Source organism: Megalobrama amblycephala, linkage group LG15, assembly GCF_018812025.1.
Source record: "Megalobrama amblycephala isolate DHTTF-2021 linkage group LG15, ASM1881202v1, whole genome shotgun sequence".
Lineage (NCBI taxonomy): Eukaryota > Metazoa > Chordata > Actinopteri > Cypriniformes > Xenocyprididae > Megalobrama > Megalobrama amblycephala.
This window is the reverse complement of record NC_063058.1, coordinates 12192379-12253326: the sequence shown is the minus strand read 5'-3', so window position 1 is coordinate 12253326 and position 60948 is coordinate 12192379. Positions and strand designations below refer to the sequence as shown.

At 37.0% G+C, this 60948-nt stretch overlaps 4 protein-coding genes across 6 annotated transcripts; 3 read left to right on the top strand and 1 right to left on the bottom strand.

Moving 5' to 3' along the window:
* The first annotated feature begins 2520 nt into the window (after positions 1–2520).
* On the top strand, positions 2521–7239 carry nr2e3 (nuclear receptor subfamily 2, group E, member 3). Its single transcript, XM_048158887.1, has 8 exons — positions 2521–4118; positions 4405–4555; positions 4660–4763; positions 4850–5119; positions 5730–5911; positions 6115–6355; positions 6474–6579; positions 6680–7239. Exons 1-8 carry the CDS (start codon positions 4028–4030, stop codon positions 6810–6812), a joined length of 1278 nt encoding a protein of 425 aa, XP_048014844.1. The 5' UTR covers positions 2521–4027; the 3' UTR covers positions 6813–7239.
* A 1654-nt stretch (positions 7240–8893) lies between these two features.
* Positions 8894–14098, top strand: stoml1 (stomatin (EPB72)-like 1). 2 transcript variants are annotated; one of them, XM_048158889.1, is made up of 7 exons: positions 8894–9213; positions 9520–9626; positions 9702–9851; positions 9935–10138; positions 10230–10440; positions 11363–11551; positions 13591–14098. In XM_048158889.1, the coding sequence occupies exons 1-7, from the start codon at positions 9036–9038 to the stop codon at positions 13788–13790; spliced, it is 1239 nt and encodes a 412-aa protein (XP_048014846.1). In that variant the 5' UTR covers positions 8894–9035; the 3' UTR covers positions 13791–14098. The 2 variants fall into 2 exon arrangements, with proteins under 2 accessions (XP_048014846.1, XP_048014845.1); XM_048158888.1 differs by having other exon boundaries at positions 9690–9851.
* Positions 14099–16516: 2418 nt separating this feature from the next.
* LOC125247683 (cholesterol side-chain cleavage enzyme, mitochondrial-like) lies at positions 16517–26822 on the top strand. Its single transcript, XM_048159123.1, is given in 10 exon segments — positions 16517–16935; positions 17901–18056; positions 18134–18333; positions 21728–21931; positions 23859–24019; positions 25874–26040; positions 26251–26329; positions 26407–26492; positions 26494–26599; positions 26700–26822. Coding segments are annotated over 10 exon segments (1539 nt in total). The 5' UTR covers positions 16517–16678.
* On the bottom strand, positions 26087–44091 carry ccdc33 (coiled-coil domain containing 33). Of its 2 annotated transcripts, none has more exons than XM_048159124.1 (12): positions 43929–44091; positions 42570–42742; positions 42386–42449; positions 36686–36881; positions 32951–33039; positions 32446–32577; positions 30155–30248; positions 29773–29897; positions 29598–29678; positions 29049–29165; positions 27882–27959; positions 26087–26916 (listed from the first exon to the last, which is right to left on the bottom strand). In XM_048159124.1, the coding sequence occupies exons 1-11, from the start codon at positions 43971–43973 to the stop codon at positions 27897–27899; spliced, it is 1179 nt and encodes a 392-aa protein (XP_048015081.1). In that variant the 5' UTR covers positions 43974–44091; the 3' UTR covers positions 26087–26916; positions 27882–27896. The 2 variants fall into 2 exon arrangements, with proteins under 2 accessions (XP_048015081.1, XP_048015082.1); XM_048159125.1 differs by having other exon boundaries at positions 26087–26827.
* Between the last annotated feature and the right edge of the window lie 16857 nt (positions 44092–60948).

Sequence of the window (60948 nt, the reverse complement as noted above, 5' to 3'; positions counted from 1 at the left end):
CCTGGTTCCCTCAATGAACTGTAGCTCCCCAGTGCCGGCAGCACTCATGCAGCCCCAGACCATGACACTCGCACCACCATGCTTGACTGTAGGCAAGACACACTTGTCTTTGTACTCCTCACCTGGTTGCCGCCACACACGCTTGACACCATCTCAAACAAAAAAGTTTATCTTGGTCTCATCAGACCACAGGACATGGTTCCAGTAATCCATGTCCTTTGTCTGCTTGTCTTCAGCAAACTGTTTGTGGGCTTTCTTGTGCATCATCTTTAGAAGAAGCTTCCTTCTGGGATTACAGCCATGCAAACCAATTTGATGTAGTGTGCGGCGTATGGTCTGAGCACTGACAGGCTGACCCCCCACCCCTTCAACCTCTGCAGCAATGCTGGCAGCACTCATACGTCTATTTCCCAAACACAACCTCTGGATATGACGCTGAGCACATGCACTCAACTTCTTTGGTCGACCATGGCGAGGCCTGTTCTGAGTGGAACCTGTCCTGTTAAACCGCTGTATGGTCTTGGCCAACGTGCTGCAGCTCAGTTTCAGGGTCTTGGCAATCTTCTTATAGCCTACGCCATCTTTATGTAGAGCAACAATTCTTTTTTTCAGATCCTCAGAGAGTTCTTTGCCATGAGGTGCATGTTGAACTTCCAGTGACCAGTATGAGAGAGTGAGAGCGATAACACCAAATTTAACACACCTGCTCCCCATTCACACCTGAGACCTTGTAACACTAACAAGTCACATGACACCGGGGAGAGAAAATGGCTAATTGGGCCCAATTTGGACATTTTCACTTAGGGGTGTACTCCCTTTTGTGGCCAGCGGTTTAGACATTAATGGCTGTGTGTTGAGTTATTTTGAGGGGACAGCAAATTTACACTGTTATACAAGCTGTACACTCACTACTTTACATTGTAGCAAAGTGTCATTTCTTCAGTGTTGTCACATTATAAGATATAATAAAATATTTACAAAAATGTGAGGGGTGTACTCACTTCTGTGAGATACTGTATAATTATTATTATTATAAGCAATCATATTCAATAGCCAAACATTCTTTATTCACACACAAAACAGTATTGTCTAGCATGTAGGATTTTGGAAACCATGTCATTTCATTCAGCTGAATCACTTCCATGACAGTTACTGTTGCGCTGAGTATTTGCAACAACTCACACCTGCCAAACACACCTAACTTACATCAAATATGACAGAATGCAAATTACATTCAAAAGGTGCGAGATTGTTCATGTAGGTCTATATTTCAAGGCCTTCTTGAGACAGAACTAATTTAAAGTCTCCGATTCAGAGTTCAAATGGCTCCGTCTGCTCCCCAAGAAGACCCCAACCTAATCGAGGAGCCATAATCTTTTTACACACTCGTTTAGGTCAACAGAGAGCGCTCTGTCAGTGGGACTAAGACACCAATTTAATGCCAACAGAGTATTAAGAAGGATTCTTGGTTCACAGAGATCATCTCCTCATCAGACTACACTACAAACTGTCTGCTGGATATTCATCTTTTGAGTTTAAACAAACCAATTAGAGAAGAATTACATCAACCGAGTCAAGATAAGCCGTGCTAAAATTCTTCAAATCTATTGTTTTGTGTTGGTTCAAAACAAAGCAAAGTTTTTTGCAATTAAAAGGTCACTTGATTGTGGGTACATGTTTATGAGCAATCTGACCACCTGTTGTGCTTGTGGCTCCAATGAAAGACCCTCCGCCGTGGTAGGGAGACTACGAGAAAGATGGGTTTAAGATGGCATGTGCTGCTGTCTGGCTTTTGTGTGTGACCTTGCACTGCTTAAGACTTTAATAAGATAGATACACAAATCAAAAGAAAAAAGCAAATCACTGACTTCAGCCCTCTAATTACCAGTAAATCACACAGGGGTCACTAATTAGGCAGAGCTGGATCCAGAGAGCAGCCACCATATGGCACCGGTGTCGTTGTCGGGGCCCATGCAGCTCCCACAGCCTCACAAGCAGCTAATTGTTTTCTTTCCCTGCTCCCCCTCTTTTCATTTGAGGTCTTTGTTATCTTGAGAGAACACGTTTTATGGTAGGCTAAGCCGCTTAGCTGATTGAAGTGGGTGCTAGTGGATGCTAGCAGGGTACAAGAGCAGACTGGTCTTCTGCTGAGGTGATGCGTGTTTGTGCTCTGAAAGTTAGAGAGAGTTAACATTTGTTGATCTGAGAATAGCTGTTTGGTCATAAAAAGACAACCTGGCTCATAGTGTAAATGCTGTATTATGACTTATGAAGAGAAAATGGACTGTTTTCTGAAGTGTGACATGCAATACGGCATGTAAAACTATATATATTAATAAAATATGCATGTGTGTATTTATTTTATAATAACATTTCATATAGAAGTGTATAAAAATGTAAAGTAATACAAATATGATTTATTTTATAGTATTACATTTATTTTTCTTAAAATGTTTAAAAACGTATTTATTGTTTATTTATTGTTTAACATGATTATATAACAGACATCAGTTGAGTAGATCATAAGTTTGTAACAATTTTGTAAGTATACAAAAACTTTAAATAAAAAACTCCATAAATAAATAAATAATACACATACAACAAAACATGAATAAAAATATGAACAAAATGAACAATGAACAAAAATATGAATGTTCAAATGTGTGTGGAATATATTGACAAAAATATATACTATTATTTATTTTTTAATGTTTTTATCATCACATCTTTTGAAATGGAACTTGAATATTTATATTTACAAAAAATTGTTACACCATGACTATTTAAGTAAGTTAAAATCTAATGTTTAAAAAATAAAAAGAAAAAAGAAAATTAATTACAGCACCAAAAACTTACTTTCCCTTATAAACACCTAAAATACCTAAAATATTGATGTTGAAGGAACATTTTGTAAAAAAAACAAAAAAAACAACATGGCATCATAAAAAATGTTATTTGAATTTCAGTGTCCTTGTAGGCAAACATTCCACAGTCAATCATTGTTAGACATCATTTTTTGAGTAAAAACAATATTTAAATCCAGCAGATTTGGCTAACTGGAGCCAATAAAGATTAGCATTGCCTCATCATTACTGGAGGACAGTTGAGGATTAAACAATGATGAAATACCACAAAACTTTAGGGAAGAATCCCCTAGCAGATGTTCCCTATAGCCTGTACACTGTACAAATATCATACTTTTTTTTCTTTTTTTTTAAACGAGACGTTAGAATTCCTTCATGTCTCGTGTCCTGTGTAGTCAAAAGTGAGCAATGCCTTTTTGGATCACTGATCATAACAAAAACAATCACTGACCCATGAAATCAATATTGATTCCTGAAACTTAGAAACCACTGGTAGCCAAGTCACCACCAAAAAAAAAAAAAAAAAAAAAAAAAAAAATCAATCAAAAGCTAAGTACTGAAAGTTTTGGAGGTGGGATGCTAACAAAGTCTTCATTCATCAATTTTGAGGGGAAACCCTCAAAAGAGAAGAGATGAGAGCATGAGGGCTGGATGGAGAGTTATGACTCAACCCCAATCCTTTTGTTTATTCGTCTCTCTCCACACTTGTTGTGGATGGAGCTAATACTGAGTGTGACTGATTGATCCACCCCTAGATGGACAGTAAAGATTAAGAGGATGACAAATAGGCACTTGCTTACACAGCGCTTGCTGCTAATCCCTTTGTCTTCCTTTAGGGAGCCCACGGTAGCCTCAGAGTCACTCACTATCTGGCATCGCTAGACTCACCAGGAGGAGGTGACAGACCACACTGCACTTTACAAAAGCAACAGACAAGAACTTCTACAGGACAGAGATACCCAGAGTAAAGTACGGACCATCAGGATAGAGACCTTGAAGGAACTTGAAGAAACATCTAACATTCTCAAGGCTGGACGGATCTTTTTGAGGACCCTCTAGGATTCCAATTAATCCATCTGGGACAGACATTTTGACCTCAAAAGACAGATCCTTCTAAGGGGTCACTTCAGGAACAACTTGTGTGCACTTTTTCAGTACATTGAATGGAGGATCCAATGTCAGAAATGTCAATGGTACAATTTGTATCACCATCAGAGTCTTCCAGGAGCAACTCTACAGATGACAGTCAAGAGGGTAAGTAACTGCTTCTTCAATTTAGCTTGTACTGGTCATGCAACAAGTGGCAAAGACTCTTGCAAACAATGACCTTTCCAACTTCTGGTTTTCTTGAATTTCAGTTTGAATATTTTAATGAAAGTCCTAAAATACTGTAGTCTAAAGCAAGGTTTATATAGACAAAATCTGGACACTTTGCCCTATACCTCAACTAATATGAAATGCCAGTTGACTCCTAATGATTGGATTGGAAATTGGTGATTGTGACCTGGAATAACAAATAGTTGTTTCCTTGCTTTCCCAGGTAAAAGCCCCGCTCCTGGCAAGATCCTAAACTCGGGACTTCTTTGTAAAGTGTGTTCTGACACCAGCAGCGGGAAACACTACGGAATATATGCTTGCAATGGTTGCAGTGGCTTTTTCAAGCGTAGTGTGAGGCGCAGACTCATCTACAGGTGAGAAAACACCGTACATATTTAAAGTTGTGAGCAAAGAAGATTGAAGGTAGAACCTTCTATAAAACCGGTGCATAACATAAATTTTAAATTGAAATTTACAGATGTCAAGCTGGTACAGGCATGTGTCCTGTGGATAAAGCCCATCGGAATCAGTGCCAGGCTTGTCGCTTAAAGAAATGCCTTCAAGCTGGCATGAACAAGGATGGTGAGTCAACTTTTAAAGGTGTCCTCTTCTTTTTGACTTCCTCTGTTGTCGCTGCTTTCTAAACCTTTCCTTCCATCTTCTCTCAGCTGTTCAGAATGAACGTCAGCCCCGCAGCACCGCTCAAGTCAGGTTAGACGCATTGGATGTGGACAAGGACAAGGAGCACCTCGCCACCACCTTGGAGCCCACTTCCTCGTCCACCTGCTCTGTGATCAACCGCCCAATGCTGGGCTCCTCCATCAGCTCCAGCATCAGCTCCACAGATGCTAGCCAACACAACAGCCCCAAGAACGGACATCGCTTCATGGCCAGCCTGATGACGGCTGAGACCTGCGCCAAACTGGAACCAGAGGATGGTAAGGAATGAGACCAACTTGGTCAATCAGCATCACTAGCTATGTTTTGTTGATGAACACCATGTCTGAAAAATCGGAGATAGGATGGCAACAAAGTAAATCTCACTTAAAGTAAAGCTCACTTTGAACTTTGAATTTGCTCTAGATCTTTATGACTTATTTGCTCCTAAAAGGTTGAAAACTTTAGGGTACACATTACTAGTACTAATATGTTTGTGTGCTAATACGTAACTAACTTTTAAGGGTATATAAGGTACAAAGCATTACAAAACATTTTTTCTGACAGTGTACAAGGCACTTACAATATACAAAATGATACCTGTTAAGTCATTGACTGACTAGGTAGCGAGACAGTACTGCCTTAGGTTTTGGAAACAGTCCATGGCTATGCTTATCTACCGGGTAAACCAATCCTAAATTCTGTATCATAAATCAGCCTGGACCAGCAGGAAAAATTCATATTGGTCTAAGCTGACTTTTCAACAGGCTAATAACTCTTTATCCATATTTCATCAGTTCAATATTTTGTATGTAACTGTGTTTCAACAGGCTAATAACTCTTTATCCATATTTCATCAGTTCAATATTTTGTATGTAACTGTGTTTACAGTGGATGAGAACATTGATGTGACCAGTAATGAACCTGAAAGGAGTTCTCCGGAGTACGGCAGTGCTCTCTACCCCTCACGCGGCCCTGAGAGTGTATATGAGACTTCAGCTCGCCTACTCTTCATGTCTGTTAAATGGGCCAAGAATCTGCCAGTGTTTTCCCATCTACCTTTCAGAGACCAGGTGAGAGTCAGGCGCACTATTGTTTCTCACTCTTCTCTTTCTTGCTCACAAAGTGAGATATTTTCAGGCACACTGTATATTAATCAGCAGGTACAATTATCTGCCAATGCCGCTCAAAATAACAAATATTGTTGATTAATCACCATAACAATCTATCACTATCCATAACTGCAAGTTTTAACCCACCACTTTTGTGATTTTAGGTGATTCTACTTGAGGAAGCGTGGAGTGAGCTATTTCTTCTGTGTGCAATTCAGTGGTCACTACCTCTGGACAACTGCCCCCTGCTGTCCCTGCCTGACCTCTCACCCACGGGACAGGGCAAGGGAAGCCCTTCCGCCTCAGACCTGAGGGTCCTGCAAGAAGTGTTTAGCCGCTTCAAGCCCCTGCAAGTGGATCCAACAGAGTTTGCATGCTTGAAAGCCATTGTTTTGTTTAAACCAGGTAGGTTTTTTTCCTCTTCTTGCCACAAGGGGGCATAAATGATAGCAAGCTTTACAAAAACTAAATTGGTGGGGTATAAATGGTGTTCTGAGTGAGTAATCTTTGCATTCTGTAACAGAAACACGAGGACTTAAAGACCCAGAACAGGTGGAGAATCTTCAAGATCAGTCCCAAGTACTGCTAGCTCAACATATCCACACTCTTTACCCCAGTCAAGTCGCCAGGTGTGCACACACACACACACACTTGCATAAAGAAGTTAAAATGTATGTTTGAGAGAAGAGACAACTAATACAAATTATTTTTATGAATCTCTGTCTTTAGGTTTGGCAGACTATTACTTCTCCTTCCATCCCTTCACTTCGTGAGTTCAGAAAGAATCGAGCACCTTTTCTTCCAAAGAACCATCGGGAACACGCCTATGGAGAAACTGCTGTGTGACATGTTCAAAAACTGAGGAGCTTTTCTGAAAGACTGTTTGTAGAGGAGCAAAATCCTCTATACTTCAGGTGCTTTGCTTTACTGCCATGCTAGTTACAGTGCTATGCCAATGAATCTGCCTGAATACTAAAAAAGCACAAATGTATTTATACTTTTACATAGGTTGCTTATTTTGTCTCATTATGTCTTATTTTATGTCTTTTTTGTGTTACTGTAGTTTTTATACTCATAATAATGCTCATAAGTCTATGCATCCTCATATGTGACACAGCCTGGTTATGTATATAATGCAAATTGCCTTCCAAGGCCATTATAATGCAACATTATTTAGAATATGATTGATGATCAGTTTGAAATAAAAGTTTGAAAGAAATTGTTAATTGGTATTGGAAGATAAGTCTCATATTTGTAGGACTTATAAATAAAATGTATTTTTGATCTTATTGAATTTTATTTTACTTCCTAAACCTATCTATCTATCTATCTATCTATCTATCTATCTATCTATCTATCTATCTATCTATCTATCTATCAGTTGCTCTCTCAGTGTAACCTATAAGTTAATTATATCCTATATTTTGGGGAATCCACATTTTTCCTATGCCCTATGATGCTTTGCACGAATTATCGGATTAACTTCCGTTAAACTGTAAACAATCAGCGAAAGTTTCACTCAGTGAACGCAATAGAAGCATTTTCAAAAACGGGGTACAATAATATAACATTATTCTATTCACCTTCAACCATAGATCATTAAAAGAAAATTTAAAAGTGTAAAATCATTAACAAAATGAATACCACATACCATGAATAACCCCCGGTTATCTCCGCAGCAATTTTTGTAGGCAAAACCCGGAGGCGAGTTAGCATTTTAGGACTTCCGTTTCTATCGCCCTAAAGTCAATGGGTTTTTTGAATGGGTTTTTGCTAAATCACCTGAAATAAGGTCTGTGGTTAACAAAGCCTCTAAATATTTTCACGTTTTGATCTATGACATAAAACACACCAGTTATAACCCGCTTGTGATTTTTTAAATCTTTATTGTGTCTTAAAAACGGCGGTTGCTAACAAGTTGCTAAAAGGGACTACTTCCTTTGGTGGAGACTTTAGACGTCATCATGACAAACAGGACATTTGGACAGCATTTCTCATGAAAAAGTGGATAAGTATTCATAAACAGCACAGATCATAATCAGCTAACATGTTTTTAAATAAACTTGTTTTTAAAATAAAGTTTGAGGAAGCTTGGTGGTGGAGACGTTGATCCGCGACCATGGTGAGCTGTAGTCCGTTTATAGCCTACTGTTAGCTTTTTATATCTGACCACTTTATTTAGGCTTCAAAATGTATAAATGTTGTGTTAACTTGTAAAGTTTATCTTGATAGACAAAACGTGTGAGTGTCATATAATCCTGTTAAACACAGAGCTTATTTTTTTGCGATTTTCCAAAAGTCTATGGGAAAAATGCATCGAGGGAACCCGTGCGCCGCTAACTTCTGGGTTGGCCTACAAAAACACGTCATCCCTGAGGTACTCACTGCAGTAATTATGTATTATGTAACGTTGCCATAATCAAAAATGTTAATTAACTGGATAATATTTCTAAGTAATTTCTGTCATTTTGAAAGCTATAAATTGTATTTAAGTTACCAGGTTTAGAAAAATTCCTGTAAACACTGCTAATATGGATTAGAAATTAAAAGGGGAGACAATTAGCCTACATTTTAAAACATCCTTCTGAAAACAAAACTGGAAAGAGAAAGAATTTAGCGACTGAAAAGAGCTCTTTAGATAGGCATAATATTCATACAAAGTCACAAGCGTTGTTCTCTTAAAGTCTGAACATGGAGGAAATTTACAGCTCGTTCAGTCAAATTAACGCAGCCTTGTTTTTTGAAATGATTTACTTCAAGTCTTTTTGAGTGAAACTTCCGCAAACTATAATCTAAAACGCAGTAGGCTCGTTAAGAAAAAGGTTTATACACCAGAATTGATGAAAATAATATAATTTTCCATACTAATAAAAACATAATGGTATTACCTCAGTATGATGCTTGCCACTTCCGTTACTGTAGAGGGCGCCGTTGCATTGGACCTCCGCACATTACGTCACGTTAAACGTCGTAAAATGCGGAAGTGCTTCTTGTTTTGATTCTCCAAGCACTTAGTTTTACCCTTTTTTCAGAATAATAACGATCATAGTCATCACGGAGGGAGCGAGATCTATTCTGGCACGGCATGACAATGTTCGGGAAGTCTTCGGGTTATGAGTATCAGTTTCTGTCGCAGAGAGATAAACTGTACAGTGATGGTCCTGGACTGTTTTCATCAAATGCTGAATTCACTCAAAATCATTATGATCAGAGAGGACATTCATTCGATTATGTCCCTAAAGTCTCTCAAAACGACTTCACAGGTATTCACTCTACGTTATAGTGACTACGGTGCACATAAGTAAATATGAATAATATAATGTACTTGTAATGTAAATATACTTATTCTAATATATTTAATATACTTAATATACTTATACTATGCTAATATGTATTCATTTATTATACAATAGCAAATTATTATTAGTGCTGTCAAATCAATTGAGATTACTCGCATCTAACATAAAAGTGTATATACTCACACACAATTATATATATATATATATATATATATATATATATATATATATATATATATATATAACATATATATGTGTTCTGCATTTCAGATAAATCTCAAGGATTGTTGTCCTGGATTTGCAATCTGATCGTTACATCCCTGGTTTTTCTAGTTACTTTCATAACTTTCCCCATATCTGGATGGTTTGTCCTAAAGGTCAGTTCTAAGCACATTATAAGCAGAGTTTTAGTCTTTGTTCAGCACTTATTAAATGTACAGTATTATTTTCAGGTTGTACCAAACTATGAGAGGATAGTTGTTTTTCGTCTGGGCCGGATCCGTCCTCCTAAAGGTCCAGGAGTGGTTCTGGTTCTGCCCTTGATTGATCAGTGGCAGAGAGTTGACCTGCGGACCAGAGCCTTTAACGTCCCACCATGCAAGGTGCAATTAAATATCAGTGCTTTTTTTAAAAACTCATCTTTCTATATACCATGTATTTCAACATTCGCACAATTTTTCCAAAGGTAAGCACCAAAGACGGTGGTCTGGTGTCGGTTGGAGCGGATATCCAGTTCCGGATCTGGAGTCCGGTGATGTCAGTGGTGGCCGTGCAGGATCTGAACGCCTCCACCCGTCTCACTGCACAGAATGCAATGATGCAGACCTTGAGCAAAAAGACCCTGAGAGAGATACAGACGGAGAGAATCAAACTAGGGGAACATCTCGGGGTGAGAGATAACAAAGAAATATTACGCTTTCAACCACTGAATTCCGTGATTTATTTTTAAAGATTAAGCTTTTTTTGCTTTTGTGATCCAGATGGACATGAATGAGATGACGAAGCCATGGGGTCTGGAGGTGGACCGCGTGGAGCTGATCCTGGAGGGTGTGCTCCGGGAACCAGACGGGGGACACTCGGGGCCCTTAATCATGCCCCCCTCTGTCCCGGGGCTGGAAGGTCTCACCGGACCTATACAGCAGCTCGCAATGCACTTCCTGGGCCAGACGGCTGCGTCTCAAAGCAGTCAAGGTGATGTTAGAATCCTCCACATATTCATGAACATAAAGAGCGATTAAAAGATATCAGAATAAAGGATATGGTTGGATTCAGAATAGGGATGTTAATTTACATAAATTCCCATAATTGAATGTTGTTTAAATTAACAATCAATTAATCATTAACCTTTACTTCTTAAAGGCAGGAACACACCAAGCCGACGGTCGGCTGTCGGGCAGTTTTTCTTCGTCGGCCGACTAAGTTTTCTCAGTGTGTTCCGCACCGTCGGCTGAAGTTGGTCCTCGTCGATTCGAAATGTTGAATCGGTGTCGGAGCTCGTCGGTCCGTCGGGCCATCTGATCATTCTGATTGGCTGTTCAGATACTGCCACCTGCTGGTACGGAAAGGCATTTAATCTCACGCAGGCGCAGAACGGACGTGCTACTTGGCCGTCGGCTGTCTAGCGTCGGTTTGGTTTGTCAGGGCAACTTTGGACCCAGACGCTGCCGACGTGAACCAACCCCGCAGTCTCCTTTCGTCGCCACTAGTTCGTCGGCGTCGGACACTGTTTTACTGCTGGAGTGTGCCTGGGTTGGTTTGATCGCTCAAGCCCAAAGTATAATTAAATTTTTAAGCTCACGCGAGGGTCAATGTACAGTGTGCGTGACGCGAATTTCGTCATCAGAAGAATATGTGCGTACTGTACGCGCACCACCACATTTTTGAAACCCTGCACCTCAAAACTACACACTCTAATTATGACCTTGCTTAATCGACTAATCGCTTATCAATTAAACTATTATCAACAATTAATCTAATCTATCGCCGATTAATCCTTACTTTATAATAAATTGTTTGTTGTATTCCTCACTTTGGATAATGTAAATTCACCTATCATCCCTTAAAATGCTTTGAAGCCATCATAATAAGTCCCATTTTTGTGGTTCCTTTTCAGATACAGTGAGCTTCGCAGATGAGCTGCATTCAGTTTCAGCTGCGAGTGTCAGCAGTGTGGATGGACTGATGGATGTGGTCAGATCAGTGCTGTCAGAGGAGCTGGTTCATCAGGTGGGGGCCTGTTACCAATTTCAGATCACCAATGACTCTGGACAGACCAACAACTACTATGTGGACCTGACACAAGGTAAGACCGAAGCTCCATTCACACCGTCAGGAACTTTGTTGCTGCATGTCGCTAGTCTCTGTACTGTGCAGATGCTTGTGGCCTTTCCTAGTGCTGTTGCTCTAATGTTATATATATATTATATATATTTCTGGAAAAATAAGATACCATTCTAATTAGTCTTAAAAGAATTAAAAGCATTCTGCTGTTAGACAGTGTTGGGATAAAATACAGTAGTGCTCAGCGCAGTAAATCATTAACTAGATTAACAATCGATCAATCCACAAATAAAACTCTCTCATACTCCCAAAAATCACTAAAATGTCATCCAAATTTGACAAATAATACATTTTCTTGTCCCTAATAATCAATATAATGCAGGGGAAACTATAATATGAACTGCAGCAGTGCTAAATTGCTCACTGCATCATATAATTAACACAAACAATCAATGTATGAATCTAAGACTGCCGACAGTTTCTTTTCCATGAATCATTTTATTATATCCATGTATGTGGTTACAGTCAAATGATATAAAACAGTTAATTCACTCCGGAGCTCTGTCCCGTCTTGCCTTCACTCGAGATGGTGAGTGACGTGAGCTCCACTGACAGTCATCACTCTTATTGGTCGTCCATCGCAAAATCACTGCTTATGTGCATAAAGTTAAAATTTCTAAACGTATGTCTCGTGACTCGCGTCGCTTGACACGCCTACATTCTGTCACGGTCACTGTTGTTCTTGTTTTCGGAAGTCGTCAGCCCTCCATTGAAAACGAATGGGATCGTGTTGCTTTGTCGCTGGCAGTGTGAAACGGGGCTTGAGACTGTGTATGAGAGAACGGTAGTATATAAACCAAAAAAGTCTCTTTACCAGTGCCATTTCACCGCCTATATCTGGTGTACTGCCTGCTATTGGTAATCTGAACCTATTTTGGAACCATATCAGGACGGAGCCGTGGCTTAGTGATGATGCTTATTTGGGGGATTTGGGTTCGAGCCTGGCTTGCAACATATCTGAGATGCTTTCTACTATAATTTCCTGATGTTACTCTACTATTAGTCATTACAAATGAGGAAAAAAACCACAAATAAGTCAGAGGCAGATCAGGGTTAGTGTTGTTAACTAAAACTATTAAAAACATTTATGTAAATTGAAATGAAGCTGAAATAAAGTAAAATATAAATGTTAGTTGAAAAACTTAAACTAAATGAAAATTAGAAAAGTTGCCATGGCATTAAACTGAAATAAGTTTAAGTTGATGCACTAAAATTATTAACTGGGGAAAAAAATAAAAGCTAAAACTGAAATAAATAAATTAAACCTAAATAGCAATATTTAAAAAAAGAAAAAAAAAAGAAAAGAAAAAGAAAGTTAATAAAATGATAAAAGCACATGAAATTACCAGTGCTGTCAAATCGATTAATCGCGATGATTCACATCTAACATAAAATTTTGTGTATGTGTGTATATATATATATATATATATATATATATATATATATATATATATATATATATATATATATATATATATACACACATTATATATTTACATTATAATAACATTATAAACTTTTATGTTAGATGTGATTAATTGCTATTAATCGATTTATCAGAAATTACTAAACATGAAACTAAAATTAATATAAACTAAAAAAATAAAAGCTAATTCTGAATATTAATAAAACTATAATCCTAAAATAAAAACTAAAATAACAGAGGCAGATGTTACTACATGAAACATCAGTTAAGATTATTGAATGGTAAATATCTGGTTGCCTAGAAAAGAGTATAAGAAATGTATTTTTACACTGTGCTTTAATATATAGCATAAAAAAGTTCTAACACCAACACAGCACCTAAATGAAGACCAACATCATCCATAATCTCTAACCTACTTTACTACTCCAAGTATATTATTACAGGCAGAAAAAATTAATAACCAAGTATTAAGATTTGGATTGACTGCCCCATTTGGGAATGGTCTCTAGACCGTTTGTGCATGGTAGTGAAATCCCCTGAATGCTGCCTCAGCGGTTTATTGTATCTGTGTTCAGGACGTGGAGCGTGTGGCGTGGGCGTCCTGCCGAGAGAGCCGGATGTTTCCCTGTGCATGAGCGAGCAGGATCTGCTGGCCATGTTCCAGGGCGGTCTGCGACCGTTCGCCGCATACAGCAGCGGCAAACTGAGAGTACAGGGAGATCTGAACACCGCCATGAAGCTAGAAAAACTCATCAAACACCTCAAGACGACATGACATGATTTATAATGCTTTCATTTGTAGTGGTTTCAATCAAAGGCCTTTGTAAAGAATTTAAGGTTTACACTGTGAATGTTTAGGGCTTAACTTCATTCATTTTATTGTGAATGCATTCAAAGCATTTCACTTCATGTTGTGTCAGTGTTGTTTTTGTTGTTTAATTATTTATAATAGTGTGGTATTATGTGACCCAAGCATTTCAATTTATGTTTTTGCACGATAGATTGTTGATTCAAAATCTATTTATGACTGACTTGTCTTGAAATTATGAAATATATTTTCTAATAAATGTATATTGTACTAGTCTGGTGAGTCTTGGATTACTGCACACACACTTAGCCACATCCTTGAGGTTTGTGTTTATGGGCTGATTCGTTGTCTTGTCCAAGGCTGACTGTCTCTCGACCTTTGACCCCCTTATATTTGGTGCCCTTGTACAACTGTTTATATAGAAAACTTGACAAGGTTATTCCACTATGAACATTCTGGTGTGTGTGTGTATATACATAATATATACATATATTTGTTAACTTTAATGAGTATTCAACACTCTTTCTGCACAACTAAAACTACATTTTTTTTTAAAAATATATTATTTGGTGTATATGTACACACACACAAACACCCACCAAACAAATAAATATATCATTTTTAAAAAATGATTTTAGTCATCCATTACATTAATCAAAAATGACAATAAAGATTTTACATTATGCAATATTGGTTTCCACAAAAATACTGATCAGTGTTTTTGAAATTGATAATAATAATAGTGATGTCGAATAGATTAATCGCATCTAAATTTTATGTTAGGTGCGATTAATCACGATTAATCGATTTGACAGCACTACTATTTTATATATATATATATACTTTTATGTTAGATTTGATTAATCGATTTTTACAGCACTGTTATATATATTTACATTTATGTGCATGTATATAAATACACACACAAACCCAACACACACACACACACACACTCACACACACACACACACACACACATATATATATATATATATATATATATATATATATATATATATATATATATATATACACACATATACAAACCCGATTCCAAAAAGTTGGGACACTGTACAAATTGTGAATAAAAAAGGAATGCAATAATTTACAGATCTTATAAACTTATATTTTATTCACAATAGAATATAGATAACAAATCAAATGTTGAAAGTGAGACATTTTGAAATGTCATGCCAAATATTGGCTCATTTTGGATTTCATGAGAGCTACACATTCCAAAAAAGTTGGGACAGGTAGCAATAAGAGGCCGGAAAAGTTAAATGTACATATAAGGAACAGCTGGAGGACCAATTTGCAACTTAATAGGTCAATTGGCAACATTATTAGGTATAAAAAGAGCCTCTCAGAGTGGCAGTGTCTCTCAGAAATCAAGATGGGCAGAGGATCACCAATTCCCCCAATGCTGCGGCGAAAAATAGTGCAGCAATATCAGAAAGGAGTTTCTCAGAGAAAAATTACAAAGAGTTTGAAGTTATCATCATCTACAGTGCATAATATCATCCAAAGATTCAGAGAATCTGGAACAATCTCTGTGCGTAAGGGTCAAGGCCGGAAAACCATACTGGATGCCCGTGATCTTCGGGCCCTTAGACGGCACTGCATCACATACAGGAATGCTACTGTAATGGAAATCACAACATGGGCTCAGGAATACTTCCAGAAAACATTGTCGGTGAACACAATCCACCGTGCCATTCGCCGTTGCCGGCTAAAACTCTATAGGTCAAAAAAGAAGCCATATCTAAACATGATCCAGAAGCGCAGGCGTTTTCTCTGGGCCAAGGCTCATTTAAAATGGATTGTGGCAAAGTGGAAAACTGTTCTGTGGTCAGACGAATTAAAATTTGAAGTTCTTTTTGGAAAACTGGGACGCCATGTTGTTATCAGCGCTCAGTTCAGAAGCCTGCATCTCTGATGGTATGGGGTTGCATGAGTGCGTGTGGCATGGGCAGCTTACACATCTGGAAAGGCACCATCAATGCTGAAAGGTATATCCAAGTTCTAGAACAACATATGCTCCCATCCAGACGTCGTCTCTTTCAGGGAAGACCTTGCATTTTCCAACATGACAATGCCAGACCACATACTGCATCAATTGCAACATCATGGCTGCGTAGAAGAAGGATCCGGGTACTGAAATGGCCAGCCTGCAGTCCAGATCTTTCACCCATAGAAAACATTTGGCGCATCATAAAGAGGAAGATGCGACAAAAAGACAGTTGAGCAACTAGAAGCCTGTATTAGACAAGAATGGGACAACATTCCTATTCCTAAACTTGAGCAACTTGTCTCCTCAGTCCCCAGATGTTTACAGACTGTTATAAAAAGAAGAGGGGATGCCACACAGTGGTAAACATGACCTTGTCCCAACTTTTTTGATATGTGTTGATGCCATGAAATTTAAAATCAACTTATTTTTCCCTTAAAATGATACATTTTCTCAGTTTAAACATTTGATATGTCATCTATGTTGTATTCTGAATAAAATATTGAAATTTGAAACTTCCACATCATTGCATTCTGTTTTTATTCACAATTTGTACAGTGTCCCAACTTTTTTGGAATCGGGTTTGTATATATATATATATATATTCTATTTTTTTTTATATATATATATATATTTTTGGGTTGGAGGTGACCATTGATATATATATAGGGGGCTCCACATCTTATGAAAGTCCCAGAAAATTTGGGGTGGTCTCTTTGCATATGTCCTCAGCACACTTCTCCATCATCCTTGACGTGGGAAGTGGGAAGTCATATAAAAATAAACAGCTGCTTCCCATGAGACTGCAAAAGAGAGGAGCGTCAGAGAGAGGCAGTGAGAGGGTGTGATGGACCGCTGGAGTCTGAGGGCCCGTCTGGCTCAGTGTCTGTCCACACTGAAGCACCTGTCACAGGCCAGGACGACCCACACAGGACGAGTACCTGCAGTCCGAAAGGACAACTCTACCGTACTGCCCTTCAGTGAGATTCCTGGAGTATGGAAGAACAGTGTGGCAAATCTCTACACATTCTTGAAAATGGATGGCCTCAGGAATATCCACCGGATTATGGTGCACAATTTCAATATGTTTGGTCCCATTTACAGGTAAAACATTTTTGTTTTTTAACTAATAGTGCTATGTACAGGATTCCCACGGACATGAAAAATGTGATTAAAAATTCATGGAAATTCATTTTTAAAAAGTCACATGCATTTCTATTTCTTTGAGATTTTTTTTTTTTTTAATGAAATATTGCATTTTATATATATATATATATATATATATATATATATATATATATATATATATATATATTTTTTTTTTTTTTTTTTTTTTTATTTATTATTATTTTTTCTCTCTCCAGTAATCACAGACAACTGGAAAGCCATAAAAATGTATTGGTCAAAGGTGGTCAAAAAGAATTTGAATCATTGTATTTATGTTTGTTTCATACATTTTATTCTACAAAAATGGGTTTAATGACATAAAAAGTACTAAAATACTTAATAAAAATTCCTGTTTTCAGACATTCGTCCAAGGTACAAATATCACAAATTCTTGACTCATGAATATCAAAATGATTGCTTATAGCATTATTCCATTTGACCTAAACACAACATGCCATAAAAAAGTTACAAATATTGGGTATTTAAAATAATACTAATAATAATAAACCTTACTGACCTTGACATGCAGTAGTGAGGCATTTTATTTAGTCACATGACAACAAAATGGCTACTTGCATGTTGGTTACACCACACTTATTTGGCGCACAAAACCCTTTGCTTATTGTTTTTTTAAAGAAACAATAATAAAAATTGTCCTCATTTAATTTTTTCTTTTACAATCATTTATGTGACCTAAACATTTTTACACCACCACACAAACATAAAAAAGACTTTTAATTTAGAAATTGTTGCATAATAGTCTGTACTTGAAGGGTTGATGGGAACCTGTTCATCATCAAAGAGGTATATTAAAGGGATAGTTCACCCAAAAATAAAAATTCTGTCATCATTTACATTATAACATTATATTATGCCTATTTCTGCACAATAAATTTGGACAGGGAAAAAGTTGGATACTACGAGAGTGTGAACATCATCAAACCTGAAGACGCTGCTATCCTGTTCAAAGCTGAGGGTCATTATCCCAAGAGACTCCGGGTGGAAGCGTGGACCTCCTACAGGGACTACAGGAACCGCAAATATGGCGTCCTGCTAAAGTAGGCAGCGTCTTTCCAGATGTGCTATAATTACCAGGTTTACTGGAATAGTAAAAGGTATTGATTTGTTCCTGCAGAGATGGAGAGGACTGGAAATACAATAGGATCATTCTAAACAAGGAGGTGATTTCTCCAAAGGTGCAGGGGAACTTCGTGCCGCTCCTGGATGAGGTCGGTCAGGACTTTGTGGCTCGTGTCAATAAAAAGATTGAAAGGAGTGGAAAAAATGAATGGACCACAGATCTGTCCCATGAACTCTTCAAGTATGCACTGGAATGTAGGTCTGACACCATCAATAACAGACACAGCTTTTTTTTTTATTTTAGTACAATTGTCTGTACACTGAATAGTGCTGTCAATCGATTAAACATTAACTAATTACATAAAATTAATTACATTTAATTATGGATATTTTTTAATAATCACACCTAACATAAAAGTTTTTGATATATTTTTAATTTGTAACACTTTCAGAGTGAATCTCGAAATTAATGTATAAACAATAAAAAGACAGAATATTTTAAATATTTGTTTAATGGAATCTTTTTTATGAAAGAAGGCCAGTATCACTGATACCAGTACTGATACTGATGTCTCTTTTAAATAAAATAAATAATTATAAAAAAAATCAATATTAGCCATTAATTATAGCCATTGAACATTACAGTATAATTGAAATCTATCATTTGTAACATGGTTTTTAAAAATATAACAACTTTTAATTTAAGTGAACTTAAAACAATCTTCAAATAAACCCATTGTAATAAATGTCAGATTTTTACCTGCCCTGCAAATATGCACAAAAAGTTATTGTTTTCATTGTTTTTGACCCATGTAATCTTGCAATCAGTGCTTTAAGATTTTCAGGAAGGTCTAACAGGTAAATATACAGAAATTGATACATTTCTTGAATAATTTCTGTATCTGTGAAGTTAATAAACACTGCACAGTCTTCACTGCATAAATTATGATTTGAACATAGATTAATCCTTATTAAACCATTAAACAAAAGTGATTTAGTCAAGAGCAGTGAGTGATTTTCTCTTTTGAATGACAGACAGCAGCAGGTTTATTAGGCTGCTGTCACTTTAAAGGATTAGTTCACCCAAAAATTAAAATAATTTCACCCTCGTGTCGTTCTACACCCGTAAGACCTTTGTTCATCTTCGGAACACAAATTAAGATGTTTTTGATGAAATCCAATGGCTCAGAGAGGCCTGCATTGACAGCAATGGTACTTCCTCTCTCAAGATCCATAAAGGTACTAAAAACATATTTAAATCAGTTCATGTGAGTTCAGTGGCTCTACCTTAATAATATAAAGTGATGAGAATATTTTTTGTGCACATTTTTAACAATATCTAATGATGGCTGATTTCATAACACTTCTTCTTGAAGCTTCTGAGCTTTATGAATCAAATCAGTGGATCGGAGCGCCAAAGTCACGTGATTTCAGCAGTTTGGTGGTTTGATACGCGATCTGAATCACTGATTCGACTCAAAAGATTCATAACGCTCCGAAGCAGTGTTTTGAAATCAGCCATTACTAGATTATTATTAAAAAGCCGTTGTTTTTTTGTTTTTGTTTTTTTTTTGGCGCACAACAAAAAATATTCTTGTCGCTTTATACTATTAAGATAGAACCACTGAACTCACATGAACTGATTTAAATATGAAGAGTTTCGTTGCAAAACGAGATAACTCCGTTTTTAACATTTTTGTCAAAACATGTCTATTATTATGTTATCATGTTATTATTTTGTTTTATGGTGCTACTTAGCTGTATTTTTTAAGTTATGAAGGTTTAAATCAAAACAAACCAACTGCAGTTGAATTGATATTAATTGGAATGCACAACCAAAAAACAAGATTTTTGAAAAATTAAAAAAACGGAGTTATCTCGTTTTGCAACGAAACTCTTCATATGTTTTTAGTACCTTTATGGATCTTGAGAGATGAAGTACCATTGCTGTATATGCAGGCCTCACTGAGCCATCGGATTTCATCAAAAATATCTTAATTTGTGTTCCGAAGATGAATGAAGGTCTTACAGGTGTGGAACGACATGAGGGTGAGTAATAAATTACATTATTTTCATTTTTGGGTGAACTAACCCTTTAAGACCTGACGCATGTGACGCAAATCTGACACGCATCCTATTTTCTCACAACTCTTTATGTTCGTTTAACACTTTTTAAATCATTTAAGACTGCTTAGGAGGATACTCGACAAAACAGGAATTTTAACATATACAGTACAGTCCAAAAGTTTGGAACCAATTTTTAATGTTTTTAAAAGAAGTTTCGTCTGCTCACCAAGGCTACATTTATTTAATTAAAAATACAGTAAAAAAACAGTAATATTGTGAAATATTATTACAATTTAAAATAACTGTGTACTATTTAAATATATTTGACAAAGTAATTTATTCCTGTGATGGCAAAGCTGAATTTTCAGCATCATTACTCCAGTCTTCAGTGTCACATGATCCTTCAGAAATCATTCTAATATGCTGATCTGCTGCTCAATAAACATTTATGATTATTTTCAATGTTGAAAACAGTTGTGTACTTTTTTTTTCAGGATTCCTTGATGAATAGAAAGTTCAAAAGAACAGCATTTATCTGAAATACAAAGCTTCTGTAGCATTATACACTACCGTTCAAAAGTTTGGGGTCAGTAAGAATTTTTATTTTTATTTTTTTGAAAAGAAATTAAAGAAATGAATACTTTTATTCAGCAAGGATGCATTAAATCAATCAAAAGTGGCAGTAAAGACATTTATAATGTTACAAAAGATTAGATTTCACATAAACACTGTTCTTTTGAACTTTCTATTCATCAAATAATCCTGAAAAAAAATATTGTACACAAATATTTTGTGCAATTGTACACATTAAATGTTTCTTGAGCAGCAGATCAGCATATTAGAAGGATCATGTGACACTGAAGACTGGAGTAATGATGCTGAAAATTCAGCTTTGCCATCACAGGAATAAATTACTTTGTGAAATATATTCAAATAGAAAACAGTTATTTTAAATTGTAATAATATTTCACAATATTACTGTTTTTTACTGTATTTTTAATTAAATAAATGTAGCCTTGGTGAGCAGACGAAACTTCTTTTAAAAACATTAAAAATCTTAGTGGTTCCAAACTTTTGGACTGTACTGTATATTATCTAAACACATTAGGCGACTATATAATGTTTCTGGTTAATATTTATTGTTTCTACAAACTCATTTATTAAATTTTCATACACACAAAATAACAGTATAGCACTAGTTCCTCAAGCTCATAGTTTTTTTTCCACTTACATTTTATCCATTCATGATCTGAGATGGCAATTTCTTTTCCCCCTATCAAGCCTTTTAGCTTTGCATAAAACTTTACCAGGGATCATCCTGTATTAGAGAAATAAGAGAAATTTATACAAGTGATAAAGAAAGTATGTGATGACACAATACTGTTGCCAAAAGTTTTATCACTTAATGAAGGGAACCTTCTTTTTTTTTTCCTAACATAATTTACATTAATTCAACAGAGGTTTTTGATCAAAGTTACAAATGATTTTTACAGGGATAGTTGTTTACCCAAATGAAAATTCTTTATAATTCTTGTGTGGAAGTGAACGGGATTTGAAAGCAAACTCTGTGTGTTTCTCTCAGCTGTGAGTGCGGTGTTGTACGGCGAGCGCTTGGGTCTGCTGTTGGACTACATTGATCCAGACGTCCAGCACTTCATTGACTGCATCACCCTCATGTTTAAGACCACCTCGCCCATGCTGTACCTCCCCCCGGCCCTGCTCCGCCACATGGGGGCCAAAATCTGGAAGGACCATGTGGAGGCCTGGGACGGCATCTTTAACCAGGGTAACATGACACTGGTTGTATAGAGTAAAATTCATGCTGGTCTTTTTGGCGGGAAACACTTCAGGCCCCGATATACCCACTGCAAAGTTATTTTTCTTTCTTTGCTTAGAGATAAAAAGAATTTCAAAATAAGTGACCAGTGTTTTACTTTTAGCAAACATCCTAACACCGCCCATGCTGCTGAAAATGATGTTTAGATGAATATGTGAATATTCAACAATAAAATAAACACACAACAAAAATGACAGCGGTGAGAAAACAGCAGTTAAGAAAGCATCCGATCATAGCGATGTGGATGTTTGCACAAAATCTGTATTTTGTTTATTTATATAGCACATTATTTACAATATATTGCTTTAAAGCAGCAGCTTTACAATATCAAACATGAAAAAACAGTGTTGGTGTCTCTTTCAGTTAGAATTACAACTTCATTTTCTACTATAAATCCTTTTGGGAAAAGGATTAGTTCACTTTCAAATAAAATTTTCCTGATAATTTACTCACCCCCGTGTCATCCAAGATGTTCATGTCTTTCTTTCTTCAGTCGAAAAGAAATTAAGGTTTTTGATGAAAACATTCCAGGATTTTTCTCCTTATAGTGGACTTCAATAGACACCAAACGGTTGAAGGTCAAAATAACAGTTTCGGTGCAGCTTCAAAGGGCTTTAAACGATATTAGACGAGGAATAAGGGTCTAATCTAGCGAAACCATCGGTCATTTTCGAAAAAATGTAAATGTATATGCTTTATATAAACAAATGATCGCCTTCCAAGTTGTTCCGCCAAAACCGCACTTTCATATTCTTCAAAAAATATGTAACGAACGCAGCGGCAGTTCCATTTTTTCCGTAAGTAGAAGAGGGAAGGTGTAGGACATACAGCATATGCTTTTTGAAGAATACGAAAGTGCGGTGTGGCAACCAGGACGGGCGAGAGCCGTGAGGGAACGGCGTGAGGCCAGTGGCGCGAGAGTTAATGAGCTCCACCTGGGAGGCGCACCGGCCTCGAGTCTCTCACGGAGGAGCTCCGGAAGCATAAAAGGAGGAGCGACGACAGTGAAGGACCAGGCCTGGACTTTATTTTATGTTTTATTATGTTTGTGTGGCCGGCAGATGTCCGCGAGGGTCTGCCGGCATTACTTTCGTTTTGTATTTGTTTATTTTGAATTAAAGTTTTGTTGAATGTTCGCTGGTTCCCACCTCCTTCTTCCCATATTTAAGAACCGTGTTACATGCGGTTTTGGCAGAAGCATGTGGAAGGCAATCAATTGTTTATATAAAGCATATAAATTTAATTTTTTTTTCGAAAATGACTAATCATTTCACTAGATAAGGCCCTTATTCCTCATCTGGTATCGTTTAGTTTGGAGGTGTTAAAGTATTAGTTCACTTTCAAATTAAATTTTCCTGATAATTTAATCACCCCCATGTCATCCAAGATGTTCATGTCCTTCTTTTTTCAGTGAAAAAGAAATTAAGGTTTTTGTCGTTTCGCTAGATAAGACCCTTATTCCTCGTCTGGTATCGTTTAAAGCCCTTTGAAGCTGCACTGAAACTGTCATTTTGACCTTCAACCGTCTGGAGGCCATTGAAGTCCACTATAAGGAGAATAATCCTGAAATGTTTTCATCAAAAACCTTAATTTCTTTTCCACTGACGAAAGAAAGACATGAACATCTTGGATGACATGGGGGTGAGTAAATTATCAGGAAAATTTAATTTGAAAGTGAACTAATCCTTTTCCCAAAAGTTCACTTTGGCAAGCTGTTTTTGAACTCCCAGTACGAACTCCAAACGAACATCATTTTTGCCTGATTTTGTTTGAAATTACATCATACCAGTTCTTCGATTTCACTTTAAGTAAATCAGGGCCTTTCCTCTTGAAACATCCAATGATTTTTCATCCCTCAATGTGTTTTTTTCCAAAGCCGACCGATGTATCCAGAATATCTACAGACAGTTGAGGAAAGATCCAGGAGCCAGCGGGAAGTACCCTGGTGTGTTGGCTAGCCTTCTAATGCTGGACAAACTGTCCATCGAGGACATAAAGGCCAGTGTCACAGAGCTGATGGCTGGAGGGGTTGACACGGTACGATAAATATTCAACTCTACAGGAATCGGCTATTCAGAAATAAAAATGGCACAATTTTTTTATTTACTCACATGTCGTTCTACACCTTTCTTCTGCGGAACACAAAAGAAGATTATTTAAAGGGTTAGTTCACCCAAAAATGAAATTTCTGTCATTTATTACTCACCCTCATGTCGTTCCACACCCGTAAGATCTTCAGAACACAAATTAAGATATTTTTAATGAAATCTGAGAGCTTTCTCACATCCCCATAGACAGCAACAGACCTACCACATTCAAGGTCCGGAAAGGTAGTAAAGACATAGTTAAAAGTGATCATGAAAAGCGTCAGAGAATGACACAGAAATTATTGTTGAATAAAGTCGTTATTTTTGTTTTGTTTTTACGCATAAAAAGTATTCTCGTCGCTTCACAAAATTAAGGTTAAACCACTGTAGTCACATTTACTATTTTAACGATGTCTTTACTACCTTTCTGGGCCTTAAAAGTGGTAATTGCATTGATTTCTATTGGGGGGGGGGGGGGGGGTCACAAAGGTCTCAGATTTCATCAAAATATCTTAATTTGTGTTCTGAAGATGAACAAAGATCTTACAGGTGTGGAACGACATGAGGGTGAGTAATTAATGAACTAACCCTTGAAGGAATGTTTTTGTCCATGTAAAGAAAGTCAGTGGGGTCCAATATTAGTTTTGAACCCTATTGACTTTCATTGTATGGACAAAAAACATTCTTCAAAATATCTTCTTTTGCATTTCACAGAAGTAAGAGAATGTCATGACTGAGTAAATGTACAGTACAGTCCAAAAGTTTGGAACCACTAAGATTTTTAATGTTTTTAAAAGAAGTTTCGTCTGCTCACCAAGGCTACATTTATTTAATTAAAATACAGTAAAAAACAGTAATATTGTGAAATATTATTACAATTTAAAATAACTGTTTTCTATTTGAAAATATTTCACAAAGTAATTTATTCCTGTGATGGCAAAGCTGAATTTTCAGCATCATTACTCCAGTCTTCAGTGTCACATGATCCTTCAGAAATCATTCTAATATGCTGATCTGCTGCTCAAGAAACATTTAATGTGTACAACTGTACAAAATATTTGTGTACAATATTTTTTTTCAGGATTATTTGATGAATAGAAAGTTCAAAAGAACAGTGTTTATCTGAAATCTAATCTTTTGTAACATTATAAATGTCTTTACTGCCACTTTTGATTGATTTAATGCATCCTTGCTGAATAAAAGTATTCATTTCTTTAATTTCTTTTCAAAAAAATAAAAATAAAAATTCTTACTGACCCCAAACTTTTGAACGGTAGTGTATAATGCTACAGAAGCTTTGTATTTCAGATAAATGCTGTTCTTTTGAACTTTCTATTCATCAAGGAATCCTGAAAAAAAAAGTACACAACTGTTTTCAACATTGAAAATAATCATAAATGTTTATTGAGCAGCAAATCAGCATATTAGAATGATTTCTGAAGGATCATGTGACACTGAAGACTGGAGTAACGATGCTGAAAATTCAGCTTTGCATAACAGGAATAAATTACTTTGTCAAATATATTTAAATAGAAAACAGTTATTTTAAATTGTAATAATATTTCACAATATTACTGTTTTTTACTGTATTTTTAATTAAATAAATGTAGCCTTGGTGAGCAGACGAAACTTCTTTTAAAAACATTAAAAATCTTAGTGGTTCCAAACTTTTGGACTGTACTGTACATTTTAATTTCTGGGTGGTATTACAGAATATGAACTCAGCTTATGTAAAGTGTGTTTTATTTGAAATGTTTTCAAGGTTGTTGTATTGGTATATTTTCTGTATTTTTGTGTGCGTCAGACGTCTATCACACTGATGTGGACGCTCTATGAGTTGGCCCGACATCCGGACCTGCAAGAGGAGCTCCGGGCGGAAATCTCGGCTGCTCGTATCGCCTCTAAAGGAGACATGGTGCAGATGCTCAAGATGGTTCCTCTGCTTAAAGGAGCCCTGAAGGAAACTTTGAGGTATACAAACAGTTCATTCACTCCAAGATATCACGGCATAAAACACTTTTCTATTCAACTGTAGGGGCTTTTATTTTTCAGGGTTGTTTTTCATTAAATCTTTTTTCAAGGTAGTTCAAAGTGGTCGTAGAAACACTCAGAAATAAAAGAATAAATATGACTCGCATTTGGCTTTACCGTGTGTCTGAAATCATGTAATTTCTTTTGAAGGTTACATCCTGTAGCAGTGAGTCTACAAAGATACATCACTGAAGACATCGTCCTTCAAAATTACCACATTCCAGCTGGGGTGAGTGTGATTTTAAGGAAATAACTGAAGTAACGAATTGGACAAAATACAACTGTTCATTTGTCTGTCTGGATCAGACTTTAGTTCAGCTGGGTCTGTACGCTATGGGTCGTGATCACCGGGTCTTCCCGCACCCAGAGCAGTACCGTCCCTCTCGCTGGGTCAGATCCCAGAGCCACTACTTTCAGGAGCCTGAGCTTCGGGTTTGGCCCACGCCAGTGTTTGGGCCGCAGGATCGCCGAGACAGAGATGCAGCTCTTCCTGATTCACGTATGTGGATTTCTAAAGAGAGGAACATCCTATCCTCTTAAGTGGCAAAATAACGTTGGGCTGGTTTTCTTTCTTATTTGTTGTTTTGTCATCTTTATAGATGCTGGAGAACTTCAGGTTTGAGAAGCAGAGGCAGGTGGAGATCAGGAGCACGTTTGAGCTCATCTTACTGCCTGAGAAGCCCATCATGCTAACCATCAAACCACTGAACGCCGGCAGATAGCAGAGCTGCAAACAGGGAAATGATGTCGAGGACTGAACTGGATGGAACACTGAGCTTTAAGGATGGCAAACAATCCGTCTTTGAGATGTAATACCTGTCAAAAGATTGGACTCAGTTTAAGTTTCTCATGATCTGATCGTTCATTTACTCATCCTCATGTTGTTCCAAACCTGATTTTTTTTTGCTTCTGTGGAACATAAAAGAAGATATTTTGAAGAATGTTGGGGGTGAATCAGTCATTTTTCAAAATATTTTCTTTTGTGTTCCAATGTTTGGAATGACATGAAGGTGAGTAAAAATATTTAAAAAAAGAAAAAAAGTTTAAATATTTTGTGAATTTAAAACAGGGTTATTATTGTAACTGAAACTAAAACTAAAACCATAAAAAAAAAACATTTTTGTTATTTGAAGTAAAATAAACATTAACTGAAAGAAAATATTTAAAAAACTTAAACTTATTTTGTTTCAGCTAGTTGCCAATGAAACATTTCTTATTTTTGTTTAGTTTAACTTGATGTACTAAAAAAGAAAAAGAAAAACTGAAATAAAAATTAATAAAAACTATAACATATTCATTAAAAAATGGATAAAAATGACAAAAACACACTACAAAATTACTAAATCTTTAACTGAAATTAAAACGAACATGGAAAATATAAACATAAAATCTAGTTTTAAATATTAATAAAAACTACTAAAATAACACTGATTTAAAATATGAGTTTTCATTTCATTTTAATGAATTAATTTTTCTTGATGAATCTCCTCATTTGTTTAAAAGGTTTCATGACTTTATTATTAATATTTTCCAGATTTTAAAACAATGAGTACAGAGCGTGTGTCCAAAGTTTTGACTGGTACTAAATGTCAGACTGTCTTGTTATTTTTCAAAAACAAAAATGTTGAAAGATTTTTAAAACATAAATACATCCAAATATTCTGAAGGTTTTGAATTAATATAAATAAAAGAAATAATGGCATATATAAATGTTATGGTTTTTATATTTAAAAAACACAGATTTTTTTTTTTTTTCCAGAAATATTTTGAAAAATACTAACACTGATTAGACGTGATCACTTCAGAGGTTCCAGTTGCCTGTGTCGAGAATGTCCCAATACAGACTCAGTCACACTTTTCTGTTAGGAAATAAAAAAGGATGACTCAATAGACCAGTGGTTCCCAAACTTTTTAGCGTGGAGTACCCCCTGAAGGGATTACCATCCTTCTGAGTACTCCCTCTCTTCCACTTCGACTGCAGTCACACCTTTACCATTAAGCGACAATATTTGCCCCCTAAATTGATTTTCCAGTACATGTTTTACCTTTATGAATAACTTTATAAAATAAATAATGTTTTAAATAAAAAAAAAATGTTCAATAGAGAAATATGCAATGATGGTAAAACTAAGTAAAACTTTTAAATATTAAACTAAAACCGCCAGTAGGTGGCAGCAAGTCACTGTTTTTATGAGTGAATCATCGAGTCATTCATTCAGTAACGAAGCAAGTGGCTGTAAATGAATCATTGAATCATTCTTGAATCTCTCACGATTCGTTCAAAGCCGCAGAATTGTTTTTGAAACACAGACGTGCAAAATAGAGTAAATACTGACAGTACTGAGTTTAAAATGTATGTTTTGTTTTTTTACCTGTTGTATAATAATGTCACGTTTGCAGTCACGTGGATATTTGGGAACAATTGCGTTCTTGCTCGTTATCATCATTAAATACAAGAACTCACACAAGGTATGTTTTTGTATCGGAGAAAGTTTGAGTCTTAAATCGAAATGAATCCATTATCTGTGTCTATGTTTGTTCTTCATGTGAGTAAGTGCTAAATCCCCACTTTTACAAAGGTGCACTGTCGAGAACGACAGTAATTTAGCGCGATTTAAGGCAGCAGACTGCGCACAATCAATCATATGAATGCTGCTTGTGTGGATACAGTCATTTTTTACTGCAAATGATGAGGTTATTTTATTAAATGTACTGGATTTATGACATTTTGGCAGTTAGAAATAGATGCTCGATTTTAATATTATTTTAAGGTAGAATTAAATGAACTACTCAGCATTTTGTTCGCGTACCCCCTTTTGTCACTTCACGTACCCCCAGGCGTACCCCAGTTTGGGAACCACTGCAATAGACGATACCATATAGTCTATATATTTCCAAGGTCAAACAAATATAATAATAGTTTACATAAACAGCAGTCATTTACTGACCACGGGCAGATCAAGAAGAATCATGGTTGATGTTCGAGCGAATCCATGTTCATATTCACTGAGTCTGGTCAACATCTCTTGTTTATCTTTCCCCCACTGTCTGGAGTTCTCTTTCAGCTGCACAAAATGACCAATATCACAAAGACACAAGCACTGCAGTGTTCAAAAAACATTATTTATTATAATTTCTTGTGTTGACTGGAGCGTCTTGTTCCAGTATTTGTGTAAACAAAAACATCCATTTTATGGAGCTACACATGAAAAAATATAATAACTTGACTTGAATTTGTTTTGAAACAGAGCTGCAGATTGGGCTAATGTTACTTCTTAGGACTTGCTTCTTTGGTAAAAAAGTAAAGTGATACAAGAAATTATATGGGAAAGAAAGAACAAATGAGAAAAGTCACTGGCCAGACTCGAACCTCGATCACCCACATAAGCACCACAGCTCAATGTTTCAAGAGTGCTCGCACCAACCACTGCACTCCAACCCATAATTTACACTGTGTGTGAAAGTGAAATGTCTTCTCACAGCATTAAAGATCAAACCTGTTGTTCCAGTGTCTGGATTCGACCCTCAGCTCTCGCCAGCTGCGTCAATAAGTCCAGCTTCTCACTGTCTGAGAAAGGCTGATGGGATCAAAACCATTAATAAAATGTGCACAATAAAGCATTCGTGCAGCATGGCTGTTTGAGGGGAAACTACTGGTGGTCTTGGGTTTACCTGCACAGGCTGTTGAATGATGACAGGTGGGGGTAGATTACGTTGCCTGTCTAGCTCTGCTCGGAGTCGAGAGTTTTCTGCCGCCAGCACAGACTCGATCTCTCTTCTCTTGAGCTCCTCTTCATCTATATACAAACACGATTATTTGTCAGTCGCAATCTCTGGAGGGCTTTTAACACTTTTTATTGATAAAGAAAGTAGTAAGAGGACTGGAAATTATGGAGAGAGAGTAGAACAGTTATTAGGGCATGACGCAGGCCAGATTCGAACCCAAATTTCCAGCATGAGCACCACAACTGCTAAGCCATGGCTCTGACTATTAAATTATAACTGAAATTGATGTTTATGTGTAATTCCACCAAAAGCAGGTGTAAAGGCACACCTTTATGTTTCACAGCTGTTCTCTTCTTGTCTGAATTTTCTTTATTTCTTTCCTTCAGTTTTGCATCCAATATTTTCTCCATCTTCTCAATGACCTGCACAGTGCATTGAAACAAATACAATACATTATACATCAGATACCTGCTAGATAAGGAAATAGTTCATCCAACCACAACCAAGAGCATGGAGAGGTTGAATGCATTCGAACAGCCACAAAAGACCACCTACTGAACTAATGTGTAAACATTATGGGAAGCGCACTAGCCAGATGGGATTTAAACTTTGTCAGCAGAAGACCTAAGTTTAGTTTGAAGATGAAAAACATACCAATCACAATGTTCTCTCACCATTCCTGATTTCTAACACACACTCACTGTTTTCGGCCGGTCTTGCGGCTGTCAGAGCAGAAACAAAAGCTGCTGCTCTCTGTATGTTTTTTTGTCATCTCCAGTCGTGTTCATATGTAAATTGATGGAATGTGTCTGCCTTGTCTACTTGTGATCCGATCTTAATACCAGGTGTAAACAGGGCCATGGATTCATTTCATGCTACCTATATGTCCTTTTAGGAGCTTGAATGTTTTGGACCTCATTGACTTTCATTGTATAGTGGAAAGCAGCTGAGACATTCTTCAAAATATCTACTTTTATGTTTTCCAAAGAAGAAAGTCTCAGAGGTTTTGGAATGCATTGTTAACTATTAAAGATAATTGTCAGTAAATGAAATAAAGCTGAAATAAAATGTCTATCCCTTTAGGACCACAGTGTACCATCTTCTGATGGCTACTTTCAGCAGGATAACGCACCATGTCACAAAGCTCAAATCATCTCAAACTGGTTTCTTGAACATGTCAATGAGTTCACTATACTGAACCTGACTCCACAGTCACCAGATCTCAATCCAATAGAGCAGCTTTGAGATGTGATGAAACAGGAGATTCGCATCATGGATGAGCAGCTGACAAATCTGTCAATATGGACCAAAATCTCTGAGGATAGTTTCCAGCACCTTGTTGAATCTCTGCCACAAAGAATTAAAGCACTTCTAAAGGCAAAACCCAGTACTAGCAAGGTGTACCTAATAAAGTGCCCGTTGAGTGTAGATGAATAACATAAACTTAAAGGTACCCTAGAATTGAAAATTGAATTTACCTTGGCATAGTTAAATAATTAGAGTTCTGTACATGGAAAAGACATACAGTGAGTCTCAAACACCATTGTTTCCTCCTTCTTATGTAAATCTCATTTGTTTAAAAGACCTCCGAAGAACAGGCGAATCTCAACATAACACCGACTGTGACGCAACAGTCGGGATCATTAATATGTACACCCCCAATATTTGCATATGCCAGCCCATGATCAAGGCATTAGACAAGGGCAGCCAGTATTAACGTCTGAAGCAGCACAGCCGAGTCATCAGACATTATGCAGGTAAGCAAGCAAGGACAATAGCGAAAAATGGCAGATGGAGCAATAATAACTGACATGATCCATGATATCATGATATTTTTAGTGATATTTGTAAATTGTCTTTCTAAATGTTTAGTTAGCATGTTGCTAATGTACTGTTAAATGTGGTTAAAGTTACCATCGTTTATTACTGTATTCACGGACACAAGAGCCGTTGTTATTTTCATTTTTTAAACACTTGCAGTCTGTATAATTCATAAACACAACTTCATTCTTTATAAATCTCTCCAACAGTGTAGCATTAGCCGTTAGCCACGGAGCACTATCAAACTCATTCAGAATCAAATGTAAACATCCAAATAAATACTACACTTACATAATCGGTTATGCTGCATGATGAACACTTTGTAAAGATCCATTTTGAGGGTTATATTAGCTGTGTGAACTTTGTTTATGCAATGTATTATAGAGTCGCGAGCTTAGGGCGGGGAGCGCGAGCATTTAAAGGGGACGCGCGCTGAATCGGCACATATTTAATGATGCCCCAAAATAGGCAGTTAAAAAAAATTAATAAAAAATAAATAAATCTATGGGGTATTTTGAGCTGAAACTTCACAGACAAATTCAGGGGACACCTTAGACTTATATTACATCTTGTGAAAAAGCGTTCTATGGCACCTTTAAATCAAAAGTTGATATTTATAAATATTACTAAAATAACACTACTGGAATGACATATGAGTGAGAAATGATGACAGAATTAAAATTTTGTGTTGAATTATTATTTTGTCCCAAATTTATGCTCAAACAAACTGAGTTTTTGAAAGCTTGATTGTTTGGTGGTCGAAAAATGACAAAAACTGTGTATTGAGAAGCTAAATACCTTTTCCTGTTGGCGAACTGTATCCTCCAGTGCAGTTATTTTACTGCCACGGGCCTGATATCTCTTTAGCACAGCCTGCTGCTGTTGATGTGCTCTTTGCAGCTGGACAAACTCTTTCTCAATGTCATTCTTCTGCAATAAACAAAATAAAGAGATAAAACTCTGCACACAGGCCAAACGAGTCCATAAAGTGGGATAACTCAATCGCCAGGGGTCTATTAAGACTCCAGCCAGCCTTGTGTATTTTTAGCTTCACATCAAATACAACAAGCAATATGCCATGCAGTCTGGAGACAAATTCAATGACATGATCCAATCAATGATCTTGAGAGGAAACCATTAATGCATTTGATACAGCATTTCCTTAATGCCAGAAAACATCACAAATGTATGCCAGTCAATGGACCCCTTGAGCTTCAGAAAGGAAACGCGGTCTCTGAACACTGCTGCAGCTTTTATCAAAAACTTTAAATGATCTGAGGGAGAAGGGCCTTGATTAACCCACCCTGATGAGCTCGTTTTGAAGCTGTTGGATTCTGTCCTTCTGGGCAGCTGCTTTGCTGCTTTCACTGGAGAGCTTGAACTTCAGAGAGGCTGTAGAAAGTGTTATAGAAGATTAATGAGCACATAATGAACTAGCTTATTACAAAAACAATAAAATAAACATCACTGTATAACATATTTAAAATTAATCTCTTCCTTCTGTTTCTTTTAGAGACAAACCAAGGTACCAAAATATGTTCTGAAAACCTGTTAGCTGGGAACATTTATATTTCTGTTTTTATTAAATGTAATATATAGATATAATTTAGTATATGGAGTATTTATGGTCAAAATCTGTTCTGAGGACTGCAGAAACATCAACAAATGGTTTGACCATGACACTGTGGAGATATTTTTGGAGAAAACATTCCAGACATTATCTAAACCCCTGAAAGCCAAGCAGCACATTCACCATAGAGAGGAAATTACAGCCTGCATTTGCTTTGAAGGCCTCAAAGGTCTTTGACGCGTCCTTTAAGCGGAGCCTTGTGTTTGTGTGCATATGAGTGTGTGAGGGACGCAAACTGTCCTTCAGCAGATAAGGCAGCAAGTGCTTATCAGATTCTCTTAGCTAAATGAGAAGTCTTATCAATCCTCAGCACAGCTCAGTGAGGACATGACACCTGTGCAAATCACTTCACGCTCACAACTTTTAACATCCGAAATATGATACTCCAATAGTCGCTTCCCAAAACTTTTACCTGCTGTTGTTTAATTATTTCTGTATGTACTTATGTGGCGGCTACTGGTCTGTCAGAGAGGGGAAGCTCATTTTCCCTACATCATAAAATTGCTATTTATTTAAAAGAAATTCTGCCCTACGTTCCTTTTCAAGAAAATTATCTGTGACCCTGCTAAACTAGGAGTCTTTTCAGTGACTTGACCAGTTCCTCTCAGCCAGCAGAGCTGGTCTTAGAATGAATGAATGAATGAAGGAATGAATGAATGAACGATCTAAAAAAAAATATTAAACTCTGTAAAACTGAAACAAGGAATGTGGTGTATAATTGTGTGAAATGTATGATGAAAATCAAGCAATTTTGCCAAGCAAATATAAAAGAAATAGGTTGCAGCAGTTTTTATTTCGACTGAACTTGAGAAATCCGCGATGGGACTGAGCACGAATAGCTTCAGGTTCCTTATAGACAGAATCGCTGTCAGTCAAAAGGAGATGCAGTCTTTCGACAGACCCTCCAATCATCACGCAGCGTTTATCCAATGACCGTCTAGTTTCGAAGCGCTGAAAAAAACCGTTCAAAGCAGCCCCATTGAAGTCAATGGACGCTGGGCTTCAATAGGGAAATGCACTGTGACGCTGCGGGAATGTATGAGAAGGAATCAGCAGCCGACCTGCTATATGTAACTGATCTGAACAACTCGCTTTGAGATGAACGTTTTCTAACGCATTTTTAGTCAATAAAATGTTAATACAATAGTACATATTTGACCATTAATTTTGTGACATTATAAGGGAAGCCGAGCTTCCCTTGCAGTCTTAAAGAAATCGCCACTGGTACTTATGTATATCACCCTGCTGAAAAATCCAGCTAAAACCAGCCTTAGCTGGTCAGGCTGGTTTTAGCTGGTCTCCCAGCCTGGTCATAGCTGGTTTTAGAGGGGTTTCGGTTAGCTAGGAGACTGGGAGACCAGCTAAAACCAGCTACTTCCAGCTCAAACCAGCTAAGACCAGCCAACCAGCTTAGGCTGGTTTTAGTTGGATTTTTCAGCAGGGCATCTCTCCTTGTTAATTAGCAGTGTTAGCCAAGCAAGCTAACTACTGCTACTGCTACCATTAAGTATAATCTTTGTTTTCAAATCATCAATCAAATTTGATAGTTTGGGTTAAAAACCATTCAGAACACCTTGGTGTTGTTCTAATACTTACCATTAAGTAATGAGAGTGTAATTTGTTCGTTTGTGCTACAGACATAAATGATAGGCCCAAATCATGCTCTACAAATCACTCTGAACTCCTTTGTGGTGTTTGCTAATTAAACTAAATATTGCTAATATTTACCATTAAGTATTAATCAAAGCATAATTTGTTACTTTGTGCTACGGACATTATTAATACCTCAAAGCACATGCTAACTCACTCATAACACTTTAGTGGTGTTTGCTAAGCAAGCAAAATATTAGGCTACAAATAATTATTAAGTATTAATCAAAGCATAATTTGTTACTTTGTGCTACGGACATTATTAATACCTCAAAGCACATGCTAACGCACTCATAACACTTTAGTGGTGTTTGCTAAGCAAGCAAAATATTAGGCTACAAATAATTATTAAGTATTAATCAAAGCATACACAGTAAAATCCCCAGAGTTAAATCAACTCTGCTCAGAGTACATTTGGTCCCTCTCTAAATAGTGTTAAAGTAACACTGAAACAGAGTTAAAGTTAATGAGATAATTAAGCAATTAATAAGGCTGTTCTTGTGTTTCTATTTTCTTTAGTGATTCTGCTTGTTAATAGCAGGTGTTCATCACTAATGCACAATCATCACTTAATTAATTGCTTAATTATCTCATTAACTTTAACTCTGCTTCAGTGTCATTTTAACACTATTTAGAGAGGGACCATATGTACTCTGAGCAGAGTTGATTTAACTCTGGAGATTTTGCTGTGTAAATTGTTACTTTGTGCTATGGACATTATTAATACCTCAAAGCACATGCTAACGCACTCATAACACTTTAGTGGTGTTTGCTAAGCAAGCAAAATATTAGGCTACAAATAATTATTAAGTATTAATCAAAGCATAATTTGTTACTTTGTGCTACAGACATTATTAATACCTCAAAGCACATGCTAACTCACTCATAACACGTTAGTGGTGTTTGCTAAGCAAGCAAAATATTAGGCTACAAATAATTATTAAGTATTAATCAAAGCATAATTTGCATGCTCATGCTACGGACATGAATAATACCTAAAATCATGCGCCAGTAAAAACCACTCAGAACACTTTAGTGTTGTTACCAGTAAGCTAACTATTGCTAAAAGCTACTGAATACCTAAAAACCACATAAGTAAGCTGACTACTTACAATTAATCTTCAGAGTGTAATTTGTTAGTTTGCGCTACATGAAACCTCAAGTCATGCGCTAAAATCATTCATAACACCTTAGCTAAGTTTGCTAAGCTAAAGCAAGCTAATTATTGCTGGTATTTATAATTAAGTATTAATTTTTAGAGCACAGTCAGTCTGTGCTAAAGGCATGAATGAAACCTCAAAATAATTTGCTAATGGTGTTAACCTTAATGGTGTTTGCTAAGTAAGCCAACTATTGCTAATATTTAAAGTTATACTAATCAGAGTGTAACTTGTTAGTTTGTACTATAGATATCACTCAGAGCACCTTAGTTTGCTAAGCAAGCTAGTTTGTTTTTGTGTTGTTTTAGTTTGTGCTAGAGACTTGTTAGCATTGTGGCGTCAAGTTTTAAAATGTAAAAATGTAATAAATGATGCCAGGAGGATATTATGATAGAAAATTTATCCAAAGAAAATATTTGACTGGTTGCCAGCTAGTTAATTTTGGTGGTAACATTTTACTGAAAGGGCTGAAGAAATTGCAGCATTAACTGTGGCTGGTAATCAGCTAAGGTTAACTGGTGAAGTGTATACACATAAAGAACAGTGCCTTGGCTAATCTTTATATGCCTAAATGAGATTATAGTGGGAGGAATTATACCGATCAGGTCAGCAATCTCGGTCTTGGTCATGACGTCAGTGTCGGTGTCGTCCAGCAGGGTGTGGCCCAGGTCCTGATGCAGGGAGAGGTCATGCCGCAGCTGACTGTTCTCAGACTCCAGTCTGCTCACCTGAGAGCGCAGGCCAATGATGTCGTCCGCCATCTTATGCATAGCCGCACGATAGTTTTCCAACTCCTATGGAGAAATAAAAATGGATTTGTACATTCAAAATTACCTGCAAATATAGTTTGAGAATGTGAACCATAAGTTTCCGTTTATGAGATTCTTTCAATAATACAGCATGCAAAGTGAAAGAGCAGAAACCATAGCCCTAGTATACCATGGTACTTTGGTATATAGCCTATCAAGGTATTTTTATGGTAATCCAAAGTGCTTCAAAGAATACCATTGCACTACCATGTAATTTGGTGTTTATCTTAAAGGGATAGTTCACCCAAAAATGAAAATTTGATGTTTATCTGATGCAGGTGACTTTGTTTCTTCAGTAGAACACAAATGATGATTTTTAACTCCAACCATTACGGTCTGTCAGTCGTATAATGCATGTCAATGGAAATAAAATCTATGAGAGTAAAAAAAACATGCACAGACAAATCCAAATTAAACCCTGCGGCTCTTGACGACACATTGATGTCCTAAGACACAAAACAATCAGTTTGTGCATGAAACCGAACAGTAGTTATATCATTTTTTACCTCTAATACACCACTATGCCTTGAGCGCGCACACAGCATCCGGTGCGTGAGGTGTGTACATGACTGGCGTAGTTTACACAAGCACCGTAAGTGATTTCTCGCCCGCATACGTCACTCATTGTTTACACAGTGCACAAACATTGTAGGTACGACGGCTAATCAAAATGGTACATACTTGCGCTTATCCAGATTGTTCAAACCGACTTAAAACTAAAAGATTACATTCTCTCGCGTGAACTCATTCGGGAGTGGTGATTTACCAGGTATTCCCAACTTCTGAGCCTGCTTGCCTGAAGTTATGGTTGATAGCTCTTCGGCTGGATATCAACACACTCATTAACATACTAAAGTTGTTGAGGGTCTGCAGCGATCATTTTTCCCCTGATGATTTTACATACCCAGGAGAGGATCACGTACGACTTAAACCATCAGCTGTGCCTATGGTTTTTCTACATCCAACTGAGGTATGTGAACAAGATCTTTGTATGTGTCCTTTTTATTTGTAAAGCTGCCTTTACGAAAAGTAACAAAGTAAAATGAAGTTTTAATGTAATAAAACCATGTCTTTTAGTGGTTTACTTCCATTTGTATAACAACTGTTGTACTACAGGCACCGGATGCCGTGTGTGCACTCAAGGCAGTTGGACATAGTGGTGTTTTACAGGTAAAAAATGATATACTGTTTGGTTTTTCACACAAACTGATCGTTTCGTGTCTTAGGACATCAATGTGTCGTCAAGAGCCGCAGGGTTTAATTTGGATTTGTCTGTGCATGTTTTTTTTACTCTCATAGATTTTATTTCCATTGACATGCATTATACGACTGACAGACCGTAATGGTTGGAGTTAAAAATCATCATTTGTGTTCTACTGAAGAAACAAAGTCACCTACATCTTGAATGCCCTGGGGGTAAACAGATAAACATCAAATTTTCATTTTTGGGTGAACTATCCCTTTAACGTTTGGTGTGTTTTTATCATTGAATGTTAATTAATGTTGACCTGACAATCCCATTTGAAAGCTTTAATAGACTACTCAGGATTCAATATTGGAGTGATGCATAGTAGTGATGGCTTAAAATGTTAAAATTATAATTTTTTTTACATTCAACCAAATGTTGATAATATTTAGATAAAGATATGCTTTCAACTTAATAAAAAGGAAATATTTTTTACATATTATTTTAACAATTATTTAGTCAGTTACTTAATTCTGGAAACAGTTATTTATTCACCGTTATTTAAGATAATTATATTGTCTTTTTGTATTTATTAATGTATTTTTTAATCAAAGACTACAAAAGGAGGCTGACTTTATATTTTAGTAAGGAGTTGCCTCAAAACAGGATCATGATAGTTGGAGGTCATTGGCATAATTAACTGTCTAGGATGGGCAGATGCAGTTTCCCGCCACTAGGTGGAATCAAAGTCACATGTTCAGTCGGGATGCTGTCTGAGGGAAACACCGCGCCAAAACATAATCAATAGCAGTCTGTTCGTATGTGACGCCTGTCTGAGCCAGACTATATGCCTAATTAACATTCATTTTTATGCTTTGCTTGTCTCATTTAACCATTTTTAAAGGTAAGGCAGATATACTGTCGTTTTTTAAAGTGTAGTTGGGTTAAAACAGCGGCTGTCATCAACAGTCATTGGCAGATACTGGAACCCGAATGAGAACTAGGTACAGAGGATAGAGGGATTAGGATGAAATCCACCAAATTAAAGGTATTTTGTTTTTCTTTCTCCAGAAACTAATTTCCAGAAACTCTTGGACATGGATCATGACGTCCAGTATTACCTAAAATAAAGCTAGGTAGAGCTAAAATCATGCTGTCACACTCATAGTCATACCCTTAAAAAGGTAACTGAATTTCAGCTTCCTCATTAAAAAAAAAAATAATTATAAATACATTTAAATACACAACATGCATGTTTCAATAAAAATTACATTAAAGTGCATTTTAGTTTACCACAAATGCTTGTCAGTACTTCAGCAGTACACTTCAACCATATTTCAAAGACAACATTATAAATTACATATAAAGATGTGTACTTAAGTGGACATTACATTCAGTTCACACTTAAGTATATTCTTCTATATTATTTCTGTAATACGTACTCATTTAAAAAAGTGCACTTTTTTCACAAGTGTATTCACAAAAATGGGATGAACAAAGTGTAACAAAGTCATTATAAGACTAGTATGCAGTCATTCTGGCACATCTACATTTGTCAACATGTCTTTAGTTCAGTCTATAGAACTGAACAATAGCATTGAGACATTGTATTGTACTAAACAGACAGCACACCAGGGCCATTGTGTGATGTGCCTCACTTCCAGGCATCCTTTTGTGCCATTGTGTTAGTCGTATGTCGCATGTCATGTAACATGCCACTGAGGCGTCTGCTTTTCACTCAGGGTCACTCTGTGCAGGAAGGGGGTCTGCGTCGGGTACGCAGAAATGGGAGGGGTGGGAGAGGGACCGATTAGGCGATTCAATTCTGGGCCAGTGTGCTTGTGGCTCCCTTGGGTCGTCTGAAAGAAATTGAGCGCTTAATTGAAAGGGCACACATGCAAGGTGAGAATGATGATCGGTGAAGAGATGGGGCCCGCGGAGGGGAGGAGACGGAGGGAATCATCTGAACCCAATGAAAAAGTGTATGGAGAGAGAGATTGGTCCCCATAGATGCCGCAGACAGAGGCCCTGCTTAGCCTGGACTGTTGCTTCAAACAATCACATTATAAAAGCACATATGGGTTTCTCTCTCTTTTTCTTTCTCTGTGGGGTGCTTTGCAATGATTCTGTTATGATGAGAAAAGCAAAGCCAATACAATCTTTCCATTTCATCAAACCATACTGTAGAGTGAACACTGGACATATAAGGGTCACCTTGAGATGGTCTTGAGGGCTTTTTATTTGAATTCCTGAATCATGGTGTGAATATTCATTAAGTATAATAAAACAGCTAAAAATAAAGTATACTTTGATTTTCACGCATATGCTAGGTATGCGTATACTAGAATATGTGATGTAAATACAAAGTTCTGGCATGAAACTAGATGGCGCAGGCTAATAGGTCCTTTAACACACCTGCTAATTATCACATCAATATCTATAGGTCACAGATGTTTGGTTCCTGCTGTATTAGTAGCCAATGAGCTACACGCTTAATCTTTAAATACATGAGTTAGCATTGCTTAGTAGCGCAGCGTGCTTCAGAAACCCTCCACCTTCCCCAGCTCCACCTGTATAGATCTGCTACGGTTATTCATGTATGCTATATTGTACAGCAGCAGCATGTCTTACTTGCTCACAGCAGCGTGTCGTGTATGTATTGGCAGTAGCAAGTCCCGTACTGCAGCAGCAATAATCAACAGCAGCAGCAGCAGCAATTAAGCAGCAGCAGTGTAGCAGATCTATTCCGCCAAGACCAAAAATATCTACATTGTCATATCCATTACCATACCAAACACTCTGAGAGTTGTCATGACTGAAATAGCGTCATCAGTACAATACGCAGTACAGGCGCGCAACCTACCGCATATGCTGCATCTGAAATTGCATACTGTAAATACTACATTTGGTTTGAAACTCACTTATGAATGTGTGTAGTATGAATGAAATACAGACACACTACATCAGCCATGTTGTTACTTTCATGTGACCAACTGTGTCAGTTGCGTTGCTTCACTGCCATTCATAAATCCCCTCCCGTGGCCTCATGGGATAGTAAAGTGTCCAGTGAATGAGCACTTCAGAATCTCACCAGAAGTAGTAGGTCATCCGGATGCTTTACGTCTTCATGAATACTGTGAATTCAGACACTACTCAGCTCACATATTGTTTTTCGCCTATTGTATAGTATGGAATTATGCATATTCGGACGCAGGGATACTTCTGTATAGGTACTCAACTCTAATTTTTTCCTCTAATTACTTGGTTCACAAGGTGGCATCACTGGCCCGGGCCTTCGTTTTGCAGCTGGAAAAAAAAAAACGGAAGAGACGGAACAACAACAACAAACTACTGGAGACGCAGCAACAATAGACCCCAATAGATTAAGAGATACACACAACTCTAGTTTTTAAAAAACAAAAAAACAAAAAAAAACAAAGGCATTTTTATCTGTCATGACTTTTGGAGAGAAGTAGCGTAGATACTGAACAAGGATTAAAGGTAGGGTGGGAAATTTCGGAAAGGCTAGCAAATTAGCCTTGAAAGCATGAGATCCCACACTCCCTTCAGAGCACTCTCCAAAGACGAGAGATGGCGTTAAATGACCATGCCTCGAAGAACATAACATTACAATAATAATGAACATAAACAAATCTTACTTGTACCAAAAAGCTCTTACTTGTACCACCTGACTGCTGCGGATTTATTTTGGTGTTGATAGTGTTGCCACAGAAACGCATAATTCCGATTCTGAGGATGTGAACTGCTTAGAACTGAGTAGAACGTCACGGGTTGCCACCTCTTAATTACGGTTATGACATGGCATGAACACAGCATAAGCTTGTTGTTTTGGTTCAGGAGGAACTGTAAAAGGCGGCTGCTCTTTGTTTGTTGCACTCTGTGACTGTCTGTCTACAACTCTGCATAGCCTTATTGATGATGCACGCTGATGGTGTGATGTCTGCGCGAGCAGGATGCGCGGAGATATGGAAATACATAGGTTGATAGGCAGGTAGTACATCTTATCATTGCATTCGGACCGAATTTTTGGTCCTGAGTCTTCCGCAGAAGATACGTACATATTTTTTTTTAACTTCAATAACTTTGTTATTGATTGCTATGAGGATGTGAAGAGAGTTTCAACCAGTATAGCAAAAAGTGTTTATGAACAACATTGCCTACTATACCATATGCCAATAGCTAAAAGTCTGGTTCTGAATAAGTTTGAAAGTCTCTGAGGAAAGGTAACACTTCTGGGAAACTTCTAACAGGAGCACACGTAATATACAGTTTTATTACTTACTTTAGTTTGATGTTCAGTGACTCCACCTACATGAGGGTCATTTTTGAAATCAGGTACTGAGGGACTGAAAAGGAAATATTTACAGCAACAAATAAATGGAAATGGAAATGGAAATTATAGGTTCAAACCAAAGCCAAAAACTGTGATTGATGATTGTAGTAGCCATCATGTGATATTCTTTTACCTTTTTTGTGCTGAATGTACATCAAACGTTCGGTTGAGCTGAGAGTTTGACTTTTTCTGTGGTACAAATTCTGTCCTGGTCTGAGTTTTAGGCTTTTTGACGAGGTGAAGATACTCCAGGAGGATTTTTGAGAGGGCGTCATGTGACGGCAAATCATAGGAATCCCTTTCCATCTGAGGGAAAAAACAAACGTTTAAAGCGGAACTCACTAAGATTTGCGAAGCTCCCCCTACAGGTTCCTTCAGTGAATCACACTGTCGTAAATAGTCCAAGCGCAGCTCTGGACTACAACGACTACAACGCTCACCAGCGCAGATACAGTACAAGAAATCTCGATGGAGGTGGGTAATTTTCGAAATTGTCTTATAAAGTCATAATATATACATTGTTTTTGAATTACCATAAAGCATTTTGTCACTCTCGCGTGAACGTGAACATGAGGCGAGATTGTGTCGGGTCGGTGCAGCTCAACTTGCAAGTGCTGTTTTCTGGCGTAGACGTTCCAGAAGGGGTTAGTGCACGCCTCAAACACACCACTACAAGTCAATTAACCATCGTAAGGACTTATAAAACTATTTATGAAGGTAAAAAAAGTTACTTACAGTAGTTCTGCTTTAAAGTCACTATGAAATCAAAATTGACAATTCTTATTTTTTACTTTTGGATTATTGCAGTGTTTACTATAAATGATTTATTTGTGCACATCACTTTTTTTTTTTTAAATTCATGTTCATGATCTTTAATCAAAATAACTTTCCCTCTTGCAGCAACATATCCTCTCTTATCTGATGACGTGAGGGCGGATATATGTCACAATAGGTGAGAAAAGTCTAGTGCAAATTCTGTTTCATGCCAACTTTAATAACATATCCTGACAAAATGCAGTAGAGACAGTTGAATATTAGGCCATTTAACAGTATGGTTTGCATAACACATTACATACCTGCCATGTAAAGTTAATACAGTATATTTTTCTATATCCAGTACTTATAGACCAGGTCACTGGCCTGTAATATTTCTGCATTTTCAAAAATGTATAGTAATAAACTACATTTACTCATAAAATCCAAAACGTGTCCACATAGAGAGTTTCATGAGAATGAAGATAGGAGGAAGGTCTTAAACCCATCACCAAATACAGTATGTTGTGGTAACTACATACAATATGCTTTTGTCTCAATGTAATGCAAATAGGACAGAAGTCCAAATACCACCAGCCCATCTCGTTCAAACAAACACTCCCTGTGTAACCTCACTCCCCATTTCTGCTCCATTCTGCCATAAACCATCATATGCAAAGACTTGTTCTGAGATCAGCAGTAAAGGACATCAGACCACCAGTATCTGTTAAGAGGTTACCTGTGCGCTCGCAGGTTCATTCTGTGGATTCTCAGTGTTCTGCATGAGGCTGAAACGTTCTGAGATCTTGTCAGGAATATTAAATAGGTGAATAAATGGCTGGATGAAGAGACAGCTCTGACTGTGTTAGCAACCTGACCTTGGGTTACCACAACACAAATCCTGCCTGGCAACTTTTATAGCTGCTCAACAGAAAGCACAACGTTCATGTTAATCAAGATCACAGATACACTGATAGAACTTAAATATTAATGTACAATATATAACAAAATCTACATTATATATTTATGAAATATAATGAATTAAGTCAATTAAATTTTATATATATATATATATATATATATATATATATATATATATATATATATATATATATATATATATATATACACACACACACACACAGTGTACACACCACTCACAAGTGAAGTAAAATGTTGATAATTTCCTAACAAGGTCACATGTCAAGTTCTGAGAAGATTAGTGATTAGTGATTAGTATAAAGTCAAAGACCATTTGTATTGGCTAGAGAAATAAATAAATGAATCTGAGCACATTGAGTTTAATTGTTCAGGATTTTAATGAATTTTAATTTTGTTTCTAGCTATTTTGTCTTAAAAGAGCACCATCCTGTTTCCTGAAAGGCCATGTTAAATCAATGCTGCTAACAGAAAGCTGTGGTCTGGATTGTGGCACACGGGTCTGTAGCAGGAGATTGATGAGCAGTGACTGCTAATGACTTCTGCTCATGCTGTGAGGAGCTTGTTCCTTATTCTGAGAGTGGCTGTCAGCTCAGCATGACACCTGTACACTTCCAAATACAATGTGTTCCTCTCCCCATGCCAAAGGTTACCGCATATTAATATTCATTAAGTGCCACCATGAATCATTAGACAATCATCTTACAACAATGAACTCTGAATATTATGGTTTTGCTTTAAAGGACATGATGAAAAGAAGGATTTTCTGAAACCAGGCTGCAGAAGCATATGTATATGATGTCAGAACCATGATGAAATTAAAGGGTTTGTTCACCCAAAAATGAAAATTATGTCATTTATTACTCACCCTCATGTCGTTCCACATCCCTAAAGACCTTCATTCAAATGCAAATATTTTTGATAAAATCCGATGGCTCAGTGAGGCCTGCATTGCCAGTAAGATCATCTACTTTTTCAATGCCCAGAAAGGTACTAAAAACATATTTAAAACAGTTCATGTGACTACAGTGGTTCAACCTTAATATTATAAAGCAACTAGTATACTTTTTGTGCGCAAAAAAAAAAAAAAAAGCGACTTTATTCAACAATATCTAGTGATGGGCGATTTCAAAACACTGCTTATGAAGCTTCGAAGCTTTACGAATTTTTTTTCCGAATCAGTGGTTCAGAGAGCCAAAATCACGTGATTTCAGTAAATGAGGCTTCGTTATGTCATAAGTGTTTCGAAATTTCAATAGTTCACGTGACTTTGGCAGTTTGATACGTGCTCCAAACCACTGATTCGAAACAGAAGATTCATAAAGCTTTGAAGTAGGGCTGGACGATTAATCGAAAAGTAATCAAAACCGAAATTCAGAACCTCTAACCGACGTAATTTTCCCATGTCGGTTATTTCGTTTTTTTAATCCTGTTAATACTTCCCCCTTAAAAACATGCTAGCGTGCGTAGCCACATGACTCCACCCCGTCCAGTCAGTGGCATAAAAGCAACACGGATTTGAACACCGGTTCAACACATAGTGATGGTGCGCGAGCGGTGAGCCTTGCATCTTCACTAAACTTTGTCAGTTGTATTTGTTTTAAGGTTTGCCAGTTTGGACATTCAAGCGATTTTAGATGATTGGATTTGTATTATTATATCGAGCTACCGTGTTTGTGCAGCTGCATTGTGGTACGAACATTCATACAAACAGTAACTGTAGTAGTAGCTTTATTATAGCATATAATTTTATACTTTTGAAGGAACTATTTACAACCCACAGCTTCACAATTCACACATGCAATCACTCGTACTGGTACTGTTCTCATTTATCTTTATATGATTTACAACGAGCAGAAATCTGTAAGAAATGTTACGAACCATAGATAAAATAACTGCTGAAAGTGAGCTGTTATGTCAGATCACTGTTTCAATAGGAAAAAAATTCGCACCTTTTAATAGTCAATCATATTTACAGTACAAACCTTGTCAGTGAACTATGAGGGCAAAAATAAATAAATAATAATAATAATTGTTCATTAATCATAATCGAGGTGAAATATTCAATTAATCGAGGTTTTGATTTTAGGCCATAATCGTGCAGCCCTACTTCAAAGCTTCATGAAGCAGTGTTTTGAAATCGCCCATCACTAGATATTGTTAAATAAAGTCGTTATTTTGTTTTTTTGGCGCACAAAAAGTATTCTTGTCGTTTAATAATATTAAGGTTGAACTGCTGTAGTCACATGAACTGTTTTAACGATGTCTTTAGTACCTTTCTGGACCTTGAATGTGATGGTTAAATTGCTGTCTATGGTGAGTCGGATACCTCTCAGATTTCATCAAAAATATCTTAATTTGTGTTCCGAGGATTGAACGGGTGTAGAACGACATGAGGGTGAGTAATTAATAACAGAATTTTTCATTTTTGGGTCTGTGTGAGTGTGTAAGTGTGTGTGTCTGTCAATCATGTCTAGATGAGCCTGTTTATCACATCACTCTCATGAGACAAAAAGCAATACTGCGGCAAACAGCCATGCTGAGTCCAATAACAATATGCAATTAGTTTAGAACTAAAACAGCTTTCTTTTTGAAAAAAAGGCAATAATTGCTATTGTTTGGGTTTTTCATTTCTTTAAATGACTTCCATTTAAAAATAACAATGTGAATTAATCCAATGATTCCTCCCTCTAACTTGTATTACTATGGCAACACCACAAGCCAGAACCCATCAAGAGTGCTGCAGAGAATTTTTCAACCATACAACGAAACTTGACCGTGTGAAAATTGCCCGCCAGTCAGACGAAAACAAAAAATAACAAACCAAAGCCAAAAATGTGGCTTATTTTATTCTTATGGCATTTTTTTTCTCGTATATTTTCAATTTGTGGATGTCTGAGCAAGAGTTCCAGACTTTCCTCTTAGGCTTAAAATATTAAACATAATAAGCAAGATCTAATAAGGTAAATATTACTCCTCCAAACCGACTACTTTAATTCCTAATGAATTATTCACTCTGTCCTTGCAGCTATGTGCTCTGAAAGAGACGACGAGAGCAAACTGCATTGAACAGGAAGGGGAACGTTTAGAAAACCTTCATTTCACATTCAGACCAGCAGAACACTCGCCACCTCAGGCTGAGCCGAGAGCTGATCCGTTTCCATCAGACCAGGGCGGATCTGGACAAAGGAAGAAGATGTGAGGAGAGAGACTGACAGATGGGGTAAGAGGGCTGTGACACTAGATTGGCCGGTGATTGCGGTGTGCCGTATGGTCTGTGCTGTCTTTTTTATACCTGCATCTGTATTCAGCACACAACCTACTAAACACAGCAAATGGGGCTTCAGAAGACTGACAGGACTGAGTCTGCCACCACACGGAGCTCAATTACCCTCAGAACGGGGCGACGTCTCCAGAGTCTTCTTCACCGAGATGCTCTGTCTCTTTCGCTTCAGTTATCGCTCTCTATGTCCTTTCCTGTATGCTTTTTGGTTCAGTTCTTTCTATTTTTAACACACACCACATTCTTTGACTTAATAATCGCATGTGTTTTAAAAACAGATATCTTTAGTGAGAACACAACACAATCAAAATCCATTTAAAGTCACCATTAAATCAAAATGGACAATTCTTAATTTTTTAATGGAATATTGCAGTATTTATTATAAATGATTTATTCATGCACATCATTTTTTTTAATTCATGTGTCCTCGTAATTTAATGAAAATAACTTCCCCTCCCTCTTGCACAAACATCTCTTCTCTCTCTGATGACGGGAGGGCGTAACATTCTGTCAGTCGCATGAGATCGACCAATAGCAAATCGCAACTATTCAATCAATTCCCCATGGACAAAATCAAGTCCTGTCCTAAATTTGTTCTTGTTCGAGAAGCGTTTCACTTTGATAAACATTACAATAGAGAAGAAAAAATCATTGAAACTTACGTTTAATGCAGACTTTAGGCTAAAGTGTGTAAATTCTGCAGCATTAACTGCAACAAACCAGTTTTGAAGAATTATTATCTAGTTCAGTCATGAAACTCTAGATGGTGCAGGCTGATCGGTCATTTACATGCAGTCTGCAATCAGTCACATCACATGGTACAAGCTGAAACCTTTGCTGATTCTGCAGCCAATGAGATTGCTTGCTCAACATTTAACCCTCTGGTGTCTGAGGCTGATTTGGGGCTTGGAGAAGTTTTGACATGCCCTGACATTTGTGCTTTTTTCAGTTGTTCATAAACATATAAATGACAAAAGTGTCATTACACTGTATTCAGCACAAACTAGTCTTTTTGACACTTTTTGTCAAGAAACACAGTATGCGTGGAGGCGTGAATCTGCATGAATAATGGGCCATTTACACCTGAGAAGACAAAAGAATCACATAATAATGACCTGAAATTACTTGCATATTAATGAGGCCTTTCAGTCAGGTAGGCTGTGAAAAAAAAAACCCTGTAATAATGTCTCAGCTCATCACAAACAGCAATACTGTGAAATATTATTACAATTTAAAATAATGGTATTCTATTATATTCTTTAAAATAAAATGTATTTCTGTGATGCAAAGTGTCTGAACAATTATGTTACCTCTATGGCATTTCATATAGGCTTTTAGCTTAAAAGCATGCACATTTGGAGAAATATTGATGGATTCTTATATATTTATGTCAATTTTCTCTACTGAGAAGTAATATTTATTGTCATCACTATGAGTGCTGGATACTGTTTTTTCAATTCATACTTGTAGCCAGAGGGCGCTCTCTGTACACCTTTAGTCCACAAATTATTCTAAAGAAGAAGAGGAACCAGGAACTAATGGCATGTCTTCTAGAGATCGATAACCATTGCTTTAACATTCAAATAAACACTTTTCAAGACAATAAATACACGATTGAGATGATGTATGCATGTATTGCCTCTGAATTTGCGTCTGAATAGCGCTCCCTCCGTGGGCGTGGCCGCATTAGCGGATAATGAGCTGAATCACAGATTTCTGACATGGCTCTCTTTTCATACAGATTACATAAACACAGAAGGTTTGTTTTCGATTTGACTTGCACGATTTAAAACCTGACATTTCAACGTTTCTTTAGACGTAAGTGTCATTTTTTTTGTCATTAGTATTCATAAGTTACAGTTCATTTTCTGAGAACTATCAGATTGGAGTTCGTTCAGAGGGAGAGGAGAGATCACGCATCATGTTAGTTTTCTTTATTTTACAAAAAGCACAACATTGTGTTTTTACTCTGAGTGTACACAAATAAAAGAAGACATTCTATAGTTTCAATTGATATATTACTTATGTCTCTATGACAAGAAATGACAGAGTATTTTAAGTCTGTTTTGCTGCAATGTGAAAAAAATCCTGCGAAACGCGCCAGCGCGTTTTCAGACCTCAGGGAGTTAAATAGTCTGGTTCATTGTTTTCTGTAAGCTAGTCCTGCAGCGCGATTTCCTTGGAAACCCTCCATCTTCCCTAGCTCCACCTGCCTAGATCTGCTGCGAGATTTATTTATGTCAATTTATGCAGCAGCAGCATGTCTTACATGCTCACAGCAGCTTGTATGTTGTTAAAACTTGTTAAATATGGAATTTTTTTTTTTTACACAAATGCATCGCTTCGCTTCAGAAGGACTTTATTAACCCCCTGGAGCCATGTAGAGTATGATTATGATGGATGGATGTGGACGGAAGCACTTTCTTCAGCTCACTGCCATTATAAAGCTCGGATGTATCAGGATATTTATTAATATAACTCCGATTGTGTTCATCAGAAAGAAGAAAGTCATATACACCTAGGATGGCTTGAGGGTGAGTAAAGCTTGGGGTAATTTTCATTTGAAAGTGAACTAATCCTTTAAAATTGCCATATTCATTAACATGCTAAACTATTTTGAGAGTTGTCATGAACTGAACTGAAGTTTCCAAACAGGTTTTCCTGTGTGTCATTGGTTGGACAAGCATATAGTCTCGCCCAAAACTAATGCCCATTGTTTGAGCCTTAACAGTCCCTTTTTTTCATTCCCATTACAGTTCGCCCCCTGAAGTTTACCTACATTTTTCAGAAGTATATAAGACCTACATTATACATAAGTATCTTGCATCAAAAACCATGTAACATTTTTACAACTATTTAACCCTCTTGCTGAACATCAGAATTAAAATACTTGTAAGTATTAGCTTTTAATGCTGTACCTTTAAGAGGTTTCATATGCAAATAAACCCTTTAATGATTGGCTAAGATCTTTGATTCTAAAATGAGTAACCCTTGAATGTTGAATATGCAAGTGTGGATGTCATATGTTAGTTTACCCAAAAATGAAATTTCTGTCATTAATTACTCACCCTCATGTCGTTCCACACCTGTAAGACCTTTGTTCATCTTCAGAACACAAATTAAGATATTTTTAAGATATTTTTTACATGTGATGCTGACGCAGGAGCCGGACAATTAAGAGTCGGCATTCTGATGTAAAACCTGGAAGCGCTCGACGTAAACAGCGTAGGAGAATGTCACAGAAGAGAAGATTTGTTTGTGCGCACAAAAAGTATTCTAGTCGCGTCATAATATTAAGTTTGAACCACTGCAGTCACGTCGATCATTTTAACGATGTCTTTAGCACCTTTCTGGACCTTGAAAGTGGTGGTTAAATTGCTGTCTATGGATGAGTCAGATACCTCTCATATTTCATCAAAAATATCTTAATTTGTGTTCCGAAGATGAACGAAGGTCTTACGGGTGTGGAATGACATGAAGGTGAGTAATTAATGACAGAATTTTCATTTTTGGGTGAACTAACCCTTTATTGTGCTCATGGCTGAGATGTCAATTCCAATCCAATTTTTGAAAGATTTTAAAAGAACAGGGAAAATCCTGTAGGGTAATAAATAACATGAACTTCTACAAATGAATGAGTTGAATCAGGTTTCATTCATCCATTCATCTCTTTCAGTCTGGACTCAAAGACCTTTTGATTTTAAAGCAGCCTGCAATTTGTCTCTCTCACACTTTTCCTTCCGACTCTTGCCCTCCTAGTGACAGGTGCCTGGATGTGTTAATGGAGGTACCGATGATGGTGTGTGTGCACATGACACAAAGAAGAGTGTTTGTGAAGAAAAATGAAAGGATAGATTTATACACCTGCTGTTTCTTAAAGGAAAAGTATCATAAAAATTCCATCTGTCTTGTGCGCTACATCCAAATCTTCTGGAGTCATATGAGAGTTTTATGTGAGATACAGACCGAAATTTCACTGTTCCACTTCATAAAACTTGCCGCGCATACAGAGAACTATCATTACGTTCAAGTCAGCTAGGAGGATATTATCCGGAATAAATACAACAAAAATACACATTTATTTGCCTGCATAAATAAAAGTCCCATCAATGTCCATACGAGCACACGGAAATGAGTATCCACAGAAAGCAATCTGTTCCGAAGTGTCTCATTCATATTAATGTTCAATATAAAGAATCACACCCCCTGCCAGGCGATTCAGATGAGGATATGAAACAGCCGAACAAAAGCGTCTGTTTTTCTTTCCCTGTGTGTGTGTGTGTGTGTGTGTGCACAATCTGAAAGCCAGATGAATTTTTAATGCATCGGTCAGATCCACATCCTCTTCCTTTAACAGGAAGCAGAAATCAACTTAATTTATACTGCTTGTAATGTTTATCTCCTCGCTTATTCAGAAAATAAAAATATACACTGTTATCAGTGTAATATATAATTTTTTAAATATTTTCATTATACATTTATTTTTGTCCTTATTCTTAAAATCTCATTTATACATTATGGATTAAGATGATATGGAAATAATTGATAAAATACTGATTTTTTTTTAAAAATGCATATAACAATATAAAAATAATATTATATTATATTATATTATATTATATTATATTATATTATATTATATTATATTATATTATATTATATTAATGTTCAAATAATATTTAACAACCAGAAAAAATTACACTTGTTTTGAGATTTTAGTCTATAATGAATGTATGTACATTATGAATATATTATGTTATTAATTAAATAATCTATACAGAATGTAAAATACATTTTAGTTGACCCAAGACCTGTCACCAATAATTTAAAATTCCAGTGCTTATAATCTCATTTGTTTGGTGAAATCATGTTTATTGGATGTGATTGTAGACATATAAGCTTCAATGACTGATCCTAATTCACATCTAATACTCTAAAACATCATTATCACTGCTTAAATTCAACTACATTCCATTGTTTGCCTTGGATATGGCATACGGCACTACATGAATTAAATCAATTGATTCCCAAGTGGGCTGGACTGGCTAGGCAAGATCTCAGTAATGCCTCGTCAGCAAAGTGAACATGTATGAGTGGTGTGTGTGTGTGTGTGTGTGTCAAGGACAGCAGCTTTTGTTGAAGGACACGTTGACTCCCCTTCAGCAATTCCGACTAAACTGGGTGAGAACAGGAAAACCAAATGTGAAATTTAAAGAGGGAAAATACCTTGACATAACCAGAGGAGTTCCCAAACACTTCCAGAACGTACATTTGATTTAAATACTCACAGGGATAGGACTGTAAAACACACATTTGTAAACATTTAGCGCACTAACTACCCAGAATCCAATGCAAATCCCCAACATGCGGCACTTTACCATGTTTAAAAGCATCTGTTGCAGTCTGCATTTCCCACAAGGCTCCAGTGACCTTTCAACAGCGCAAAACATGCAGCTCCTAATGGCATACACCAAATCTGACATTTACACACGCCTGACTGCTGATAAAAAAACCCTAATGGTTTTCATGCCCAAAAGGCAGAAGGTATCGACCAAAGAATGGCTTTGAAATGTGCTTTTTGAAGTAAACTTTTATTTGAAACTATTTTCACTAAACGCACATATCTAGATTTCAAACTTTTTAAACCAACGGCAACTTTTTCAACTTCAAATTATTCGCGGACCCACTTGCATAAAGAATTTAGGCATTTTTTGTAGACCACCTGGCTATTTGAGATGAGATATCAGTAAGCCAGTGTAGTCTAACAAACAGTAAAAAGGACACCTTGGGTGAAGCCAGGAAGAAGGTGCCGGGCAGTCTGGGAGATTGATGGGAAGGCAAAAAGCATGATGAAATACATTTTTGAGACTTTGGCAGGTCTGCGGCTGGTTATCGGATTCAGATCAGCACTCTCTCAAAGCCTGTGGCTGTATGATACACGTCTTTATTAGAAAATGCATTAGTGGGCACCTCCATTAAAGCAGCAGATATCCCATCATTCAATATCAATGTTGTTTGAAGATAACTGATGCTGACATCAAATCAGATGTCATAATCTCAGTGTACTATGCTTGAATGAAGTCATGCATTAGTGCAATTGGTTTGTGAGATTTCCATTCATAGTAATGTGAATAGCATATGCTTAGAATGTTGAATTATTATACAATGGTTAGTTGGTCCTCTAATTTAATGTGAATCTCCAATTAACTGATTCATTCATAAACACTTCATTCAAGAACAAAAGCGAATGTATTTATGAGTGAGCCATTGAATCATTTACTCAAACGATTAGTTCATGAATACTGATTAATTCAGGAACAAAACAAATGACTGTCTTTATGAGTGAGTCATTGAATCATTAACGCAACCAATTCATTCAAAACACTGATTTATTCAGAAACAAAGCAAATTAATATCTTTATTAATGAGTCTGTGAATCAATAAAACATGTCTTTATGAATAAGTCATTAAATCATTCATTCAGTCGATTCACTGATAAAAAAAGGAATGAATAAGTGACTATTTATGAGAAATTCACTAAATCATTTACTCAACTTATTTGTTCAAAAATATTGATTAATTCAGGAATAAAGCATGTGACTGTATTGGAAAGATTCACTGAATCATTCTCTCAGCTGATTAAACATTGGACAAAAACATTGATTCATGACTCCTTTAATTAGTGAGTCATGGAATCATTCACTTAACCAATTTGTTCAAAAACAAGATTAATTCAGTCATCTACAGTGGGTATGGAAAGTATTCAGACCCCCTTAAATTTTTCACTCTTTGATATATTGCAGCCATCTGTACCTTGCCTCTCTGAGCTCTTCAGGCAGTTCCTTTGACCTCATGATTCTCATTTGCTCTGACATGCACTGTAAGCTGTAAGGTCTTATATAGACAGGTGTGTGGCTTTCCTAATCAAGTCCAATCAGTATAATCGAACACAGCTGGACTCAAATGAAGGTGTAGAACCATCTCAAGGATGATCAGAAAGAAATGGACAGCACCTGAGTTAAATATATGAGTGTCACAGCAAAGGGTCTGAATACTTAGGACCATGTGATATTTCAGTTTTTCTTTTTTAATAAATCTGCAAAAATGTCAACAATTCTGTGTTTTTCTGTCAATATGGGGTGCTGTGTGTACATTAATGAGGAAAAAAATGAACTTAAATGATTTTAGCAAATGGCTGCAATATAACAAAGAGTGAAAAATTTAAGGGGGTCTGAATACTTTCCGTACCCACTGTATATCACACTTACAACTGTACTAATTGCTCATGAGGTTTTGCTTAATTAATTGTAATATTTTACGTAAAGTTTCCCATCCTGTTTCAGAGTCACATATGAGGTTAGTCAAACCTATAGCATAGTCACACTTAACAGAATTGGTTTAAAACAAATGACTGTGCAGGAGTTCATTACTCTGATTGCTTTTTCCTTTTACTGACTTTATACCACATGGTCCAACATGTCTGAATCAATGCTGCATTGTGCTGTAGTGCTTCCTCAGCCATTTACATACAGATTCACTTCTATACTATACAGAGAGTGGTGTATACATTCAATTGAGTGATTACAATCAAAATGCTGCCAGCAACTCTATCTGAGGCTGCAGACATGGAGTCCATGGATGGAAATTGAATTTTCGAGGTTGAGAGTGACAAATTGAACCCATGGTAGCATTAAAGAATGGAACAAAATGCAGATTAAAAAAGGATCATTGTAGGAGGGAAGCAGATGACCTCTGACCCTGCTATTATTCAGCCAGTGTTCTGCCCCTGATTTATATAATGACAGCTCAGTGTAAGGTCTCTTAAGATGGCGGAGATAGACAGGGCCATTAGTAAGCATTGAGCTCATATGGAGAAAACATAATGTCAGAGAATGGAGTAATGGAGTCTTCACAGAAGGATTCAAAGGGATAGTTTCACAAAAAAAAAAAAAAAAAAAAAAAAAAGACAATTTTTCCTCTGGAACACAAAAGAAGATATTTAGAAAAAAATAATTTTTTTGGGACCCCAATGACATCAACTGACAATAACATTCTTTAGAAGAATATACATGACTGTTCAAGAGTTTGGGTCTGTACGATTTTTAATGTTTTTGAAAGAAGACTCTTATGCTCTCCAATGCTTTATTTAAACAAAAATACAGTAAAAACAATAATTTTGTGAAATATTATTACAATTTTAAACAACTGTTTTCTATGTTAGTATATTTCAAATTCTATTTTTTTCCTCTGATGCCAAAGCTGAAAGCTCAAAAGAACAGCATTTATTTGAAACAGAAATCTTTTGTAACATTACAAATGTCTTTACTGTCATTTTTGATCAATTTAATGTGCCCTTGTTGAATAAAAGTATTAAAGAGGACCTATAATGCCCCTTTTACGAGATGTAATATAAGTCTCTGGTGCCCCTAGAATGTGTCTGTGAAGTTTCAGCTCAAAATACCCCACAGATCATTTATTATATCATGTCAAATTTACCCCTATTTGGGTGTGAGCAAAAACATGCCATTTGTGTGCATGTCCCTTTAAATGCAAATGAGCTGCTGCTCCCAGCCCCCTTTCCAGAAGAGGGTAGAGCTTTAACAGCTCGCACTTCGGTTGCTCAACAACAACAAAGCTGTAGAATCTCACGCAGCCAAAATGACGATTGTCAGTAACGGTGTTCAGCCTTACATTGTTCAAACCGGAGTCGACACTGATGGAGAGACTCGGGAAGAAGTTACAACTTTTAGAATGCATCTGGATGTTTCTGAATGGTTAGTGGATAAATTTATGTAGTTGCTGTGGAGTTGATTCAACTCATCGACTAGCATGTGCCGTTAAAACTGACTTAAAGTCATACTGGTTTATAACAGCATAAGTAAATAATGACAACCTTTTTATTTTTGTGTGAAATATCCAATTAAGCAACTGGCTGATAAGATAGAATAACATAAATTGTCTCATGAAAAATGTTACCTTATTAGACAATATCCCAAAAAAAAGATTCAAGCGGGAAATGCAATATTTACACATTATATTTGAAGATCTATTAAGGAATTGCACTGGTTCAATTAGGGCCCAAACTTCTTTTTCACTATTCTTTCTTCAACTTCTTTTCCTGTCTGTTTGCATTCCTCTCTCGTGCACCGAGCTGCTGTAAACAGATACAGTTCATCTCCAGTGTTCAAAGCAGTCCGGCAGAACCTGTTTACACAAAATGCCTCCCCCCTTGCCATCCTTCTCTTCTCCTCAGCGAGCCACTGGAGTCTCTTATCAGAGCTCAGCAGGAGCGTCGTTGAGTCCGTAGAGCTCAGAAACGCAGTAAATAACCGCTGATAGCGCAGGTGCTAATGAAGCTGTCTCGGTCTGCAGAAATTGAGACGGTCACAGTTTACATTGTGTATGCAGTTCCAAAACAGGCATGACGAGCCAAAAACGTGACCTTGTGAGGGACACAAATGTATTTACACAAGTTGGATGCTCGAGAGACAGGAATTGTGTTGACTTTACATTAGTATGCTATTCAAATGCAAAGAATTAACAAAAACGCAGCCTTGAATGCTTGAAAGCACCTGTTGTTGGGGAAAACAGCCTTGAGCGGCTGAATTTGCAGAACATCTCTGCGGTGATTGCCTATCTCAAGTATCCACCCACACACCGCCTACATAAACGCATACGCAACCCAATCCCGACAGCCTGACTCTGCCTTTGTCTGTCAAGGCCAGCTGAGCGGTGTATATGCCTGCTGAGGAGGTCTACAGGTTTGAATAAGCTGTTGGAATCCAGGGCTGGCAGATAGTGGAGGCTGTTATTCATGACCTTGACAGTGCAGTGAGGCAAGTCAAAGAAAGAAACTCTATACGAAAGTGGGGTCAGAGTGAGAGTGAGAGTTGTCGCCTATAGCTGGAGAGAGAGTTGACAGCAGCATAGAGGGTGTATATGTTCGGTGTAACTCAAGCATAAAGCAAACTGGCAGATTCAATATAAAAACTAAAGGACGTTTGTGATATTTACTTCTTTGCACATATATACTGAAAAACATACATTATCTTGGCTCTTTGCCATTTTATTTAACAAGAAAGATAGGAGATAATGTGGAACAATGTAGAGAACTGGATTGAGATACAGAGCAGGCTGGATTCGAACCTATATTTCCTATATGATCATCACGGCTAAACGTATCCAGAGTATCACTGGATTTTCAGGCTTATTTGGAAAAAAAAAACTGCAAATCTTGTGGAGAAGTGTGCCATTCTAAGCGAATAACTTACGACTTTTGACTGTGGAATGGGAAAAAATTGGTGAAAAAGTAATGTGAACACCCTGACAACCACCCAGAACACCCTATCAACCATATCAAAATACCGTGGAAATCACCCAGAACACCCTAACAACCATCTGGAAACACCCTAACAACCACTCAGAACACCCTATCAACCATATAAAAACACCCTGGCAATCACCTGGAACACCCTAGCAACCATCTGGCAACACCCTAACAACCACTCAGAACACCCTATCAACCATATAAAAACACCCTGGCAATCACCCGGAACACCATAGCAACCATCTGGCAACACCCTGACAACCACTCAGAACACCCTAGTAACTGTCTAGCAACACTCTGACAACCGTCCAAATTTTTTTGTGGCGGACAATACAATGGTGAAAAAATATAATGTAAGCAGTTTTCTCTTGGACCAGTAAACAAACACCTAGCAATCACCCAGAACACCCTTAAAACCAAACAGAAACGGCCTGGCAACTATCCAAAACCATAGCAACCATCTAGCAATGCCATGGTAACCACACGAAACACCCTATAAACTAAAACGAAACGCCCTGGCAACTATTCAAAATACCATAACAATGCCATTTTCACCACCCAGGACACCCCAGCAAACTTTTAGCAACACCCTGACAACCACCCACCCACCAACTATCTATCTATCTATCTATCTATCTATCTATCTATCTATCTATCTATCTATCTATCTATCTATCTATCTATCTATCTGTCTGTCTGTCTGTCTGTCAATAACCATATTGAAAATGTTCTGGCAATCACCCAGAACACCATAGCAACACTTTGACAACCACCCAAAATACCGTAGAAACCATATAGAAAATGCCCTGGCAATCACCCAGAACACCATAGCAACAGTCTAGCAACACCCTGACAACCACCCAAAATACCCTAGAAACCATATAGAAAATGCCCTGGCAATCACCCAGAACACCATAGCAACAGTCTAGCAACACCCTGACAACCACCCAAAATACCCTAGAAACCATATAGAAAATGCCCTGGCAATCACCCAGAACACCATAGCAACAGTCTAGCAACACCCTGACAACCACCCAAAATACCCTAGCAACCATATAGAAAATGCCCTGGCAATCACACAGAACACCATAGCAACAGTCTAGCAACACCCTGACAACCACTACAAAATACAATAGAAACCAAATAGAAAATGCCCTGGCAATCACCCAGAACACCATAGCAACACCCTGACAACTAGCCAAAATACCCTAGCAACCATATAGAAAATGTCCTGGCAATCACCCAGAATACCATAGCAACACCCTGACAACCACCCAAAATAGTAAATACCCTAAAAACCATATAGAAAATGCCCTGAGCACCATAGCAACAGTCTAGCAACACCCTGACAGCCATCCAGTTTTGTCTTGGACCAGTACACAACCACCTAGCAAAAACCCAGAACACTTTTATAAACCAAATAGAAATGCCCTGGCAACTATTCAAAACAATCTAGTAACCATCTAACACCACCCAAAACACCCCATCAAACCTTTAACAACACCTTGACAACCACCAAAAATACTCTAGCACCCATTTAGCAATGCCCTGGCAACCACCCACAAAACCCTAGAGCAACATTTTTCCATGGGCAAACTGCAAGGTCGAATTTGGCTCACAACATTTACCAAAGCTTTTCCTCCCCTCTAGTCCTGAATTGTTTCTGTCCTTTCTATACTATAAGTTGAATAAAAAAGCACAAAATAAACTAAAACAAAAAAGCACCAAACAAAAAGGCATAAAAATAATCAAACCAAAGCAAAACACACACTACATTTAAAAACAAAATGGAACACCAAAACAGAAAAACACCCTGCATACACATTATGCACCTGCTTATAGACAGATGCAGTCCTCCACTAGGTGTCACTGTGGGCCCACTCTGCACCGTGACCCGCTTGTGGCCCTAAAACAGGAAGGCTGTTCCCTGTGGACTACCATCCTGTATGATGGAGATGCTCAAACTTGCACAGAGCATCCTGTTATTCTGCCCAACAGCTCAGGTGCCTACATTCAGAGTCTGTCTCTGTCTACTGCCACACTCACAAAACACACACCAGAGCGCCCGCAGCAGATCTGATGTGTGTGCGGGTGTGAGGAAATTACAGTACATTCTTGTGCTAGTGGAGCAAGACTGCATGCATTATTTTATAAGTGAACCTGGGGCGACTCCTGATGGGAATAAAACCAGCCAATATAAAACAGTGTTTTCATACTGCAAGGTGGAGTTATGAACATAAGACTAACATGACTAATACTGAACTGGTGGAGACTGGTGTAAACTGCTTATACTTAAAACAATGTGTTCTATTTTTCAATTTCAATTTATTTTATTCATTATTTTATTTATTATAAATTATAATTTATTTTCTATCTATCTATCTATCTATCTATCTATCTATCTATCTATCTATCTATCTATCTATCTATCTATCTATCTATCTGTCTGTCTGTCTGTCTGTCTGTCTGTCTATCTATCTATCTATCTATCTATCTGTCTGTCTATCTATCAGTCTATCTATCTGTCTATCTATCTATCTATCTATCTATCTATCTATCTATCTATCTATCTATCTATCTATCTGTCTGTCTGTCTGTCTGTCTGTCTATCTATCTATCTATCTCTCTGTCTGTCTGTTTATCTATCTATCTATCTATCTATCTATCTGTCTGTCTGTCTGTCTGTCTGTCTGTTTATCTATCTATCTGTCTGTCTGTCTGTCTGTCTGTCTGTCTGTCTATCTATCTGTCTATCTATCTATCTATCTATCTATCTATCTATCTATCTATCTATCTATCTATCTATCTGTCTGTCTGTCTGTCTGTCTGTCTGTCTGTCTATCTATCTGTCTGTCTGTCTATCTATCAGTCTATCTATCTATCTGTCTATCTATGTCTGTCTATCTATCTATCTATCTACCTGTCTGTCTGTCTATCTATCTATCTATCTATCTATCTATCTATCTATCTATCTATCTATCTATATGTCTGTCTGTTTATCTATCTATCCATCTATCTGTCTGTCTGTCTGTCTGTCTATCTATCTATCTATCTATCTATCTATCTATCTATCTATCTATCTATCTATCTATCTATCTATCTATCTATCTGTCTGTCTGTCTGTCTGTCTATCTATCAGTCTATCTATCTATCTGTCTATCTATGTCTGTCTATCTGTCTATCTATCTATCTATCTGTCTGTCTGTCTGT

What these genes read in the sequence shown, in the direction of transcription:
- nr2e3 (XM_048158887.1), top strand. Translation starts at nt 4,028, where the DNA reads ATGGAGGATCCAATGTCAGAAATGTCAATGGTACAATTTGTATCACCA. An exon ending in AGGCGCAGACTCATCTACAG is followed by an intron (nt 4,556 to 4,659) that starts GTGAGAAAACAC and finishes TGAAATTTACAG; the next exon opens with ATGTCAAGCTGGTACAGGCA. An exon ending in AGCTGGCATGAACAAGGATG is followed by an intron (nt 4,764 to 4,849) that starts GTGAGTCAACTT and finishes ATCTTCTCTCAG; the next exon opens with CTGTTCAGAATGAACGTCAG.
- ccdc33 (XM_048159124.1), bottom strand. Translation starts at nt 43,973, where the DNA reads ATGCAGAACACTGAGAATCCACAGAATGAACCTGCGAGCGCACAG. An exon ending in GTACATTCAGCACAAAAAAG is followed by an intron (nt 42,450 to 42,569) that starts GTAAAAGAATAT and finishes TTTCCTTTTCAG; the next exon opens with TCCCTCAGTACCTGATTTCA. An exon ending in TCACTGAACATCAAACTAAA is followed by an intron (nt 36,882 to 42,385) that starts GTAAGTAATAAA and finishes ATTTCTCCATAG; the next exon opens with GAGTTGGAAAACTATCGTGC.
- stoml1 (XM_048158888.1), top strand. Translation starts at nt 9,036, where the DNA reads ATGACAATGTTCGGGAAGTCTTCGGGTTATGAGTATCAGTTTCTGTCG. An exon ending in CTGGATGGTTTGTCCTAAAG is followed by an intron (nt 9,627 to 9,689) that starts GTCAGTTCTAAG and finishes TTAAATGTACAG; the next exon opens with TATTATTTTCAGGTTGTACC. An exon ending in TTAACGTCCCACCATGCAAG is followed by an intron (nt 9,852 to 9,934) that starts GTGCAATTAAAT and finishes ATTTTTCCAAAG; the next exon opens with GTAAGCACCAAAGACGGTGG.